This window comes from Trifolium pratense, linkage group LG5 (genome assembly GCF_020283565.1).
Source record: "Trifolium pratense cultivar HEN17-A07 linkage group LG5, ARS_RC_1.1, whole genome shotgun sequence".
Lineage (NCBI taxonomy): Eukaryota > Viridiplantae > Streptophyta > Magnoliopsida > Fabales > Fabaceae > Trifolium > Trifolium pratense.
The window spans coordinates 46835391-46907479 of NC_060063.1; the positions used below are offsets into that span (position 1 = coordinate 46835391).

Genomic DNA, 72089 nt, shown 5'->3' on the forward strand with positions numbered 1-72089 from the left:
GAGTCACAATACCTTCTTCAACTAGGTCTCTAATAAAGTGGTGTCTAATATCAATATGCTTCGTCCTGCTATGTTGGATAGGATTCTTTGAAATATTGATGGCACTAAGATTGTCACAGTACAATGCCATAGCATCTTGTACCACATTGTACTCCAGCAACATTTGTTTCATCCATAATAGCTGGGAGCAGCTGCTACCGGCAGCTATGTACTCTGCTTCAGCTGTAGATAAAGATACACAATTCTGTTTCTTGCTGAACCAAGATATAAGGTTGTTGCCCAAAAAGAAACAAGCTCCTGAGGTGCTTTTTCTATCATCTGCACAACCTGCCCAATCAGCATCACAATATCCTTCTAGCATAGAGTTCTCACCATGAGTATACAAGATCCCATAATCACATGTACCATTCACATACTTCAAAATTCTTTTCACTTGAGCAAGATGACTCATCTTTGGCTCAGCTTGGTACCTAGCACATACTCCTACAGCAAAAGTAATATCAGGCCTGCTGGCTGTAAGGTATAATAAGCTTCCTATCATGCTTCTATAAAGATTTTGATCTACATCAACTCCCTTTTTATCTTTGGTAAGCTTTAAATGGGTTGCTGCAGGTGTTCTTTTATGAGCAGCACTTTCCATACCAAACTTTTTCACTATATTTCTTGCATACTTGCTTTGGGAGATAAAAATAGTATCTTCCATCTGCTTTACTTGGAGCCCAAGAAAGTAGGTTAGTTCACCTACAAGACTCATCTCAAACTCAGACTGCATTTGCTGCACGAAATGCTGTACCATCTCACTAGACATTCCTCCAAAGACAATGTCATCAACATAGATTTGTGCTATTAGAAATTTGCCTTGATCTTCTTTCACAAATAGAGTCTTGTCATTTCCTCCTTTCCTGTAGCCTTGACTAGTAAGGAACTCAGTCAATCTTTCATACCATGCTCGAGGTGCTTGTTTTAATCCATAAAGAGCTTTCTTTAATTTGTAAACATGATTTGGAAAGCTTGGATCAACAAACCCCTTTGGTTGTTCCACATATACTTCTTCATTTAAGTACCCATTGAGGAAGGCACTTTTCACATCCATTTGGAATAACTTGAATTTTAGAATGCATACCACTCCTAGAAGTAATCTAATGGATTCAAGACGAGCAACCGGAGCAAAAGTCTCATCAAAATCTATCCCTTCAATCTGTGAATATCCTTGTGCAACCAGCCTTGCCTTGTTTCTGGTCACAGTTCCACTTTCATCAGACTTGTTCTTGTAGACCCATTTGGTACCAATTACATTTGCATTTTCAGGTCTAGGAACCAAGTCCCAAACTTCATTCCTCTTGAACTGATTTAGCTCTTCTTGCATAGCATTTATCCAGAACTCATCAGTCAGAGCTTCCTTCACATTTTTTGGCTCAAATTTAGACACAAAACAAGCATTAGAAACTATGTCAAGTGTCCTTCTAGTAGTAATTCCTTGATTGGGATTACCAATAATCAGGTCTGTAGGATGATTCTTTTGAGTACGAGTAGAAGGTCCTTTCTTTGGAGTAGCAGAGATTTGGTCAGATGCAGTAACCTCTGTATCATTCTTTGATTCATTAGTAGTTTCACAATCTACATCACCTGGTATAGATGCTGTAGCATCTTCTGCATCATCTTCAGCAGTTTCACTTGAGGTGTCATCTATTACCACATTTATAGACTCCATCATGGTTTTGGTTCTATTATTATATACTCTGTAGGCTCTACTATTTGTTGAGTATCCCAAGAATATGCCCTCATCACTTTTAGGATCCATTTTGGTTCTTGGTTCTCTATCAGACAAGATGTGGCATTTACTACCAAACACATGGAAGTGCTTAACAGTAGGTTTCCTTTCCTTCCATAATTCGTATAGAGTAGTTGTTGTTCCAGATCTCAGGGTGACACGATTATGAATATAGCAGGCAGTATTCATAGCTTCTGCCCAAAAACCATGTGAAAGCTTCTTTGCATGTAACATTACCCTTGCAGACTCTTGTATAGTTCTATTTTTCCTTTCTACTACACCATTTTGTTGTGGTGTAATGGGAGATGAGAATTCATGTATGATGCCTTCAGAGGCACAGAAGTCAGAGAAACTGGAGTTCTCAAACTCCTTACCATGATCACTTCTGATCCTTAACACCACATTGTTTTTCTCCCTTTGAAGTTGAATACATAGATCTTTGAACACATCAAAGGTTTCTGATTTCTTTCTAATAAAATTTATCCAGGTGTATCTAGAAAAGTCATCAACAACAACATATGCGTACCTTTTTCCTCCCAAGCTTTCAGTTTGCATAGGACCCATCAAGTCCATGTGTAGAAGTTCAAGAACTCTGGTAGTGGTAAGATGTTGCAGCTTTGGATGTGGCATCTTGGTTTGCTTTCCAATCTGACAATCTCCACATATGCTACCTTCTTCAATTTTGAGATTTGGCAGTCCTCTGATGGCTTCTTTAGATATTGCTTTCTTCATGCTTCTTAGATTAAGATGACCAAGCTTTTGGTGCCATAGTTTTACTTCATCTTCTTTAGTGATTAAGCATGTTGACATATTTGCTTCTTCTTGGGGAACCCATAGATAGCAGTTGTCTTTTGATCTGACACCTTTCATCAAAATCTCACCTTTGTTATTTGTAACCAGACATTCAGATTTGGTGAAGTTTACTTTCATTCCTTGGTCGCATAGTTGACTAATACTTATCAAATTTGCAGTCAATCCTCTTACTAACAGTACATTGTTTAGTTTAGGCAAGCTATTACTTCTGAGCTCCCCTATCCCAACAATTTCTCCTTTTGCACCATCACCAAAGGTAACAAAGCTAGCAGAATAAGACTTTATTCCAACAAGAAATTTACTTATTCCGGTCATGTGTCTTGAACAGCCACTATCGAAATACCAGTCTTCCCTTGATGAAGCTCTAAGTGATGTGTGAGCAATCAGAGCAGTAATCTCTTCTTCAGGTTGAGTTGTATCACTTTTCTTCTCATTTTCTCCTTTAGGTTTCCATTCTTGTTGAGTAGGAGCAGTTGTGGAAACAGGTTTGTGCTGAGGACGTCTGTTAGGGTACCCATATAGTTTGTAGCAGTAGGGCCTTATGTGCCCTTTTCTACCACAGTAATGACATCTCCAAGCATGGTGCTTTCTTCTATTTCTTGACATGGGATGCTGCTGATGATGCTGCGGCTTCTGATAAGGCATCTTTTGCTTTTGAGTTTCTTTAGGCTCCATGTACATGAGGTCAGAACTGTAATTTTTGAATTTGTTGACATTCTCATAGCTAAGCCCAATATTTCTAGGCTTTCGAACATTTTTCTCTAAGATTTCCTCCAGTTGTCCATCAGCTTTATGAAGTTTGTCAAGATGCTCATCATCTTTATACAACATGTCAGAGAATTTTCTCAGCCGCCAGATGTCAGTATTTAATTTTTCAATAACTTCTTTAGCTTCTTCAAGATCAGAGGATAGATAGTTTACCTTCTTTTGAAGTTCCTCCAACTTTGAGATATTCTCAAATTTTTCTGCTTTTAACTCATTGATGGTTACCTTTTGTTTCTCAATGACCCTGCAGATTTCTTCACTTTTAAGACAAAGTTCCTTGTAGGATGCAGCAAGCTCTTCATAGGTTACCTCTCCATCATCAGATTCTGTATCAGATGTAACAATACCTGTTAAGACTGAGATATGTTTAGCAGTTACAGATGCTGTATCATCTTCTGAGTCATCGTCCTCAGACCAACTGACAGTCAGCCCTTTCTTTGCTCTCTTCTGATATGTTGGACACTCAGGTCTGATGTGACCATATCCTTCACATTCATGACATCGAATGTTTCTGTTTAAGTTCGATTTTTCATCACCTTTTGGTTTTCCTTGATTTTCATTGCTGCGCATAGTGCCTGGAGCATTGTTTTTGAAATTAGATCTGGGTCTTTTATCCATTCGTTTCAGAACTTTGTTGAATTGTTTTCCCAATAACACCATGGCCTCAGAGATACTCTCATTAGATTCTTCTTCATCCTCCAGTTCTTCTTCATTATTTTTGGATGAGAAAGCAATGCTCTTATTTTTCTTTTCACTTCTTCCATTTGCAACACTTTCATAAGTTTGGAGTGATCCAACCAGTTCATCCAGCTTCATCTGAGATATGTTTTTGGCTTCTTCTATAGCTGTGACTTTCATATCAAATTTCTTTGGAAGTGATCTAAGCATTTTTCTTACTATCTTTTCTTCGGGAATTTTCTCCCCCAAAGCATCAAATTGATTATCATAATCTAGAATAGTCATATGAAAATCTTGAATTGTTTCCTCCTCCTTCATACGTAAATTTTCAAACTGAGTAGCAAGAATCTGTAATTTAGACATTTTTACCTGAGGGGTACCTTCATGAACAGTTTCAAGAATCTTCCAAGCTTCCTTTGCTGAGACACATTGCTTGATTAGTTTGAAGATGTGCTTATCTACCCCATTGTATAATGCATATAATGCTTTTGAGTTTCCCAAAGCAAGCTCATCCTCTTCTTTAGACCAGTCCTCCTCAGCTTTTAGTTCAAGTGTTGGCTTTCCATCCTTGTCAATGACCACAGGGGGGTCCCATCCTTTTAGAACAGCCTTCCAAGTTTTGCTATCCATAGATTTTAGGAAAGCAATCATGCGTGATTTCCAATAATCATAGTTGGAGACACCAACTAGAAGCGGTGGTCTGCTTACAAGCCCTCCTTCCTTTTCAATGTTGCCAGACATTTTCCCTGGAGCTCACCCTATAACCAGAAAGGGTGCCTGCTCTGATGCCAATTGAAATCTGGCACGCAGTGAACACAATGCTGCACAAGATGCTATAGCACACGTTGCAGCACGACAGTCGCAGAACACAGTAAATAAATAAATAAATTGCAGAACAATAAATAAGACAGGAAATTGTTAACCCAGTTCAGTGCAACGTCACCTACTCTGGGGGATACCAATCCAGGAATGAATCCACTATAATAGCTCTAGTTCAAAGCCCTCGACCAACACCCGGTACTTGACTTATCACCTAGACACTACCAATGCAATCCTATCTAAGAACCTCTTAGATAATGAGACCCCGTCCCAAATTCCCTCTAACAACACATACCATGTTGCTGTCAATAATAATAATCAGGATGGAGACACTCTCCTAAAAACTAGACCACACTCTTGCTTAAAAGCTTATGAGTGAATCACACACACTAACTCCGTGCTTAAAAGCTTAGGAGCAGCTTACAATAAACAACACAAACCCAGTCCTAAACTTGCATCAGAACGATACAAGAAAGGCTCACAAAAGACACACACACTAAACCTTAAAACGCACGCTTTATGAAATACAAGGTTTAGAAAATCGCTAGCTCAATAGCCTTGAGGCTTCACATATTTATAGTCTTCAATTGTCTTGATGGGCAAGTTAGGTCTTCAGACTTGTACAGCTGTGAGAATTGCGGCCAAACCTAGATTAAAATTGAAAATATGTTTTGTGTTGTACCAAACAAAAAAAAACGAACAAAAATATAATATAATTATATTTTTGTTTTTAATAACTTTCCTTAGGCCGACTTGGACAATTCTTGTGCAGTAAGTCTCGTCTTGCATATACACACGTGCTGGAATTAATATTTGAAGCAAATCTTGAACGAGATTGACAGAAAAAATTCTGCACTTAAAACAGAGCATCAGGATGCTGTACGAGGATGCTGCAGCATCTTTGTCCAGCATCTGGCAAAGTTGGCTTTTACAAAATGTAGCCAAACACAAAACCCAACAATATGGCATTCTGCATGAATTCTCTTCTCCTAGAACTCCTCAACAAAATGGGGTTGTAGAAAGGAAGAATAGAACTCTGCAAGAAATGGCCAGAACCATGATGCATGAAACAAATGTAGCAAAGTTTTTATGGGCAGAAGCTGTAAACACAGCATGTTATGTTCAAAATAGAATCTATATCAGATCTAAGTTGAACAAGACTGCTTATGAATTGTTCAAAGGAAGAAAACCTGATATTTCTTATTTTCATCAGTTTGGATGTACATGTTATATCTTAAACAACAAAGTCCATCTAAAGAAATTTGATGCTAGAGGTTATAAGGGTATCTTTATAGGATACTCTGAACGCTCAAAAGCATACAGACTGTATATTTCTGAAACACATACTGTGGAAGAAACTATGCATGTCAAATTTGATGACAAAGAGCCTGACCAAGTGTCAGAGCTTGTGGAAGGTTTGTCTAGATTTCAGGTATCAGAGGATCAATATTCAGATATTCCAAACTACTCAGAACATCCATTCTCTGAAGTACCTCTGAGCACAATAGTTCCTACAGACTCTGAACAACCAAGAACTGAAGCATCTGCTGAACCTGATGTTGATGAGTCTGAAGATGATGAGCCCCCAAGAAATACTTTCAAATACAAATCATCACATCCAGAGGAACTGATATTAGGCAACAAGGATAGTCCAAGGAAGACAAGATCTCAACTGAGAAATGAGGAATCATTAGTTGGTCTTATCTCAATGATGGAACCTTCAAAGATTGATGAAGCTCTGAAGAATGATGCTTGGATTGTAGCAATGCAAGAAGAGCTGAATCAATTCCAAAGGAATGATGTATGGACTCTAGTGCCTAAACCATCACACAAGAACATTATTGGAACAAAATGGGTATTCAGAAACAAGCTGAATGAACAAGGTGAAGTGGTAAGGAACAAGGCTAGATTGGTTGCACAAGGTTATAGTCAACAAGAGGGGATTGACTATACTGAAATCTTTGCACCAGTTGCTAGACTTGAAGCAATCAGGTTACTTCTATCTTATGCTGTTAATCATGGAATAACCTTGTATCAGATGGATGTTAAAAGTGCCTTCTTAAATGGTTTTATTTCTGAAGAAGTGTATGTTAAGCAACCTCCTGGTTTTGAAGATGTCTCAAACCCAGAACATGTTTTTAAATTGAAGAAATCACTGTATGGTCTGAAACAAGCTCCAAGAGCTTGGTATGATAGACTCAGTAATTTCCTTCTTGAAAAAGGTTTTGAAAAAGGAAAGGTTGACTGCACACTCTTTAGAAAAACAACCAAAGAAGACATTTTAATCATTCAAATTTATGTTGATGATATTATTTTTGGTTCAACTAATGCTGCTTTGTGCAAGAATTTTTCTAAGATAATGCAGGATGAATTTGAAATGAGCATGATGGGAGAGTTGAAGTTCTTTCTTGGAATTCAAATCAATCAGAAGAAGGAAGGAACTTATGTTCATCAATCAAAATACACTAAAGAACTTCTGAAGAAATTCAATCTAGATGACTGCAAGATAATGAATACTCCTATGCATCCAACTACCAACATGGGCAAGTCAGATGATGAAGGAAAGGTAGATCAAAAGGTCTACAGAGGTATGATTGGTTCCTTACTCTATCTGACAGCCTCTAGACCAGATATTTTATTCAGTGTTTGCTTATGTGCAAGATTCCAGTCAGATCCTAGAGAATCTCATCTTACAGCTGTAAAGAGAATCTTTAGGTATCTGAAAGGAACAACTAATCTTGGACTTCTCTATAAGAAATCCAATGATTATGTGCTAAATGGATTCTGTGATGCTGACTATGCTGGAGATAAAATTGAAAGAAAATCCACAAGTGGCAATTGTCAATTTGTTGGTGAAAACCTTATCTCCTGGGCTAGTAAGAGACAAACTACTATAGCTTTGTCTACAGCAGAAGCAGAATACATTTCAGCAGCTAAGTGTTGCACACAACTACTCTGGTTAAAATATCAGTTAGAAGATTACCAGGTAAGCAGTAACAATATTCCTTTATATTGTGATAATACTGCAGCCATTCATTTATCTAAAAATCCTATTCTACACTCTAGAGCCAAACATATTGAAATTAAACACCATTTTATCAGAGATTATGTTCAGAGAGGCATTATAGATATTAAGTTTGTTGATACTGAAAATCAATGGGCTGACATATTTACTAAAGCCTTATCTGTTGAAAGATTTGATTTTATAAAGAAACATCTGAACATGTTTTCAATCTCTGAATGAAAATTTTTTCTGGCAATTAAAGTGTAAGAGGTTATGTATATCAGAACTTATGATTCAGAACATCTGAAACACAAGCTCTGAAGTACTTAACTCTGATAGAGAATTTTAAATAACTCAGAGGCTCTGAACTATTTAAGTGGGAAACGTTTAGTATTCACTGCTGAACAGTTGTCCATTAAAATAGCAGTTACCGAGTAAATTTCTGCACGTGGTCTACGTGTGTCAGGTAGTGGGTGGTTAATGATGATTTTTGGTATTCAACTTTCTGTCAATTAGCGTGACTTCCCAAATTTGCTATTTTCGTGTTAACTGTGTGCATTTAAATAAAACTTACACAATACACTTGCACACTATTCACTTTCACAACCTACACTTTCATATTCTTTCTAAACCTCCAACAAACTTTCTTTCTCTCTCGTTAGTTTTCCAAACCTTACCCTAATCTCCAACAATGGCTGGTGCTTCGTCTTCTTCGTCAAAAAGGATTCCACCGTTTATTTTCAAAAATCTTCAGATCGTTGGGAACGAGATGGAGTTTCCAGAATCTGAACTTACTTTTCTTTCAGAGAAGATGGTTGATTTCGATGGTCTACAAGCTAATGGGTTTGATGTTAAAAAGTACTTTATCACTCAGGGATGGGATAAGTACTTCGACATGCTTAATGGTCCCATTTATCCAGATTTGTTGAAGAAATTTTGGATGAAAGCAAAGGTATTTGATAAGCATGATGCTAAGAAGGAAGAGCTTGCAGCAATAGAAAGGAATCCTAGTCTGAAGGGTAAAACTAGGAAGGAAATGGGTTTGCTGGATTATACAGGTGTACAAATTAGGTCAAATATCTGTGGGATGAACATGGCACTCTCGCCTATCCATTTCAATGCTCTTCTTGGTCTACCTAACTCTGGGATAGAGTTAGATGTGTTTGAAAAGGATACAAGATACAGGGATGATCTTCTGCATCTCATTTGCACAGATTTCTCCTTAAAAGGGAAAGTAAAGGGTTTGACTGATGAATGTAGAGTTCTTTTCAAGATCATCCTAGCAGCTATCAGTCCAAGGGTTGGTGGGACTGATACAATCTCCTGGACTCATCGTCATCTGCTGTATTTCCTTCTGACTGGAAAGAAGGTTAATCTTGGAGATTACTTTTTTGAACGTATTTGTGAAGCCATTTTTGCAAGTAAATCTCAGAGGAAAACTACTATAGTTTATCCTAGGCTGTTGTCAGACCTTCTGCATCAAGGTCATGTTGTTCAGAACTTGAGGAAATTCCACCCTGAATTGGTTGAGAAGAGGTTCTATCCAGAAATTCTGAACGCTAACTTTCTGTCCAAGATGCGTTTGATTGCATCTAAGCCTGTTGCTCCCCCACAAGAGTTCACTGTTAGGCTTGAGGATCGTCTGTATGTCGCAGGCTACCCAGTTATATCTGAAGCTGATGCTGAGCATGTAATTCAGGATTACTTGGAAGTGCTCAGACAAGAAGGTTTTGTTGTTGATAGGAGTATGGTTCCTCCTGCTCCTGTCAATCTGTATAACCCTAAGAGGAAACCAAAGAGAAAGGCTGAAGCTCAAGCTGATCTTCCTAAGCCAGATCTTCTGGTTCAGAAGAAGATTAAGGTAGAAAAAGCTTTGGTTGAGCAAAGGACTAAGAGGAAGCATGAAGAATCTGCTACCAAGGCTGCTGAAGGAGCTTCAAAAGAGCCTATTGTTATTGAGGAAGATAGTTCAGACAGTTCATCTGAAGGATCTACGTCAGAAGATGAGACTGAATCTGATGAGGAGACTCTTGTTGCTCGTTTGAGGAAAAGACCTGCTCCTATTTCCAAAGATAAAGGTAAGTCGACTCAGTTCATCTTTAATGAAAATGAGATTGGATTAGGTTACACCAAACCTCTCAGAACTGTTTTACCAACCTCTGATATTCCAACCTCTGATAACCCCCTATCTGAACTAGAAAAACATCTTAGTCCAGACCCTCTTAACAATCAAACTTTCACCCAGAAGTCTTCATCACCTCCTAAACCTAAATCACCTCAACCTCAACCTCAATTTGAAATTTCACCATCTGAACCTCAACCAGATATTCCTGTTACTGAACCAATCTCTCCCACAAAACAACCTTCTCCACAAAAATCTCCTAACCCAACGTCTGAACAAATTGCTCCTGAACCATTCCCTGAACCTAAATCTCCTGAACCAACAGCTGAACATAAAACTCCTGAACCATCTCCGGAACATATTTACCCTGAATCAACTTCTGACATTTCATCATCTGAACCAACCCCTGAACACCATCCTAACCCGAGTGCTGAACATGCTTCTCCTGAGCGTATTCACACTTGTGCTCCCAAGCCTTCAGAGGCAGAAGTTGTGATTATTGACAACCCTGCTACTGAAACACCTACTCTCTCTACTATTCCCAATCCTTCACCCTCATCATCCACTCCTTTTAGTAATCTATCCACTCAATTTCATGAAGATTTGCTTAGATTATCTACAATAAAGGACAGGTTCTTAGTGTGTCCTTCTGATGTGGACCTAGAAGTTTCCAGCATTAAGGCAAGAATTTGCAATGCTTTGGATGTTGCTGCTGCAAAGATTAAGGCTGTTGTTAGTAGAAGGGATCTGGATGGTATAAGCTTCATGAGGAACAGTTTGGCTAGGGCTGAGTTGAAAAGGTTAACGCCGTTCAATCATGAAGAGCATGAGCGTGCTAAGCTTGCTGCTATAGCTGGTGCTGTGAGGCGTCTGTCTGCATTCAAGGATTGCTGGGTTGATTCTACTCTTTTGCAAAGTCTTGAGGATCAATGGATTGAGTATGAACGACTTGCTGAAGCTGCTGCCAGGCTTGCTGAAGAAACTTCTGAGTTAAACCAAGAGGATGCTACAGATGATGTGCTTGCTTCTCAGGATCAAGAGGATGTGCTGATGATAGACTATCCAGAGGAAGGTGAACCCTCTGATAAAGGAAAGGCACCTTTGGTTGAAGAGCAAGCGCCTGTGATTGAAGATCAAGCTCCTGTTATGGCGGATCAGTTGCAAATATTTCAAGAAGCCCTGAGGGAACAGCAAGAAGGTTTAGAACGTCAAAGAGCTGCTCAAGAAACATTGGAAACCAAGGTGGATGGTTTAGTTTCCAATGTGGGATCCTTGAATGATAAATTCGACCAACTCTTAGCCTTTCTTAAGAAACCCTAGGATTCTATGCACATGTTTTATGCTTTCTTTTTATTCTCTGTTTATCCTCTGAACAATTTTCTTTTTAAGCTATTTGTTATGTGGTTTGGTTTATGTTTTGTTTGTTTTGCTTGTGCTAATTTTTTGATAAATAAGAACATAAGAACACAAGATGCTTTTAAACGAAAATTTTTTATTAATGCTCTAACCATGTTGAGTACATTGGTAAAAAGAAAAAGAAAAAGACAACCTAATCCTAATCAGATGGATAAAACTCAGAAGAAATCTCTGATTTCTCCTCAGCATCCTCTGATGAAATTTCTATGGGATCTGGGTTTTGTTCTTGTTCTTCTTCTTCTTGTTCCTCCTCTGGAACATAGCTAGCCAAGAACTCAACATAGTCAGCATCATCTTCATTCTCTTCAGCTTCAGAATCTGATGAGATGATTATTATCTCAGCATCTTGTGGTATCTTGTTGTCTTCTTTATCCTTCTCTTCGTCTTCGCGTTTCTCCTCGTTTTTCTTTCTCTTAAACTCTGCGATGCGTAAACTAAATCTTTTCATTATTCCTACCTTCTCTTGCTTCACTTGCTTATTCTTGTTTTTACGAAGAAGGAATGTTAACTCTTTTCCCTTTTTATAAAACCTTGAGCGCGTTGGTTTTCGTTTTTGACATTAATTCACCTTTGTAACAACCTCTCTTCTTTCTTTGACTGTCTTGGTTTTATCAAAATTTTTTTCCTTTTTGATAATGACAAAAGGGGGAGTAGTTACGCATTAATTGATAAGTTCCAAAACTGAAACCACGCCTTTTATCTCGCTTTTATCTGTTATGTTAAAAGTTGTTACGTTTAAGTTGTTTTACGTATTTCAAGGTGGAGACTAAGTTAGTTGAAACTAAAATAAATTTCATAAGTAAGGATAAGTTAAGAGTGCAATTTTAACTTAGCCTTATGAGACTTAGGGGGAGAGCTTGCAAACCTCTCACTCTGAAGAAAGATATGAAACTTATTTTATTTCAAAATTATCTTAATCTTATACTAAATTAATATATCATGGATAAAACATAAAGTTCAGACTTTATGGAGTATCAATCTTAGGGGGAGCTTGCAAACCTCATAAACCTAAGAGAAACATGATAAGTTAATTTAACAACAATTGTCAATTAATACTGATGTTTGTCATCATCAAAAAGGGGGAGATTGTTGGAACAAAATTGATTTAAAAATGTTTGCCCCTAAATCTATAAAGGTTTTGATGATAACAAAGTATTAATTAACAATTGGAAGGACTAAAAATTTATTTTAAGTGTGCAGATATAAGCATCATATAAGCTCTGAGTGAAGTTCAGAGGATGAGAATTCAGAAGTTCACAAGCGCTCAGAAGATGTTAGACTTCAGAAGTTACAACATTCAGAGGATGAAGACTTCAGAACTTCTTGTCTGTCTACAAGCTTCATCAACCTCTGAAGATCTCTTTGAAAGCTGTAAAGATTCCCTTTGCTAGTCAACTCTTCTACCAATGGAGAAAAGGACCTTTCAAGCCTGATCAGTTCAGCTACCTCTGTTTTGTCTGTCCTAACCTGAGAACGTGGGTCTTCAGTTTTGTTAGCTGAATAAGGAAAGTCTTCTCTGCAGTAGTCAAAGTAACTGAAACTCTTTCTTAGTTTTGGATACAACCAAACTGCATCAAGACAGACTGCTTGAAGACAAAAGGTTATCAACTCCAACGGCTCCTTCTGCAACGACTCTTTTCTAGTGGTATATATACTAGAAGATTCAGCTACAACAAATATAACAATAATCAAGAATTGAACGTGTGCTGAAAAAACTCTGAACTCTGATATACAAGCTCTGAACCTCTGTCAAGTGTTTTTGCACTTCAGCCAAATACTCTGTACTATTTGTATTTTGCTCTCTTTAGGTTCATCTAAGAGCACTTGTATATTTTTATATACTTTATTGTTACGTGTGTAACTTAAGCTTGTGTGCTTAAGTGTGAGACTTAAGCTTGTGTGCTTAAGTGTGAAGTCTTAAGCTTGTGTGCTTGAGCATTGTTGAGAAGTCTCTTGCTTGTGTGCTTGAGCAGGTGTAATCTTGTGTGATTATAGTGAAATCCCTTGGAAGTGCAAGGGGACTGGACTACTCTCGTTTTGTGAGAGGAACCAGTATAAATTGTTTGTGTGATCTCTCTCTCCCTTTATCTTGTTATTTATTGTGTTACTTTTCCGCTGCTAACGTAGTTGAGTTAAGAACTTGAAAAAGTTTTAACTTAGCTAAAACACAATTCAACCCCCCCCCTTCTTGTGTTTTCACACCTTCAAGATACTCATAGAAATTCATATTGAATGAATATAGATTGATAAAAGAATGAATAAAATGTACAAAGGATGGCTTATTTATAGGATTATTTGGAGTAACTAACTCCCTAACTAACATTCTAACCTCCTAACTAACTTGATAATCTATCAACTAACTCTAGTTGATTAACTATCAAACTATATTCTTAACAAGAGTCATAAAGCATATATGGCTACATTAAGCTTTTAATTAAGAACTGTTGAGGGAACTTCGTTTTTTGCTGTGAATTCTTAAAGACAGTCAACTGATGAAACTTCAACTCCATGCATATATGCTTTTCCAGCAATTTTAGACCATGCATGCTGTTTAGATTTTGAAAAATTAAGTGCATTTTAGGGTTAACATTTGTGAAATACAAAAAATTGTTGATAAATGTTGATCCTAAAATGCACAAATGTTGATCTTAAAATGCACTTAATTTTTCAAATCGAAAGTCACAAATGTTAAAACTAATTAAAATTACAATCAAACTTTCCATTTTATTAACTGCGGCAGTCACAACCGTCTGATGTCAATAAATGGTTGAGATTATTTTAGTACATCCGTCTGATTTTAAATCGACAGCTGTGCTGGATCGTTTACTGCATGTAACTTTGTCATTTTAGTACTGCAACAAAATCTAAGTCCCTTGAAGTGTATCTATGAATGAGTAAAAAAGGTGAATGTGAGTTATATATAAAGTTGAAAGTTTGAAGGGATTAGGAGATTATAATTTTAAGTTCTTCCACTAATTAAATAACAATATAACACATAATATTTACATTTTAAGTGTATGTATGCATTGATTTTTTAATTTTTTTTTTAATTCTAGGAGTAAAGACTTAATTAATTTTAACATTTTAGCATGTTTGAATATTATTTTCGATTAATTTAGAAAAATAATAATAATTTAGTAAGTTGGTTGTATCTTAATTATATGCTAAGAATTAGTTTTAATGATAATTAAGTAGAGGGTTGGATGAGGCATGTAATGTATCTGTACAAATAATGTCCTTAGTGGAAAACCCACAAGTACAGAATCTACGGCCAAGAAGGAGTTGAGACATGACATCACTTTAGCTTTATTTTGTGTCTTGCCTTTTGTAATAAAATGGAAAGTTTGATTGTAATTTTAATTAGTTTCTAATCCTTAATATTAAAAAAAGATTGCTGTTTAGGTTTATTAACTGAACCTAGAAAACAATTTTTTAGGACTAGGAGTATTTATTTATTTATTTATTTATTTTTTGATATTTCTAGATTGTTATCTTCATATGTTTAAATATGTAAATTTGGCCATTTATTTTCTCAATTTATGAAATTGGACCCAACACTTCATTTTTTATGAGGTAGCAAATAAAAATTGTTGATGTGGGGATCAAGTCCATATATTTATAGTCTACCATTATTTTACAATTTCTTAAAAAATTAAACACTTATTAATTAATTCAATTACTGTCAAAAAATTAATTAACTCAAGTGAGAATCCAAAAATCCCAATTCACATTGTGATGATGAACATCAATATCCAAGATGCCGCTTATGAAACAAACGCCGATGGTGAGCTTCCCTCGTTGGTTTTCGGAAGAGGCAGATTTGGCGAAAAAAAAAGTTGATGGCGACAATGGTCACTACATATGATAGGAAATATAAGGTTTGTGTTTTGTCGTGTTTCTTCTTCGATTTGATGTTACACATAATATCTTTTAGAACAAGCTGGTTTACATAAATTTCTAGTTTAATTTTATACACGTTAATATAAGTATAAATAACGGTTATTAATATTTAAATAATAGTTATTTCAGTATATTATTTATATATTTAATTTCAATGTGACATGTAATGCATCTATGTACGAACTAAGTTAGATGTCATGTCATAACATTTGTCGTATCAGCTTCATTTGAAATGGTCCTTTAATAATTTGGTATTGAGTTCGATTCCCGACAAGTATGTATAAAAGATACTTTGATTTTTTATTCAAAAAGCGAGAATCAGATTTAAATCTATTTCTCAATTTATTTTAACAAATTAAATGTGTGAATTTCAATGGAAAGTAGTACTATAGGAAAGAATGCTAAAGAAGTAAGAAATGTAATAGGTAATTTAATGATGAAGGAAAAAGATACATAGAAATAGAAAAAGTAAAACATAAAGAGGAGTAATTAAGGAGAGAAAATATGAAATATTAATAATTTAATAAAATAATTATGCGTGTTAGGGTAACTATGCCAATTTTGTTACTTGCCCATTAATTTGTTTTTTCCCTTGCAGGCTTGGAAACTTTCTTTCTCGGCAACCAACTTAATATATAGGAGAAAAAGTGATATCTTTATAAAACTTACAAAAGTCATTGAATGGCAAAAACAAAAGCAAAAGTAAAAGAAGCAATATTTTTTGGAGAGGGGCCAGCTATTGTTTCACTTTGATAAGTTAGTGGAATTGTATGAAGACAATGTAGTGGGCTCTTGCCTTAAAGCATATTTAACTTTAAACTAAATCGGGGTCACCAATCATACACAAGTAATCACATTAGGTTTAATTATGTATGTACTTTGGCACAAATACATGCATACTAGTACAATAATTTGTCACCAATTTTGGTCATTATTACATTTGGAGAGCGTCATTAACTTATACGGCAAGCAAATAATTTTTTTAGGGTTTCATTCTTCTTAAAAATTTAAATCATCTGTGTGTTGGTCCTCCTCGGTTGTTGATTATTATCTCACTCTCTGAATTGTTTTGACCAATATTTGAAGTATAACATGTGTTTTATATTTTTATTTAGATACTACTTTATCTAAGGTTATCTTAAATAATAAATATTATGATATTTGCGTCAAAATAATATTGCAATATATTTTTCAACCATTAAAATTATTGCCATCCCCTTTCGGCCTTCTATTAAAATCTTTGTCACATGTCCTCATGATATTAGTTTAGTTGGTAAGGGACATTACCAACTAAATGTGGAATTTCTAGTCGTTAGACGTACTACCCAATAACAACAACAAAAATTCTGCCATCGCAAGCATAAGAGAAAGCTAAAGAAAAGTTCCCGACAAAAAAAAAAACACTAAAGAAAATACATAAATAATTATATTATTAATTCATTTTTTGTACAAATGATATATAGTATATTATGTGTAAGGAAAAAAAAAAGAAAGAAAGCTTTATTATGAACAAATATCTGCAATGTATGGAATATACTATTAATCCCAAATTAGAAGATTCAATCTTCTTTTGAATATACTTAATATTTGTCAAAATACAAAAATTCCTTTTAGTACCAAGAGGGTACTTTGGGAAGATTCGATCGATCGTACGTACATGCACTAATTAAGTACTTAATTTTTATAATCTCACCACATTAATCAATAATGAAAAGATATAGACACAACCCATCTTTTTCATTTTCATTTTTTCACGATTTCTAGACACAACCCCGTAATTTCAAACCACAAATGGCTTCTTGAAAATCAGTTATAGGAGGATATGCTTAACTTTGTAGTATTATTAATATCTTGTAAAATTCATCTGAGCTCAATTGACAAAGGTTGACATTTGTACACGGGTTTGACCTCAAAATTTTGCAGTTATATATGTGAGTTTATAGTGATGGTTGCCACTTGCTATGAAAAAAATTCCATAAAATTCGTTGAAGAAAAATATTCTGTAAAATTACTAGGATGCCAAGTACTTGTTGATCAGATTATTTTTATTTCTTGGGTTTGGTTTGTAGGTCGAATAGAACTTAATCCTTCATTTGTATTCTCAGACTGGTGTAACGATCCATTAGCTTGCATTCTTAGTATCTAATGGTTTTCGTAATTTTTGTAAGGGTTGAGTGCCCCTTGCACTCTTTTTAATTCAATCCTTTTGCTTATCAAAAAAAAAAAAAAACTAGGATGCCAAGTACTAAATACGGTCATTTATAAAATAAAAAAAAAAGAAGACTATATATGAAAATGTATATTAGCTGCTTTAATACTACTATATAATTTTGTCACAAAATACAAAATGGAAATTAAGTGATAAGTATGATAGAAATCAATTGAAGATCACAGACAGGGTTCAAAAATTATAATTACACATGTATACCATTTTATTTTTATTTTTTCATATTAATATAAGCAATACAAGCCAACATACAAAATTAAGTCCTCAACATAAATTCATAATAATATGCATCCTCTCCTAAGCTTACACAAAGACATAAATTCTCAAGATTATCCAAAACTGCTAGTAGCTAGCTTTACGATCATAAGAATAATTATTAACATTAATTAAATGTTAAAGAAAGAAAATTATGAAACAAGACTCAATCTTGCTTCATCAACTGAGTGTAGAACCTCTTTATGAAAGCATCGGCAGCCTTGTCCACCTCGGCATCCGTGTCGGTGTCATTCAATGGAAAGGGCGAGTCAGTAACCCTCAATTGCCTCACCTTAGGCGTACGTCCGAACCCGGGAAGCGCTGGGGAAGCCTCCACCATCACCTCATTATTATTTATCATATTCTCCAACACAGCCTTAACCGCATTAACAGTTACAATGTCTTCGTCTTGTGTGAGAGGAGCGTGAGCACACGTAAAAAAGTTGTTGTTGCGGTGACGCTTGTTGTTAAGGGCAAACTTGTAATTTGGTGTGTTACTGCAGCTAAACTCATACTCCCTTGTGCTAGAGAGGCGTGAGTCTACGTGGGAACGGTGGCTTCCGTGGTGGAACATAAGGTTAGTGATGGCTTTTCCGGCAAGCTTGCCGCGGCGTTTGACCATCATGTTGAGATCCATCATCAATTTTCCCTTTGTTATGCCTTTTCTTAACATGAACAAGGCCACACGTATCATGCTCCATACTCTCTTAGTTATTATTGGTACATTGTTTTCCATTTTTTTTCTAGTGGTTTTAATTTGGTTTGTAAAAGCAAAATTGGTTTGAATTTTAATAAAAGAAAAGAAAGAGCTAGCTAGAGAGATTTTTTTGGAGAGATAGAGAGATAAAGATTGAGACACAAAGGGATGAATTGAAGAGGAAGGGTAATGGGTGTATATATATGTGAATGTAATGAGAAAGGAGGGAGAAAGAAAAACGTGTTTTTTTTTTTTTTGTTTGAATCAACCTACCCTAGAACTTTAATAACCCGTGGGTACATAGATAATTATTTTCTAGTGCTACTTTAGTGTTAGCTTTTTATTTTTTTTATTTATTTTATTGAACCGAGTATATGATTGGTGGAGGGTGTTGCCTTAAGAGTTAAGAGGTAAGACTTTGAAGGTTGAAATATCACGTGAGGTTTTGTAGTCTAAATGGAACTCTCACGTGACTTTGAAAAATCTTGGACATAAATGTAATGGACTCCTTGTTAAATAATTTCATAGCCCTCTAACAATAAGTAATTAGAAACATGAGCTGCCAATGCCAAGTTATGTTGGATGGGCTGCATATGATGCATATGATCAGTGGAATGAATAGATTGCAGTTCATAATTTGTGATGATGGTCATTTGTAGGAAAAACCTCGTATAGAATGGTTAAAATGTAATGTAGATGTATTGTGTTTTGTCGACTCAGGAATGACAGCAATGGGTATCTGTTTCCGTAAGAGGGTGAAACATGGACATTATTGCAAGCGATGAATGAAGCTAAGCGTAGATGTTTTAAGCGAGTCCAATTCGAAAGTGATTCTCAAGTATTAGTTGAAGCAATTCGTACAAAGCGACGTGGTAATTCAGAGTTTCTTTCAATCATTAATAATATCATTCTTGTTAAGTTATCCGGTGTAAACTTTGAAGTTAAGTTTGTTATGAGACAATAAATTTTGTTGCTCATATGTTAGCTAGGCCGCCCAATTCTTGGACTAGTTTCCATAAATTTGAAAGTATTTTTTTCATATATTGAACTTTTGGTGATTAATGAAATGCATTAAGTTTGTTTGGTTAAAAATAAAAAGAAACACGGTACTTGAATTTTTGTAAAAATACATGAATTGAAAGTGAAAATAGAAAATTTATAAGAACTAAAGCTCTAAAGAAATTTATAGAGTGACTAAAAATAAAAGTTCATATATTTATAGAGGACTAAAAATATATCTTAACTGTATCGTACTCTAAATTTTAAAAATTTCACGTGCATTTGTATTTGTATAGTACCATCACTAAGGGTGATAAAACAGGTCAGACTCTTTGGTCCGACGCATTTAATCTGTTATTTTTGGCAAGTCGTGTTGAGGTTTTCGGCTCGATACCTTAAGTTGGTCTGCTTGCGTTACTAGCTTAAAAATGTGGCTCGGGGACGGGGGAGGCCGGTTTTCGCAAGTATTTTAAAATTTCTTTTTTTATTTTTGGTTTTGAGATTGAAATTAAAGAAAATTGTTAAACTTAATGGTGAGTCCAATCAAACTTTTTTTTTTAAACCCAAATAAATTAACAGTTGAACTAAATTTCACCTATGTTGCCTTGTCTCCATTTTCAACTCATTTTATTTTAAGATTTATTTGGTTCGTGAATTTATGTTGAGACTTGTTTAATATTGTTGATTATTTTTTTTTTATTGGTTTTTGTTTTGTTTTATTTTGAGATTCATTTATGTTGAAGAATGACCTTGAGATTGTTACAAAATCTGGGGAATTGAAACAAAATTAACTAGTAATAGTTTACATTAAGCAATTTGGTTTCATATATGTTGACTTATCAATCATTATTATTTAATACATGGTTTGAGTTTGTTGGTCTTTTGAGTTACTTTTTTATAAGGAGAATGTTAACTTGTGCCCTTAAGGCACATGTTAAGGAAGCAAAAATAGAAATTATTAAATGCTAATTTGTGCATTTTGACTTTTGAAGCATTAAATTTCTTGTATCATTAAATGTTGAATTTCTATTTTGGTATATCTTAACATGTGCCCTAAGGGCACATGTTAACAAGACCCTTTTTATAATACGTTGTTGAAAAACATTTCTCGTATAAAAACATTGGTAAAACATATCTCTATTAGTAAAAAATAAAAACAATATAAATAATAATTGTTTGGAAGACTGGCCTGCCAACTCATCGGTAAACAAACAACTTGTTTTTGAGTTAAGATTCTTAAGTTGTCTGCCCTCATCTCACTTTTGGATCTGCTTAAACATAGTGAAAAACGGGGTGGGCCTTCCGGTTTTCCCCACTACTACAAAAAATGAGTTTTAATAGCGTCCTTTTAATAGCGTTTATTTAAAAAAAACGCTATTAAAACACAAACCGTTAGCATTTATAATAGCAATTTTAGGAAACACGCTAGTAAAGCCTTCTGCCAACGAACACTATAATAGCGCTTTGTAAAAATACCGCTATAATTTGTCAAAAAATACTGCTATTAAAGCTCAAAACGCACAACATTATAATAGCGCTTTTAAAAAAACGGTATCAAAACTTATACCGCGCGCTGGAAATTAATAAAAAAAAAGTGGTGGAAACTTGAATGTAATTTTGTGGTGTTAAATAAATAATATTGGTCAAACGTATTTGTTAAAGCTTGTTAAGTAGTGTTACAACATAGTGAGGTTGCTCAAAATTGCAAAGTTTGGCGCTATTATTCAAAATTGCAAAGCTACTTTTTCGTTTTTCTATATAAATTTTAGTGTTGAGTTTGTAAGGAGACAAGTAAATGAGGTTGCTCACGCCCTTGTTACGGCGGTCCCATTTTTAGCTAGTGTCCAAATTATGGATGATATTTCCGATTATATTGAAAAAAAAAAGTAGTGTTACAGCATGTCAAATAGTCATTGGTCTATATCTTCTATTGTACCGGTACATGTCAATCCTTTAATTAATTGTACCATAGATGCCCCGTGATATACACTTGTTCTTGTGTAGTGGCTTTTGGGTGGCTTAATCTACATTCTTTGAGAATTAATCACTTACTTCATCTAGAGTTCACTCTTCCATAGTTTGACTCAAACTTTTTGCTTAGCTTGCTTCAAAAATGTCATCTACTCAAGTTATAATAATTCAAAATGGCAAGGTTTGTTTAATTGAAAAAACTTTAGTTTATTTGATCTTAGTACACAACTTAATTGGTTTATTTGACTTATGCATGTCACCAGAAGCATTTTAGTTCAACGTTGACTTATCAATCATTATTATATTTTAGGGTTTAGTGTTTTTGAATTATTTTCTGTTATACATTATTGAAAAACATTTTCTTGTTTTAAAAAAAATTGTAAATCATAATGAATCTATTAGTAGAAAATAAAAAATAAAAGAAGTCCGCCAACACGTAAGTAAACGGGACAAACTTGTTTTTTAGCTTAGATTTTTAAGTTGGACCGTCCCGTCTCACTTTTAGACGGATTTAAACGAAGCAGAACTAAACCTGGTAGGCCGTCCACTTTGCCGCCCCTAATCAGCACTGTATTATTTATCTTGGCTTTATAATTTATTTTATTTTTTTATGATAGAAATCAACTTAAGATTCTAGTGAGCATAAATCGATTAATAGAGATATTATGTAATATTTAGAGATCGAAGTTAAAATCTTGATATACATTTACTTATTCATCACCCTAAAAAATGACACTCTAGCCACTAAACTATTGAAAGGGAAAAAGAATTTCAACAGAAGAGAAAGACGGAGATCAAGTTAATTATGACATCATATTCTTACTTTTTCATGTGTATAATAAATATAAGCAATATTACAAGATTAAGTCCTCAACAAAATTACCGTGCACCCTCTCCTATAAGCTTAGCTTCTACAAAGACATAAAGTCAAAATATCCAAAACTGTTTACAAGCTTTACGTTCATAGTTAACAATTATGAAAACAAGACTCAATTCTGCTTCCCCAATTGCAAGTAGAACCTCTTTATGAACGCTTCGGCTGCCTCGTCCACCTCGACATCAGTGTCAATATCCTTAGGAGTCTCTCCATACCCCACGAGCACCGGGGAAGCATCCACCATCACCTCATTATTATTTACAATATTTTCCAACACAGCCTTAACCGCATTAACGGTCACAATCTCTTCGTCTTGTGTGAGAGGAGCGTGAGCACACGCAAATAAATGGTTGTTGCGGTGACGCTTATTGTTAAGAGTAAATTTGTAATTTGGTGTGTTGCTGCAGGTGAATTCATACTCCCTTGTGGTAGAGATGCGTTTCTCGTTGTGGGGCCGGCTTCTTGAGGTGAAGCCGCCATGGTGGTGTGGGAACATGAGGTTGGCGATGGCTTTACCGGCAAGCTTACTGCGACGTTTGACCGTCATGTTGAGATCCATCATTAATTTTCCCTTTAATATGCCTTTTCTTAACATGAACAAGGCCACACGTATCATGCTCCATACTCTCTTAGTTATAATTGATACGTTGTTTTCCATTTTTTTTCTAGTGGTTTTGATTTATTTTGATTGGAATTTTATTAGGAGAGAAAGAGCTAGCTAGAGAGATTTTTGGGAGAGATATAGAGATGAAGATTGAGACACAAAGGCATGAATTGAAGGAGAAGGGTAATGGGTGTATATATATATATGTGAATGTAATGTGGAAAGAGGGGAGAAAGAAAAACGTGATGATTTCATTTGTGCTTCTTTTTAATTAGCTTTTTTGTGTTTGAATAAACCTACCCCTAGAACTTGAATAACTCATGCGTATATAGATATTTATTTATTTATTTATTATATATAGTGCTATTTTTATTTAATTTATTTAGTGCTACTTTTTTTTTGCAACATATTTAGTGCTACTTTAGTTTTAGCTTTTTATTTATTTTATAAACCGAGTATGATTTGTGGGGAGGTGTTGGCTTAAGAGTTAAGAGGTAAGACTTTGTAGTTGAATATGTCACGTGAGATTGTGTAGTCTAAAAGAAACTGTCACGTGACTTTGAAAAATCGTGAACGTAAATTTGTAATAATGGACAATACTTATATTTTCAAGACTTGTGTTTTACCTCTAAATAAGACCAATGACTCCTCCTTTTTTTTTTTTTTTTATATTTCTTCAACTTTACCACTTTAGACGAAAAAATTGTTAGTAAATAAAGAGTTGAAGAAGAAAAATAAGCACAATTACAATATAAAAGTAGAATGTAAAAACTCTAAAAAAGTAGAATGTGAAAACTTTAAAATCGGAGAATAATTACGATCGTTGTCTAAATTGGCAATTAAAAAATTATTACTATGTAAAAAAAATTTACAACACAAAGAAAGTTAATAATCTTAGTTTATTACTATCTCAACTCAAGCTTTTCTTAAATGGTCAATTAATCTCTTGTAGAGAAAGTGATCCTTTACCAGTGAGGCCAGATGCTTTGAATATAAAACTTTATCTATTTATCGAGAAAAAATATATATAAATATATATATATAGCTATTATTTGTCTAAAGAAAAATAATTTTTGACGGGTAATGGTCCTCTTTAATCCATGAATTCACACCCTCTTATTAAGCGGTAATATTGAATATTTATAAAAAATAAAAATGCTAAATATCATAATCCACACCAGTTTAATTTTATTTTATTCCATAACGTAGATCTACATCACATTTCATAGAGTTATAAAAGTAAAACTACAGACCAAAAAACAAAGCAACCTTGAGAAGTGAAAGGGTTAATAATATATACCCTAAAAAAACCTCAAGGCAACTATAGTTTGTAACAAGGCCTATGGAAAAAAAAAAAAAAAAAACTAGCTTTGTAGTAACATTATAATTAACTAGTAAAGATCTCTTGCTCTTACATGGGATTTGGATGATGGGGGTGAGTGTTGGGGGAGGGGGGGTGCAAGTAAAGTTTTAATTTGGAGAAGACTTTTCTTAAAATAGAGATAATTTTAATTTGCTATTTTGATATTGTTGATCTCTCTTGTAAGTGCTGGAATACAACTTGAACTACGAGCTAGCCCTCCTCCTCCTCTCTTGTCCCTTGGACTAATTGACTTAGCCCTATCTAAGTTACTCTTTTTTAGCATCTCTTTCATAGCTTGAGCTTGAAACAAAACAGGAAAAGCCCTACCATATTTGTTAAACCTAGCACAAGCATTCATATGTGTACTTAAAGCTTCATCCAATTTTTCCCCACCATTTTTAACCAACTCTTCCTTCACCGCCTCAGAACACAATCCGCACACAAACTTCCCTTCGAATTTGTTGCGAATTCGTTCTATGTACTCGGGTGTACACTCCTCGGACATACCACAACACTCACACTTTGCATCTTCAACTTCGGATATCGATGGTAGGTTTAAATTATCAATTTCTTTTGTCAATTCGAAGGAAATGTCCGAAATCGTTCTTTGAAGGTGGTCGGAATTTGAGAGCTTTGTTGATTTGTTGTTGCTCCTTGAGATTAATGAAGTTGATAGCAAAGATTCTCCATGAGGTGCCATAATCATAAATATGAAGGGATGTTGATCTTGATTGTAACAAAATGAGGGTTTATGAGAAAGTATATATTATTAGGTTGAAAATTATCTCATTGTATGGTTAAGAAGTAAATGATAACCCTATTTATAATGCATTGGCATATAACATTGGAAGAAAGTGTATGGATCTTAGAAACTCAAATGTCATCTTCCAAATCGTGAACTAACTAGATTTATCAAGAAATATTTAATGAGAAAACAATGACTAGAGAAGCTTTTTTAACCTAAAAGATTGGGTTCATGTTTTTCTTTTTTATGTTACATTAATTGTTTTACTTAATGTGAACTTCCATGGTTGGTATTGTTGTATCTCGAAGAAAAAAGTGAAAAGCACGTGCAACCTTGGTTCCTCTACGTGCATGGTTTCTTTCCATGGCTGATAATGGTGTAACTATAATAACGATGTGCTTTTCTTTTTCATCCATAAATATATTTTCTTTGTATTTTTTTATATATAGAAAATAAATCCCCTTGTTCTAGTAGATTCAGGATAATGTACATGAGATAAAAAAACAAACAAACATGCATATAGTAGTAATTAACTCTAAAATATGTAGAACTAAAATCAACACTATCAATGGTATGTTGCATAAAATGTAATTCTAGATAGGTCAAGGTGAATTATAGGCTTAAATATACTTTTCGTCATTTATCTCATAGGAACTATTCGTTATGCTCCTTTATTTATTTTAAATGTTGAATGTTAGCTATTTCTTATGTGATCGTATAACCAAAGTTTTTATATCATCATGTATCTTCATTGGGAAACTTTGCACATGATATCATCTGTCCACAAGACCACTACAAACCATCTCTTCAAATAACTTTCCCTCTTGTTAACTCACTTGGGTTGGTGCATTGATATTGGCTTTGGACCTGGAAATGTGTTCCTCTTGAGGTCTGAGGTTCGATTCTCTCTGACGCCAATTTGCGTAGGCTAATTTAGCTTCTTAAAAAAAAACTTTCACTCTTGTTTTGTCACACTATTATTTTTATGTTCCTACCCAAATGAACAGCATAAGTCATTATTGAATATTTAAAAGTATATTTAAGTCTAACTTATAATAGTTGAGTCTGGTTCGCTGAGTAATGTAAGACACATAGTAACTTTGTAAACAAAAAAAAAATGCTCGTAGAAAATATATGAGTTTCTAGATATTAAATAAAAAATTTGATGGCTTTTGAGAATAATGCAAATTTTGTATGCTATATATTAGTTAGACAATATAATTTTTCGGAAGGGTTAATATGTCAATATCAACCATCAAACATGAGAGTTAGAAAAAAAAGGATCGAATTATAAAGAAAATAGAATTGACTTTCATGGTTAAGATGTTACAATTGTGAAAAATTAGGAGAATATCAATGAAGTGGGTGGGCCGAAAAATAGTCCATCTATTTTTAAATTGAATTTTTTGGTGACTCTATTTTCATGTGTTACAATTTTGGTACTAACAATTTATATTTTTAGTCTAAAAATTGTGATTTTTTTTCTCATAAAGATAATTTATTGTCTCCAACATTAAATCTAAAGATGAAATATCAAATTTGAGACTAAAATTCATATTTTTTTTTGCTAGTTCGATTGTTAATTTTAGTTAATACTATAAATTCAATTAATTATGACCTAATATTTACACTAATACTTGAACTAATATGTGTACCGAATTACTTATGATCATCAATGATAAACTCTAAATTAATATTTGCATTAATATTTGTACAAATATGCATACCAAGTGACTTTTTTTTTTTGAACCATGCATACTAAGTGAATTAAAATCATTAATAATACATTTAAATTAATACTCTACCTATAAAAAAAATGAGATGGGAGTGGGCCGTGTCCCACCTCAGCCCACCCTAGGTCCGCTTCTGAATTTAACTTAACGTATTTTTCATTACATATGAATGCTATAGAAAATAATACAATTATTATGAGAAACCAGGCCCGGTTTTGGGCCCAGGCAACCAGGCCTCCAGCCTAGGGCCCCAAACTTTTAAGGGCCTCTTTTTTTTTTAAGGCCCAACATTAAAGATATTGATAATATATTATTTAGGAGACAAATAAACACAATAGATTCATTTGTTTGGTGGCGCGCGCTCTAGTCCAAAAACTATAGTGTCTTGTGTTGTGAGTTCGATTCCTCCCTAGGAAAGTTTTATTTTGTTTTCTTTTATTTAAGACTTTTATAATGAATTTACACAATTATTGTTTATATTCTATAAATTAAATACTCTTTGCATAAAAGAAATAAAAAAACTTTATAACCGTCACAAAAAAAATAAAAATTAAAACTTATAAATAACTCGACTACTTTATTTTATTTTTTTTAAGAAAAATGTATTTTATTGTTTCTTTGAAAATAAATAATTAATTTCTACTCTATAAAAAAAAAAATTCTAAACAGATTATGTTCTTTTTTTGAAAAAAATAAAAAAATGTATTTTTATCAAGTATCTATTTTTATTATTTGTCCCGGACCTCCAAAATCTCGGCTCCGCCCTGTGAGAAACTCCCCTTTTGTTAGAATCATGATGAGCATTGAGCACTCATTACCTCATATTAATTGTCCATGATACAAGTTACTTTTTTTTGGAAGAGTACAAGTTACTTTTTCCACTACTAAAAAAGCTTTTTGCTAAAAAAAAAAAGCTTTTTTTTGTACCCAAAAAACGGCTCCTTTAAAATTTAGCCATAAATAACTAGATGTGGTCCAAAACCAAGTGACCACAACTTATAGGTATACTAACATTCTAGCTAACGTGGTGAAATGTATATACTTTCCTTTCTTCTTTTGTGGTGAAGAATGAAAAAGAAGGAGATGGACTTTGCTACGTATAGGAGCTTTCATCCACCAACGTGAATTTTCAGCTCACGGGAAGCTTAATGAATCATGAAAAGATGGAAGAAAAGTCTTTGTATTGTTCGTTGCATGTAAAATTAGATAAAGTTGAAGTGTCTTTGGTGTGGCTCACTTGCAAAAAAGATAAAATTGACGTAAGCACCTGAAATTAATAGAGTATAGAAATTGCATATGGTCATGGAAGATAGGTCCGTGAAGGTGAGGACCTCATACTCAATGGATTTTCCCTAAAATTTTAGGGGACCGACATGTCAATTAGACTAAAAAAATACAGACTTAATTGCAGTTGTGGTCCCCTATTTTCATCATTTTGCAAAATTGATCTCCCTATTTTAAAAGTCGACAGTTTTGGTCTCCTTATCATAATTTTTAACTATAAATTGATGATGTGATATGTTTTGAATGCTATGACATATAATCTGATGATGAGAAAATAAAAACATTGATGAAATCGTAAGAAAAATCTTTCATAAAGTTAATTAAAACACATTGTATCACCAGATTTTAGACAAAATATGTGATAAGAGGACCAAAACTGTCGAATTTTAAAATAGAAGGATCAATTATGCAAAATGATAAAAATAAGGGGACTAAAACTGCAATTAAACCAAAAATATAAAACAACGCGATAAAATTTATATTTGTTCAAAAGAAAGTGTTTTTAACACTCTTCATCATTTAATAACATATTAACATACCATCTTTAATATTTAATCATTTTAAAATGAACTTAAAATTTGAATGTATCTAACGAAACTTTAGGTACAAAACAAAAAATTATTTGTGGGTTGCCACTGCATCTCTCGGCTCTAAGAAAGATTTGTCCTTGCTCATTGTTGTTCGATAATATGTAAGTATTTCTATAAGTATTTTCCTTGAGCTTAATGAGCTCCAAAAATTTGTTTAAACTCTTTCATTTTTTTATTGAAAAGCACTTAAATTCTCATTATATAAAAAATCACATAGACTAACGGGAGTTTGATCATAGTGAAATAGGCTAGTTTTCCACAACATAGTACGCCCCGCCAAAACAAACGGCTCCGAAACAAACTAAAAGGTGCATGCCGCACTCATGAAAATGAACTAAGGATTGAATATTAACCGGATGAGCTTCATGCGCATATTTAGCGTCTAACTATGTCTAAAATATGATTACATGAAAGAAACTTATACGAAGAAAACATATTTCATATTCATCTAGCAATGCTATTTAAGAAATGAAATGAACGAATATGTGAACAATATTAAGCATGTATCCAAAAGCACATCTGAGGCAGACAATCATCCACCCACAAGCACATTATATAAGCTAAACAATTTATTGATAATGTGCTTTAGTCACGAGTTGTCCTAAATTTTAGAAGGAAACAATACTCCCATAGTCATCAACAAGCCAAGGACATGTTCCCACATCATCATAAAATTTGAATTATTTGAGCCTAACCAAATTTCAAAAATTTACTCGTTAGGTGAGCACTTATTACAACCCCATTATTTATATATTTCTATTATATCACTATCCAATATTGATTCTTACAATCATCACAATAGAGCAGGCAGACAAAACGAGCAACTTATAGTTACATGGGATTTGGCAGATAGTTACTTATTTAAAATCCTTTGCAGGATATACGTCAATTTTAAAGAACCAGTGTTCACATAAGGTGCATTGTTTAATAAAAATGAAACCTTAACATACCCTAACATTTTTTCTTTCATAAAACCCTTTTCATAATCCAAATCAAACTTAACGGTTATCAATAAAATAAAACCAAGAGTCCATTTTTATAAACTAAATCAAACTTAACTGTAAATAAAAATTAAATCTAAGGAAACCTTTTTCGTAAAATCCTTTTCATAAGTCAAATCAAATTAACGGTCATTACAATGAAACCTAAGAAATGACTCTTTTCATAAATCTGGACACACTTTTCATAAACCAAATAGAACTACTTTATAAAACTAAATAATTGCTAACAGACAATAAAACAAAATATAAAGGAGGAAACAAAATCTCTAAGAGAGATACTCAGTAACAATGCTCCCTCTATTGAAAGATCAAGGTCCCCTGTCGTCGTTTTAGTGACTCATAAGGCTTCCCTCAACTCAGTTATTGAGAATCGTCGCCACGTCTCCCAGGATCAGAATGATTATCCCCTGTCGTCGAGTATTGTTAACTTCCTCACCATTCTTGTAACCATCACCTATAATTCCGGTAGGTGTGTCTGCACCCCCTGAATGGACGAGAAAGAAATGATTTTTCGGAGACTTCGTTCCAGACAAAGGAGTCAACTTTCCCGTATGAGCATTCAGTACATGTATCAGTCATTGGAAGAGTAAAAGGGTCACCACTATAGAGGATCTCCCCCATAATCATTTAATAATTTGAAAAATTAAATGTTATTTAATTATTTTTTTAGGGTCTTGCTAACTAGTGCCCCCGGGGCACTAGTTAAGGAGCTAAAAGAAGAAATAAAGGAAAAGTTATGTATTGAAACAATCAAAATTTAGACTTTTCATGTGTTGACTACACAATACTCAAGAAAAACCTTCTAAATTTAAATTCTTAACCAATGCCCCTGGGGCACTATTTAGCATTTGCCATTTTTTTAATACTTATTTTAATTTTTGTGAGTTTGACCAAATCCAATTATTTGGTCACATGACCATTTAAGAATATCTTATGAATTAAAACAAAAATTTCAAGTAGAAAGTATTATATTTTAAAATTTCAGTGCATTAAATGCACGCATTAAATGCACTACTTTCAAAATTATATTACCTTTTTTGTTCTCTTAACCATTTTCTTGGGACACTATTTAATATTTCTCTAAAATTTATATTGAAAAAGTATATTTTATATTTTAAAAAAATTTACTATACAATTTCAAGAAAATTTAACTATTATTTTTTTTTGTTTTCTAACTAGTGCCCCGGGGCACCAATTAGCATAGTACTTTATTACTATAGGGCAACATTTAGGTACCAAATCGAAACGGAAATATTTAAAGGACTAAATTGTGTGTTTTTTGTAATTTGAGAAACCAAAATAAAACAAATAAAAATTTAAAAGACTAAATTGAAACCTAAAATTAATTTAAATTACAAAAAATGTAATTTAGCCGAAATTTTATAAAGGATATTATATTAAGGAGGAAAAGTGAAGTAGAATTTTACAAATAGTAACGAAGGGAGAGTACATAAAAAAGTAATATGAGTAGAATTTACGATGATAATCAAGAAAATTCAGTTGTGCATGAATTTTAATATTCAAATTTCAATTTTGCAATTTAAACTTCATAATGTATATGCTGGTTTTATGCATGTAGTTAGTTGGTTGGTTGTAATTTTTGTGATTGATATGTATGTCTTTGAGAGTCATGTTTTATTTTTATTTTTTTTATATTAAATATTAAGAGTCATATTTAACATATGAGAATCAGAGACACAAATTGTATATAGTTTATCCAATATTCAATTATTTTTTAAAATTTAAACGTCAAGTTATACTATTTGTTTTTCATAATTTCCTAAAAGATTAAATTTGACTTTAGTCCCTATAAATATGACTAGTTCTGATTTTGATCCCCGTAAAACAAATTAATTTATACCCCTACAAAATCTCAAATTTCTAACAATCCCTAAGCTGGATTTTAAGATGATTTGGCAAATTTATATTATAAAATTTAATTTTTTTTAATGGTCCACTCATTTTTTTTCTTGTTTTTGCAAAGGACCCTAAGGGTTAGGCAATCCAAGCAAGCAAATATTTTAAGCCTAAAAAAACTTATTAAAGAAAAAATTCTCTCAAGTTATAAACTCATTAATCCGCAATAAGAAAAAGCCCCAAGAGAAAAACATAAAGGTTTTTGCGAAGAAAAATATAAAAATGAAACATAAGGGTATAGGTCAATTTTAAAGAACCAGTGTTCACAGTAAGATGCAGTTAGATTGCCACATATAAAACACTCTTCAACACTCTAACACTCACTTTCTAATGGGTTGAAACGCATGTAAATCTTACTAATAAAGTGAGTCATTGATTTCAACTAATAAAGTGTTAGAGTGAGTATTAAAGAGAGTATTGTTAGCACTAATATCTATATCTATAACAATAAAAAGAATGCTGAGATTTCTATCTAAACTTACATTTTGGCCAGGTGCTGCTTAGATCATCAATGTTGAGAGTCTAACCTCTTCCACTAAACCCAACCTCAAACTCATGCCACAGGTGGTAAACGAGTTGTGTCGTGCTGCAGTATCGTACTTTCAAAAAAGACATGGAAGACACAATTTCAGAGATCTTGCCTAAATAAATAACATTCATTATTTCATAAGTTCAGTTAACCTGCAGGTTTTATAATGGTAAATTGTGCATAGCCCAAAACTATAGAAAGAATCATCTTAGGCTCACACGATTCCCGTTTGATTGGCCGGTTTTATTCCCCAAATATTTTTCATCAAGGCATAAAATAATTATTTCTAAGAGGAAAATATTAGCCGGAGAATAAAGATAAAAATATAAGCAGGACAATGAAGAAGGAAACAAGTAACATAGTCTAACACAAATAGTCATATCATATGCAAATCCAAGTCTTCAGAGCAAATCCAGTGAAAGAACAAAAATAAAATGAAAATACACAAAGCATAAATGTCTTGGAGTAAGTCTTCATCTTAACACACCGATAGTTATACTGCAAACATAATGTCAAACAAAAGACCAGTTCACAAACATAAAGCAAATACAATGAGCATTCTGTTCATCATTCAGCACCTTCCAAGCAATAGCTCTTTCGTACGAGACAGGTCGCCCCATGCTTGAGTGACAAATACCACCTTGCAGACATGCAAAACCCTATCATAAGAGAATGAGGAGAAATTAATAATAGAGCATTATAAAAAGCTTGAAAATGCTACCAGTTCTGTTGACAGCAAACAGCAATTCAGAGTGGTAGAATTAGATGAATAAAATATAGAAAAAGTTCAATCAGGGCAAAATTAACTCATCACATGGAGCTCATGCTCAATTTGACACTGGTTGTAAGTAATGTCTAATTAAAACAAGGCTTATTCTCTGAAAATAACTAAATAAATAACAAGGCTTGTAAAAGAACAAAACCAATTAGTGCATTTTAATAAAAAAAAAAAGTTGTAGACCTGTTGGATAATCTGGGGAAACTCAGAAAAGAGTGTTTTTCGACCATGATCATCAAATATTTTCTCCAAAGTTATATCTTGTAATGCAACTAGGGTAGTTTCCAGCATGTCAAGCCCTGCCTGGTTTGAGAAAGTGAACACCGGCAATGCCTGCATAAACAAAAAAGTACAACAATTATGCTTTCAGTCTTTCAGAGAAAGGTAGAAGATTATAATAGTTGTTATAGTTGAAACTGTTCTGAATATAAACAAAAATAGATGGGTATAAAATAATTAAGAGTATTTCATTGATTTTTAACTCAACATGGTTTGAACAAGAATAATAAGAATTGCAATTTGCAAAACTGACAGGTAAAGCTTCTTTCAAGGTGCCAAGTAATGGATCTATAGTTGAGGGTTTGAAACAAAATACAATAAAATCTAAGTAACTTGGTATAAAGAAAATAAATTCAATTTCAATGCAGATTTGTTCATAAAAAATATCCAGTAGAAATAAATTTTCAATTCAAGCCAAGGTGAATTCACGCCAGACCAAATTCTACTTGGGCCTACACAAGAAATGCAAATAGATGTCCTATGAAATAGAAATCAATGTGAAGATTCACCTTTAGTGTGCAGCATAATACAGCATCTGAGTGATGCCACAAGGACTTGAGTATGGGTTCTTTTCCTTCGTTATTAGATTTAAGTAGATCCACACCCAAGTAGCACCTACAAATAGTCAAAGAACAGCCATGTAAACACTTGAGCAACAAATCTAATCATGTGATATTAATGAAGAAGTCATAAAACATTACTTTCTTAGAGCTGTTCTGTAATAAAATTTCAAGTTAGAAGGAACAAGTGCATGCAAACCACAGTTTATGAAAAGCAACCATTAATCTAATGCATGCAGAGAAGATATTGAATTTTAAATAGGAGAATGTCATTTAATCTTTGTCAAAAAGTATCTGATAAGAACTACAAAGTACAAAGTTACACCAGAACTTGGTGCTATATTATGCATCTACTTAAAGAACTCGGCGTCTCTGGCAAAGACTTTTTTGGCAATTTTCAATTATGTAAAAGGATGGATCATCAGTGGTGAAGAACAGAACAATAAGGACAAAAGATAGCCCACTCTATGTATACAGCTCATCAAAGTCAAACCTATAATTGACAAGAGCTACAGTCGTTGTATTCAATGAAATAAGTATATTAGTTTATTCTAAACTTCTAATCGTAATTAAAATCTTGAAAAGTAAGGGTATCCGTAAGAAGTACATTATGTAGGATAATCCCACCTCTATCACATCAAAATATATTTCACCAGCCTCGGCAAGATATGTACCTATAACTGTTGCAGATCCAATGAGCAAGGGTTTGTGCTTCAGGAGTACCTAATGGTGACCTCATCCCAGCATGTGAACTCAAATGAGAAGGAGAAAGTGCTAATGCTACCCTTTGAACTGATGATATAATACTGCGAACATATTGACGTGCCATGCAGGCTACATTCTCTTGCATATGACTTTCAAATGCAAATTCAAATGCTATTGTCATCACAGATCTCACACAGCCAGAGTTTCCAGCATTATCACTTGAAGCTCGGTTTCCAGTAGGGCCACCAACGTCAAGAGCCGATGCAAGGTCAAGAGTGCGATTAGGACTGGAAGCTTCCTACAAAATATTTCATTGCTATAATTAACATGTTCAGATGGAAAGGAGAAAATAAACAATTAACTGGTTTGGCAATTTATGAAGCTAACCTTTCCAGATTCAAGAGGAATGATGCGAAATCCAGAAGGTAGAAGAGGAGCATCATCAGCAAATGAAGCATCAATTGGAGCAAATATAAGTTCTGCACAGGTTCCAATAGCATTCTCATCCATTCCGCTGCAGAGCTACCAAAACAACATGAAATGGATTATAAGAAAATCACAAATGTGTCCTAGAAACCATCACATTAAAACAGAAAGCTTCCACATTCTATTAGAAGCAGGAGTTCAAAAGATACTGAGTAGAACTAGCTAGCTATCCATTCAAGAGATTTTGGGATATAACATTCCCCCCGCCTATTATATATCAATTCATAGAAGAAACCGAGCCACATTCATGATTTCAATTAGTGAGTGCTTATATGGATGACGGTGAAGTTTTGATTTTGGCACAGGGAAAGCAAAGAAATAACATCACATCAACAGGACCTGGAGAACATACCTAAATTCTCTTGCACATTCCCAGTATTATAGTAATGTATATTGCATAATGACTTAAATTCTAAGTTCAAAACATATAGACAACACAATTATAGGGCAAAGAAATATGAATCTTAAAACCTCTACCAATGCAATGTAACTATCTAAGTGTGATGAGTAGCACATCAAAATGGCAAGGAAACCAAGTAAGCAGCATCTATAAAAGGGTTAAGCACAGAGAAAACAATATAAGGGGGAAAAAATAACCGACTTGCAACAGAAACAATTCTCTGGCCAACATTGTGTCTTCAGGCGAATGGGCAACTCCGTCCAATTTGATGACCTCCAAAAACTAGCATAAATAAGCCAAAGTCAGTACATGCAGAACTATAAACGTAATAGTAGTTAAATTGCATAATCAGCGCCAATATCTCACCTCCTCATGCTCAATAGTGTGCGCTAGTGGGAGTATAACTTGACCCCCATAGTTTCCTATGCGAGAACCTGTTAGGCTACAAGGGCCAACTTTAATAGCAGCAGCTGTGTACGCGTCCATGTTATTGTCGGCCCATTCTGATCTATGTTCCCGCAGGAACCTCAGGAGAATGGCTGGAGGCACATTCTGGATAAAAAGAAATGGAACATATAAATATACAACCTAGAATAAACGAATGAACTATTGGATATGTGTAATGCAACTGAAACAATTTTGTTTTACTTCAAAATTCCTCCGGTCTATGGGTTTCATAGGGGAACAGTAGGACAGGCAAAGGACAGACATAATAAGGATACAACAAATAGGCATGTTCCCTACTTATTGATTAGAAAATGACCTATCAAACAAGTCCTTATATATAGTCCTCTGAGCCATGTTTTGTCTAGGCATTTGGAAATCCGTATTAATAATCATTTAAATTATATGATTATTTTTCAATAGACACATGCTCAACTACTAGTGCAAAGAAAAGGCCATACAGTAAATGTTATGTACTAAGTTTACAATATAGTAATAATACAAGCTTTGACCTGTGTAATTGTCTAAAAAATGTTCAGTAACATTTTAATTTATCATTATACAGAAATTCATTGAAATTGATAAGCATCCTGACCTGTAATAGCATTGAGGCCTTGGCACATAACACTGCATTACTGACAGACGGGAACCCATTGCCAAAGGAAAGATTCAGACCCATTAACTTGTCAGGTGACGAATTCACTAGAATAGTAACATCATCTACACCATCATTGCCCATCATAGTCCATCCTTCATCAGTAAACCCATTGAGTGCCTCATTGAAACCCCTGCCATGAAGATGTGAGATTCCAAATTGATTTGCTAAGTGTAAGAACAAATATCATGCCCTCTAGGTAGAAGATACTAACCGGCTCAATCTCTGGCTAAGTGCGCGGAGAGCTGCTGGTCGTCTGCCCCACCCAGTGACATTGGGCTGAGAAACTTCATGCGAGATCTGCCTTAGATGACGTAAGGCCTATATGAATAAGAGAAAGAATTAATGATGCCATAGATCTTTCAAACACACTAGTCAATATTATTGTTACTATGAAGTCAAGTAGTCAACATCTTTTATAATCTAGAATTAAATAGGAACAGAAGAAACACATATATACTGATGGAAATGCAATAACCATACCGCCATAGTAGTCTTCTGAGCCAGCACTGTTGGTGATTCATATAGTGGACGCAGGACTTCTGGCACACTCCATGGCTAACAATAGTATCAAGATGCTTAAGTTAATTTTAAGTTAAGAATAATTATAATGTAACCAAGTTGAATAAATAATGTACCTCCAAGTCCATATGATCAACAATGTGGATGATGGAACCACCTCCTTCACAAGGTCTTATCAGGTACCCACTAGGCAGCATGTCAGCTCTAACAAAATGCGGCACAGGAGGCATGCTTGGACCATTTTGAGTATTTTTAAGAGACCTCTCACAGATCTAAGACACACATAACAGTTGTTAATAACTGCAATATCTAATCAAATACAAATGTTAGGCTAGGAATTTTTGAGTCACTTACCACTAGGCTGCCATCTTCTACAACAGAAGTGTAGCGTAACAACCAGAAATCTCGAGCAGGTGCCAATGTGGTTGGTGCATATAGCTGGTCATCAAAGACGAACAAATAAGCATACAAGTTATTGAATGTAAATCATCAACATATAGAATCTTCGTTTGTGCATTATAAATTTTACTTTACCTGCATATAAAGCAGCTCAATGGTTCCACCATTTGCAGTGGGCAGCACATTGACAACATCAACAGCTCGGCAATCGCGAAACCACAAAGGACGATCTTTGAGGATTTCCGCAACCTGGACAGAGTATGTTTGGCCATGTGATTCATAAACTCGAGTAGGATAATCAATATTACAGATATAGTAAATCTGGAGCACTTACCCTAGTGGGCTCTAGTCCCACTAGACCGCAAGCTCTTGCTGCCACTCCAGTGCAACCATGAGAAATAGCAATGATTCCAATGGAATCCGGACCAGGCTGTGCACATCAGCAAAATTAATTAACCAACGTGATTTTAAAATTATTTATTTAAACATAAATGCTAATGAGGATTATCAGAACTAAAGAAAATTATCGGTACATTGACTAAATTATCCCAATATGACAATTTTACAGTTCTTTTAACATTTTTTTATAAAATAATAACAAATGGGTCAACCTATAAAAGAATTATTGGGATACCTTCATTCCAGGCATTTGGACCCACTCAACAGCAGTTCCAGTAGCCTTTGAAAGAAATTCTGCTAAAGTTTCTTCTGCAATGGACAAAAGCCTGAAAAATGAAAAAGAAAAAGAGAAGCCATGATTCCATAAGTCATATATAAACAAACAATTTATCACAAAGCAGTGTAAGAAAAGGACCAAGTACCCATCAATCCCACTCACCCTGCAGGACTTGCATCCCTTGGGGGATGTTGACTAGTCATATTGTGCTGACCACTAGTCACAACTGACTCACAACTCGTGTCTTTGGTTGCCTGAGTATGCAAAGAAAGTAAGGTTAGAAGAACAATTAAGCACACAACCAAGATTTAAATTTCACCAATATCCCTTACATTTACAATAGTCGTCATTAATTATAAAAGAGCAAATTTTCCTATGATTCTAAAAAACGCACAAGGAACTGGAATTACACATCCAAATGGAAAAGCCGTGGGATGTTGTCTACTTCCAAAGTGCTTTTTGGGTAGGAAAAATTATTTGTAGCACTACCACTTTTGATCAAAGACGCATGTGGTGTCCAACAAGACACCGACACATGTGATTACATTCAATTATGACATTTTCTCAAATTTTTACCGATGTTGATGTGTTAGTGTCGTGTGAGTGCTTTATAGGCAAAGTTCCTCCCTACTATTTTTTTTTTTTTTTAAAAATACTATCAAGAATCTCAACAACAAAAAAAACTTACATTTTGGGTGTTTTGACGAAAATAGCCATTCTCATACACCAAATGAGACACCTGCTTCTGCAACCTATCATTTTCCTCCATCAGCAACTTGTTCATGGCTGTCAACTTCCTATTCACACCTTGCAGCCGGAAAGATTCTTTTCTCTGCTTCTCTCGACATCTAAATTAAAAAAAAATAAAAAAATACACCAAATAAATTAATAATTACCATAAACATAATTTAAAAAAAAAAAAAACCAACACTTGGCAAACAAAAAAAATGTAGTTAAAACTAAACATTTATTTCACATGACAAAATTTTAAGCCTATAACAAATAGCTTAAAAGCTCATATGACCAAAACAGATCTATTTGGTAACAATTTTTTCTCACATACTTGTAGCGTTTTTTGATAAGTTATTTCAACTAGTTTATAACTAATCATTTTTTCTCTCAACTTTACCCCTGTTATCTTAAATTGAAAACAAAAAATTAAATACTTCAATTAAAAATATGTTCTTTTATATATCATTTCATATTTATCAACTAGTTCAAAGTTCATTTTACTAAACCCTACAAATTCAATCAACTAAGTTATCCGCTAATTTTTACCAAACGGAGCATAAAAATAGCATTTATTATTACTAGTATTAAATTTGATATTATAAAAAGTTGCATTGAGTAATGTTACTACCTTCTATTTTGGAACCAAACTTTGATTTGCCTTGGCTCAATATTAGAGAGAATAGGACACTCCCTAATAAGCTGTTGTCTTCGAATCGAACTAGGTTTAGGACAGTCATGATAAAGCCTTTCAAGAGCTTCAACCTGCTCAGGTGTATAACGGACATACTTACCATTATCCATTAAGTGCTTATTATTACTACCATCCTTGCAGACCATTGACATAATAGCTTTTTTTTTAATAACCAAATCCAAACACACCACAAATCAAAATCACTTTTGTTCTACTTAATTTACACTACTACAAGAACAAATACACCGTTCGATCTATGAGTTGGATCGATCTTGAATCTTCATCCACCGGAAATGGAATTTGTTGTGGTTGATCTGTTAATCATGGTTTTGGTGAGGTGAATTTGTTGTGGAAAGTGAGAAAGATGAAACCCTAGTTTGTGAGATTGATGTGAAGTGTGTTGATTGGTTTGTTAAGTTTGTGTTGTCTCTGTAGCTGTAGGTGTAGGAGTATTGTAGTAATTTTTTAAGAGAAGAAAATGAAAGTGCGGAACAACATTAGAGAAGAAAGAGATTGGTTGGACGAAAATAGCCTTATCTAGCAGCGCAGTTTCCCACATTTTTTATTTACTTGCCTGGATTATATTCTCATCTTTGTCGTTTTGTCTGCGTATATACTTTCCTTTTTCTTTTCTTTTTTTTATGGTAATAATGTGAGTATGCAATTGTGAACACAATTTATATCAGAATCAATAGTAGATCCAAATCAAAATCTCTAGCATGTTATCTAAATCTTTTGCTATTAGATCAAATTTAGTGATTTTATGTTTGAATATATTTATATGAAAGTAAATTTTTGTTGAGTCACGAAGGGACAATCGAGGGATCATTTACCTTCGGCTCAGAGCAACAATAGAATTTGGTTGGTACCATTATTCATGATCAAAATTCTTTCAAAATTTAAATGTATTTTAATATAAAGTAATTATTAATGTAGAACACGACATTGAATTTTATCTATTTAGTGTCAATACTTAACTAAACTCTAAAGTACGGAAGTGTTTACTTACATTTTTAGAATGAATATTAGTGAGATTATTCATGTTTTGATGTATTTAAGTATATGGGAGTTGAGTTTGTTTAATAAAAAAAAAGTACTAGTACATGTGGTGTTCGTTTAGTTCGTATTTGAAAGATCAATTTCAATCAACTGCAGATTCAATTAATGATTTAGGCTTCATCGTTCCAGATCCGGAAGCATAGACATTTCGGTGATTTTAAATTTATCATATTATTTGTAGGCATTATGCTGTTGTATGTTATTAACTTGGATGTTGTGAGTTTGTTCGCAGATTCATCCTTTTTGTTTTTAGCAGTGTTGAATTTGTACATGCATCTGATGTACTCTATCAATTATTGGAATGAATGAATATCGTTGTTATTTTTCCTAAAAAAAACCGATATAAATTAAGTTATATGTATTAAGATAGTTAAAAACAGTAATAAATTTGAGACTAAAATTGACTAAAAAAAATTGAAATATCAACTTCAAATCAGAATGCTCTAATAGTACATTCAAAATTAATTTGTACTAGTACTACTCAAAGTGAATCCAAAGTGAATCCAAATATGTACTACTCAATGCAGGCCAATGCTAGGGTGGGAGACCATGACATGTCTCTCACCGGTGCACCATATGATATGTGGATTGGATTGAATGTGTACATGATATTATGGTGTACTGTCAGTATTATATTATTTATATTTTTTTTGAAAAAAAAAAGTTTTAAATTTTTCTGGAAAAAAGTTTTCTATCTTTTTTTCGGGCACAAAATTTTCGATTTTTTCTTTTGGAAAAAAAGTTCCTAATTTTTGGGGGAAAAAATTTCGATTTCACATAAAAGCAATTCCAGAGTTTTTCTGGGAAAAAAATTTTCCGTTCTTTTTTCGGGAAAAAAGTTTCGGATATTTTTCAAAAAAAAAAAGTTTTTGTTTTTTTATGGAAAAAGTTCAGATTTTTCCCAAAAAAAATTTCCGATTTTTTGGGAAAAATAGTTTCGAAATGTTCACCTAAAAATTATTGTCGATACAAAAAAGAGTAAAAAAATAGAAAATATTTGAAACTTTTTTTTCCGAATAAAATATTGGATCTTTTTCAGAAAAAAAATCAGAAACTTTATTTTCGGAAAATATCCGAAACTTTTTTTTTTTGAAAAAAGAACGAAAACTTTTTTGTTCAGCAAAGACTCCGGAATTGTTTTTTTCTAAAATCGAAACTTTTTTCCTTAAAAATTTGGAACTTTTTTTTCGAAAAAAAAAAACCGAAATTTTTTTTCCAAAAAAAAAATAGAAAAATTGAAAACTTTTTTTTTTCAAAAAAATTAATAAATAATATAATACTGACAGTACACCATAATATCATGTACACATTCAATCCAATCCACATATCATATGGTGCACCGGTGAGAGACATGTCATGGTCTCCCACCCTAGCATTGGCCCTCAATGCAGTGTATATGTCCCTATCAACTTTGTCATTGTAATTGAAAAGTATCTCCTCAAAGTTGTATCCATTTTTCTAATGCTAGTAAAGTTAATTTCTTTTTTTACCATTATATCGGCATTCAATTTCCACCATAATTACTAATCTCTATAAGAAACTTATGAGACACATATTTAGCGGTAATTAATCTCTCCAGAGAACCTTTGGATTACACAAGATAGAAAAATTTACGAGAAAATAACCAACATAGTGTGACACAAGTGGTAGATATATACTTGGGTCACTTAACTATTTGGTCCTAGTTCGATCCCCTGCCGGTGCATATGGAGCAACATTTGTTGGGAGAGGTAAATCCCTTAAATGGATCTCAATTATCTTAAGAGGATTAGTGTTGCGCGCGGATGATACATTTGGTTTACAAAAAAAAAAAAAATTACGAGAAATTAAAAAGAATAATGTTATTGCTGTTTAAATTTAAATAAGGTAAAAGTTGTTTCTTAAAATATAATAATAAATTTTTATTTATTACTACTAAAATTAATAAATTGAAATTTCAATACATGTTCATGCTATATTTATTTTTTGAAAGTGTCTTACAGAGTCAAAAACTGATTTAACAATAATATGAGTAAAATTTAACAATGTTAGAAATATTTTTAAAATATTCATAAAATCAAAACCTATTTGAGAGTGTCTTGCGGAGTGAGGGACTAGTTCAACATTTTATTAAAAAAAACATAGTACTTAGTGTCTTGCAAGCATTAAAAAATTCTCAAGACAACGATGTCATTTAGTTGAAGTGTTAAGAGACTTGTGTCTTGTGTGAGCATACATAAGCAATAATACAAGAGAAGAAATAGTACTACTAAAGAAATGGATAATTAATGGGAAAAAGAAGAGTAAAATATGGAAATGGGAGGGCGTTAAAGGAAGATAATGCGCGGAACAGAGTCTTAAAATGCACAAAAGGGTGTTGCGTTTGCGTGCCTCGATCTAGGACATAATCATCATCCTTTTGCATGCGTCTCTTTCTAATTTTAAACCTTTGTTACATGAACTGTTGTGTGCAAAAGAAGACAACTTTATTTTTAGGGGAAAAAGAAGACAACTAGTACATTTTAAATTAGTTTGTCAAAAGAAATCATATTTTAAATTGAAAATTAATAAAATTATTATTATTTTTAAATGATGAGAGATAGATAAGAATGACATAATTGTGTATTAGTATTAGGATGACAAACCTATTCATATCCAATTTTAAAAATTAAACTCAACATCCAAAAAGTATTTATACAAACAAATTTATGTTTATAAATGAGGATAGTTTTCACCTTACAAGTTAGTTTTGAAGAAATATATTAGACTTAACTCTCAATTTTAAGATTGATAACAAAGTCTCCTCCACGATCCGATGGACCGCATGCTATCAGGTTTCTGATAGGATCATCCACCATTTACATATGTGGCCCAAGTTCAATAGTGTTGGGCATGAGGCGGTGTGTTAAGAAGTCTCACATTAATTGTGAGATACCTGAATATATGTTTATAAAATAGAGGCAATGTACCTTAATATATTGTGAGATACCTGAATATATGTTTGTAGGGTTGAATTAAGTTCAACTCTCAATTCTTAGATGGTATATCCAGAGCCTCTCCAAGACCCATTGGACAACATGCTATCGGGTTTCTACAATCGAGTCGCCCACTATTTTATATCTACACACCAAGCCCAAATTATATATGAGTTTTTTTTTTTTTTACGGTACCTATATATGAGTTTATAAAGTATAGCATAGGCAATTTTCACCTTACAAGCTATTTTTGTATGATTGAGTTAAACCCAACATTCGACTCTCTTGTCTCTTTATTTTCGCTCTTACTTTATTGGAATAATTGTTTAATTACATATATAGGTAACAAATTTTATAATGTTAATATTAAAAATATCATTGAACATTTTTCGGAATATGAAAAAAACAATGGTAATTTATATAAATATTTATGTATTGAATTTTTTTTATCACTATAGTTGGGTATTTTATAAAAATTTGTAACATACTCTCTTTGTCCCAAAATATAAGCAAAAGTTAGTCAAAGAAATTTGATATATTTGATTAAAGATTCAGACTAAATATATTTATTTTGATTGACCAATTTTTACTTATATTTTGGGATGGAAGTTTCTATATTGAATATATACACTATTTTCTAACCTCACTGACATAATTTTGTGAATCCGTCGTTATTGGATGCAAAGACATGGATGAAGACCAACCTTCAATCTTAGTAATTCCCTAGAAAATTAAGTGTAAATCGTTGTACCATCCTGTTATGGTTACGGTTAGAGATGGAGAAGCTATTATTCATCACCATCCATATAACTGCCATTGGTGTGAGTTTTTTTTTTTTTTTTTTTGTGTTACATTTTCTCATTAACTAACGAAAGAATAGTTGTGTGTTATTTCTTTTTTGTCCAGTAGCTTAGTGGCTAGAAATATATCACAATAAAGATGAATAAATGGAGTGTCCGGGATTTGAATATCAACTCTTGTATAATATATATGTGATGTCCCTACCGACTAAGCTAAATTAACGGGATTACTCCATTTTATCCATGGAAAAAAATATGCTAAGTGTTATACCGTAAAAAATTAAATGCTTTGTGGTGCAACAATGATGCCTTATTCCATCCTTTTTGTTTGGTTTTCTCGATTCATCGTTGAATTTTCAATTGAGCATTTAACCAACCATTTTCAGACGTATTCATTCTCGTTGTTATGCCTCATCATGTGATATGAACATGACATAGCTAGTCTAAAATTTTAAAATGTAGGGTCGTTGACGACGTTGAGTATAACTACAAAGCTTCAGTCCATGTCTCCATGAAGTAAATTGAGATTCTCAAATCTTAAATTGGGACAAACAATTTAAACCATGAATAACGACGCAACAAAAAGAAAGTAAGGTGGGTCCAACTATTGACTAATTTTAGATTATTTTTTTTATGCAAATAATCAATCGTTAGTTAATCCGGTGATTAGAGCTGAATTTGGTAAGAATGATAATAGTTCGATCTCCCATAACTACGGTCGGGAGGAGGCTGAAACCAGTTATGCAAGAACTGATCCCCGAATCAAATTAAGCGGTACAATGACCCATATACTAGTGGTGAAAATAAAAAAACAAATATACATAAATGATTTAATGAACTTACAAAATAATTTTTGCTTATATTTGAAAAATAGTAATTTTGCCTTCCACAAAGGGAGGACGATGTTAGAAGTATAAACTTATTTATGTGCAGAAAAGATAGATTGAGGTGATTATTAATTTGACATACTATTGTGTGGACTATTTGGAAATCTCGAATAACGTATTCTTTTCGGAAGGGGCAGTGTTTCGTCGATAAGGTGAAACTTTTATCTTGGAAGTGATTTTTAGGTAAAAACTCTAGCTCCCCTGTCCCTTTTACGAGTGAGGTATCCACCCTACTTTATGTCGGAACCGGTACAGTTTGTAAGGGTGTCATCTTGGGTCTCGATATATTAGGGGGATTGGAGGTCTTCTTGTTGCTTTATCCTACCTGTGGTTGATCATTGTCTCTCTCTTCCTGGGGGATTTTCTTCTTCTCGTGGTGGTGCCTTTGAGGGGTTCTATAGTTTGCTGGTTGTGTGCTTCCTTGGAGTTTTATTCGCCCGTTTGTTTTCTTGTCTTACCTAGAGATAGTTAAGTTCTTGTATTATGTACTTTTGGTACCTCTTTATTTTCCTGAACATTTCTTTGTACCTCTTCCGTTTTTATATTTATATAATATAATATATTTACCATTCCAAAAAAATTGACTTATTTAAGGTTTAGTCTTGGAAAAAAACCGAATCGAATCAAACCAAACCATTGCCTATAGTTTGGAAAAACCGAACCAATTAATCGAATTGTTGTAAGCTTGGCAAACCAGATCTCTATAGTTAAACAAAAAATCGCTTAACAAAACAATGTTTGTAAACATAGTTTGGAACTCATTTTTCATAAATTGGTTCAGTTTAAAATGGGTTGGTTCTGTTATTTGGTTTTTTCTTGGGCACACAGCTAGAAGCAAATGTCTAAATTGGATAGTTCAATCCAAATGACTGTATGATTGGGTGAGAAAATTATTTAGCTTATAAGTGTTTGTTTGGATGAGTCGTGAGTTTGGCAAAATATTTACATTAACACCACAATTTCATTTTCATTCAAGTTCTAAAGTGTAGCTTCAAAAAAAATTGTGGTGGTTTGTTGTGATTATGTTGTTCACAATAACGCTCGAAATGTGTTGAGTTAAGTCGAACTCCCTCAATAACATTCCAATCTCTAGAGCAAATTTATATCCTTTATGGAGAGTACAAAGGTTCAATGGAGGAAAACAACTTGAAAAGGAAAATGATATGTTGCAATGTGAATATATCATGTAGTGTAATAGTGTACAAATCCTGATGTGTTTTGAAGTACTAGGGAAACCGTACATTCAACAGGTACAAACCTTGTTAACTATGAATATGATTCAAGGATCTCAAGCAATGTATCTTTGTTCACACTCTAACATTCAAACCACCAAATCTCAACCATTTTGTTAATGTTCCCTTAGATCTTCGAATTTTAAAATAGAACCAAATCCGCAAAATATTAAAAATAGAGATCGCTTCTATTAAAAATCAACAAGTTGAGCTACTATACACTAAACTACTTATTAACCATTTTTAAAACTATACAATATCTATTTATCTTATTGGATCATGAAAGGAGTCTAGAGAGTCATCCCGATTAGGTTTAAGAACCATCTAAAACTTTAAGACATTAGGTTTATGAGTTCGCTCACTTAGAAGTTTGAAGGATCATTCACATTAGATAAGAACAACCATACAAATGAATTGAACATCACATTTTAACCAAAAACCTTAAGACATCAAGTTTATACTTCTCTATTTATTTCAAAGTTAATGTGGAATGAATTTCTAAATGTGTTTGTAATTAGGCCATTATATTGTTTCACACATAATTCAGCAAGAATCCAACTTTTCGCACCCCCTGAAATGTCTCAGTCACCCCAAAAAATGACTAAACTAACCCTCTCGCTTTCTAGGATGCAAGCACTTTTTTCGCACTCTATGTAGTGAGTGACAATATTTTTAACTCAAACTCAGCGTCTGCACCCCCTAGAATGAAAAAAAATCATAAAAAAAGAGTTTGCATTCTAGAAAACGAACTCAGTTTGCAGTTTGCTATCTATAAAGCGAACTCAGCTGCAATTTGCTATCTAGAAAGCGAACTCAACTGCAGTTTGCTATCTAGAAAGTGAACCCCCCCCCCCCAATTTTTGCTATTTACACACTCGCTTTCTAAATAGCGAGAGGATAATGTCGGAATATCATGGGGTGCGCATGTATTCCGGGGGTGCGAAAAGTAAAACTCATTCAGCAAAAACATTTGGCCCACTCTTGCAATTGCAAACCATTTAATCCAAACACAAAGGTGAGCTTATTTATTCCTCCAATTTCATGTGTTTAGGGAGGCTAACAAAATATGCAAGAAGTTTTCTCTCCCGACCCCCCTCATTTCTTTTCTACCCCCCAAAAATCCAATTTTGCCCCTTGCGGTATGAAAAATTTTTGCCAACAAACTTCGGTTTATATAAACCGAAATTTTTAAACATGGAAAAAAAATTCGGTTTATATAAACCGAAATAACATATACCCCCCAAAAAGAAGGAAAATTTATGTGAAAATTCGTGTAGAGCTACCTGTGGTAAATTTATCATATCTCTCTGAATATAGATCGTATGCTAATGATTTTTAATCCAGTGTAAAGAAGACAAAATTTACTACAAGATTGACACCGGAATTATTAAATTTCATTAAGTATAGTATGAGAAAATCTACCTACAAGTTTGAGAAAATTTTCTGCAAAATGTTGTAGAGATACCTGTGGTAAATTTATCATAGCTCTCTGAATATAAGTCGTATGCTAATAATTTTTTATCCAGTGTAAAGAAGACAAAATTTACTACAAGATTGACACCGAAATTGTTAAATTTCATTAAGTATAGTATGAGCAAATCTACCTACAAGTTTGAGAAAAGTTTATGCTCTGTTTCTGTACCAGTATCCATTATTTCGTCAAACTGAACCAATTGGATAGTTAACCCTCAAAACAAAAATTATATTTGTATTCTTGACACCCTATGCTTTCTAACGAGTGGTCATTTACTCAAATCGGACATCGTTTAGTATTTCAAATAAATTGTGGAAGTTGAGGGTCTCATGCAGAATTTATGCAGGAAAGCTGGAAAAAAATTTGGAACACAATATTTCGGTTTATATAAACCGAAATTTTTTAGCATGACAAAAAAATTTGGTTCGTATAAACCGAAGTACCCCCAAGGGCAAAAACGGAAATTCAGGGGGTAGAAAAGAAATGAGGGGGGTCGGGAGAGAAACCTTCAATATGCAAATATACTTGCTAGTTTGTAACTCTAGTTGATGATATCAAAGGCGTTTCTACACCTCACATAAATTTCCTGTAGTTTTTTTTTCTTTAGGCTTTGGGCCGGTTGCTTAACAAAAAGAAGCAGCAATCGAGCTGGAAAATTGCTTTTTTCCCCCCATTGTTTCCTCCAAGGCCCCCCAAAGTGACCATTTTGACCCTATAAATGCGTTTGGACTCTAGAATCCGAAATTTGTTTGTTATGGTCCATACAATCTGAAATCAGTTTAAACAAGCAATTGGTTGGTTATGCCTGCCTTGCACGTGATGTTTTGCCCAGGAAAACCTGGGTTTGGACTGTACAATCCGAACGTCCTTATTTTTAACGGTTTTGGAGTATGGAAGCCGAAACTTGTTTGATATGGACCATACAATCCGAAAACCAGTTTAAACAAGTCATTGGCTGGCTATGCCTGACTTGTACATCGTTGATGATTTGCCCAGGAAAACTTGATTTTGGACTGTACAATCCGAAATGCTTTGATTTTTAAAATTTTGCATCATTTCGGATTCTACCAACCGGAAACGCTCATATTTGGTGTGTAGGATCCGAATAGAGTCTATATAGCCTATATTTCAGAAGTTGCACTTTCATAACCACTTGGACACTCAATTGGGAGCTTTGGAGCTAGGGCGATTTTTTTGGCGTATCAGAGACTTGAAAGCAACGTTTATTCACTCAAAGAGGGGCGCAATACTCAATCTGAGTCATACAAGAGGTAATAAGCACTTTAAACCGTTAATTTTTTCAATTTTCATGGTTTTATGATCGCAGTCGCGTTTGGCTCATATAATCCGAACCCATTTCGGATCCCACATGCCAAACTGGACAGCTTTTTAAAATTTTGAAATTTATTGTGATAGGTAGGGTTTGTGATGGTCGAACCTCCGTTTGTGATGGTCGTCCACCGTTGGATCCATCTGCACGCATTATGTGTGTTGGTATGGTTCCAAACCATTTTGTGTATGTTAAATTGAAGGTTGGGTGTCCACTGCCTCTAACTTGTAAGGAATGGAAAAATCATAGGGCGCCAGAGGCTGAGACTTGGGAGGATACATTTATGGACCGGATGGTTGAGTTTGACGAACTCATGAAGAATAAAAAGGTGACATGAAGATGGAAACAAATGACGATGATCTTGTAGTTGTGAGAGACAAATGTAGATGGAGCCAAATGAAGACGAACTCATTTTGCTTGAATTGTTTTTAAGTTTGAAGTTGTAATTTACGTTTTAGAGTTTGAAGTTGTGATTTATTTGATTATGTTTGAAGTTATCGTATGTAATGACAATGGTTATTTTTAACTTTTAATTTAGTGCAAAAGAGCAAATTCCGAACATGCATAATGTTGGCCTGTAAAACTGTAAAAAAATTCTGCAGAAAACTTGATTTTGGACTGTACACTCCAAATCTGTAATTTTAGTGACCATTTCGGTTCGCAGGATCCAAACCTATGATTTTCGTGACCATTACGGTTCGCAGGATCCAAACCTTTGATTTTCGTGACCATTTCGGTTCGCAGAATCCGAACATAATTGGTTTTGGATTGTAGACTCCAAACCAACGTATAAGCACAATTTTCGCCCCCCCCCCCCCCCCCCCCCCCCCCCCCCAAAAAAAAAAAAAAACGTGTTCCCATCTATAATTGGCTTGTTTCGGATCCCACGAACCACACATATTATATTTCGGATCCTAGGATCCATAGCTTCCTAAACCCCCCAAATTCAAGGTTATTTTGGGATTTTTGAGGGGTTTAAGAGGAACATGGGGGGCGAAAAAAGCAATTTTCATCGGGCTGTTGCATAGGTAAGTTTTTCCATGAGAAATATTTATATGGGTACTAACTCATATAAATTTATCTTAGGCACACTTACTATAAAGAATTAAAATTATATCAATTGAGGTGACTGTTTTTTTTTTTCTTTCTTTTTCTTCCTTTTAATTCAAGATATTAAGGAGCTGTTATTAAACACCAACATCACTCTTTGTTACACTCTAAGAGAAAGAAACCAGTGCGCTGTTTTCTTAGCAAAGTTTGGGCTTCATCTGATGCTGATCTCAGAATTCATGTTACGCTCCCGAAAGGTATTAGTGATCTTCTTAGGAGCGTCTTGACCGGAACTTTATTTCTTAGGACTTAGTTTTCTTTCTTTTGTTTTACTTTTGTTTTCTTTTAACCTTGTAACAAAAAATAAATAAAAAGCTCTGCTTATATCATGTGTAAGAATGCCTCTTTTTCCATTGGGTTTATGTTAGGAGTCCCACATCGAGTATATCAAAGTGTTTGATGTGGTATTTAAGTCATGAGGCTCTCCCACCTATTAGACCAGTCTTTTGGGTTGAACTCTCCCCATGTGCTTAAATCTAACAGTTTATGTGCTGGTAGTAGCCTATGGGCTAGCTTAGCTATAAGCACGATATAAAATCTGAATTCGAGAAGAGTATTTATTCTTTGGATAGATTAATATAAAATATAATTTTTTTATCTCCATGAATATAACTCAATTGATAGAACATTATAATTGTAGTGGCCGAAAATCAAACTAATTTTTCATTAATTTATTTTAAAAGATAAAATTCTGGTCAGTAGACTATTTGTTATTCGACAAATAAAAAAGAGTACATAAATTTATCAAAGGGTATCTTATACGTTTATTGATCGTGATTTTGGTGTTTTTTCAGATACACTAATCAGTTTTGACGTGTCAGACAAATTTTAGGACTACATGATAAGGTGTTCAGAAATGGATGTGCTTTGTTTGGTCATTGCTCATTGCATTGCCAATTGCAGCTATTGCTTTGGCCTGCATTGTGATAGTGCTAGTTATAAAGCATAGAAGTGGCAATCACATGTATTCGAATTAACATGTTTTTAATTCATTTTTGGCAAAGAATTTCCAGAAATTTGGCAAAAACATGTGTGGTTTAAATATTTTGAGAATGGCTATACTGTTTTCGCTAAACCATAAACCAGAATGGGCTTGAGCATTTATTGTAACTAATAAACTTGCTGTTTATAAAAAGAGAGAAAAGTACATAGAGTTAGTCCGTCATCCATATAAAACCGGCTTGTATTTATAAAGAAATTTTCAGGTCATCTTGCAATCGATGTAAGACTTCTTAACACACCTCCTCGCGTACAACACTATTGGACTTGGGTGCATATATAAATAATGGGTGGCCCGATCAGAAATCTGTTAGCAAACAGCCCAGTGAATCGTGGATGAGGCTCTGATACCATCTCGGAATCGATGTGAAACTTCTTAATATTGTGGTCTTCAATTTTGTCTGTATTGAGTTTTCAATGACTTGCAATTTCATTTATCTATCTTAAGAAAAAGAGAAAAGAAAACATGGTGTATTTGATATGTTAAAAAAAAAACAAATATTTGAACAAGACAATTCTAATGATCCCGTGTTTAATTTTATAATTTATCCCAAGATTAAACTAATTATGGGATAAGAGACCGAATAAAAACTAAAATTCTCGTTCCCCACTAAACTACACTATAATTTTTTGTTCAAAGTACAAATTATCTAAAATTATTAATTATTTAATAAATCTAAAAAATATTTTTGTTTATATTTGAAATTGAATGGAGTAACTTTTGTCCTTCAAATATAATACAAGAGAAAAAAAAATTAATACCTTAAAAATTTGTTATATACTGTATTAAAATTTTTGTCAAGTATTATTCTATCTACATTTTACAAATAAGACAACCCTAATTTATTTATTCTGTCTAAACATTAAACACTCTTTAAGCACATACTTTCAATATAAACCACACTCCATATATGAGCAAATGAATTATGGAAAACAGAGAAACATTAGTAGCACATGTGTTCTTTTTTGAGGCGCAGACATGTTGAAGGGATGACTACTAATTAGGGGTGGAAATATATTAGGCTAATCGACAAGGTCCTACGATCCAACCTACGGCTCAGACTGGACCAACTTGTTTTTAAAAGAATCTAGTGAAGGCTAAAACAATTTTAAAAAATCTATTTAGCTAAAAATGTTATGTTATGGACAATGATAAACGATTTTAGGTGAGTTATCAATATCCTAGAGGTTGATCTGGTTTGAGATTTCAAAGTATATGTTGGATTGGAACATACAGAAATTTTACTCTGACTTCAATTGAATCCTTGCTAGTGGACAGTGAGATTTGCCCTAAATTAATCAATCATTATAATGAAACTGAATTTCCAAAAAAAAATATTATTTATTATTATTGTTAGATTTTAATTTGATGTGGATGTCTTGTGGTTTTTTGCCATTAAGATACAACATAGTCCAAAATTATACGACATCTTGGGGGAAGGAGTAACACATTAGGTTAAGAGGACATGTGAATTTAATCCTACTATTTTTATAGAAAACCTTAAGCAATTATAAATAATCTTACTTATAAGTTATATATTATCAAATTTTTCATATAATTTGTGACTTCAAAATTACATTTGGAAAAATTTTATCTCCATCGATCCCCGCAAACATCCCACACAAGGATGCAAATTAACATTCTTACCTTACATCAAGCAGGACTGAAACGTTAGTCTAGCTTACAACTTAGACAATGTCTCATTGAGACGTACAACCATATCATTACATGCTACTGCTAGGATAGACATGAATTTAAACGAAATGAACTAAGAGCAAGCGTATAATTAAACTCAAGTCAATATAATTTGCGTAACACATTGTATGTCTGCTTCCAAAGGCGCCTAAGTGAAGAACACATCAAACTAAGCCTGATTTGTGATGATTTTCAAGAGAAACAAGAAGCACTTAAACCAAATTGCAACTTTCAGCTTCATGCAACAACATATATCTTTCTCACTTGTCAACCAAATTGTGCTATGTTGCATGAGGTGTGTTTTCGGCTTCGTGCAAGAACGTATATCTTTTCACATTTTTTTTTGATTGACAATGCATTGAATTTCTGACCATGCTCTAAAAAAATTAAATAAAAACCCTAATATACTAAACAATACCAAAAATTATGCAAACACTATTTTTCACATGTATGGATTGTGTAATATATAGACAATTTAAATCAAGTGGTTTGAAAAACGTTGAAGGCATGAGAAGCTATCAACAATACGGGAACTTCTTAATTTTGGCCCCTCCGTACTTCTCGTTGATCCTTCTAGTTTTCTATTTTATTTTTTCGCTATTTAAGTAGCGGATGCTATACAAATGAGAAATTTGAGGAAAAAAAAATACATAATATGAAATTTTCAAAATTTTACACTATTCGCTACTTAAACACCGCAAGGGATATTTTATAATTTTAGAAGGCGTGTAAGAAAAACTCAGGCGCCAAAAAAAGCTCTCCAACAATACCAATATTGGTCTATGTCAAACATCAATTGGCCCATTGGGTATACACTAGCTTGAATGTAGATAATCTTATTTCTAAAACACGAGGGCCAAGATTTTGTGGTCCAAAACTATGAATGTAGAAATGAATACATATTCACACATGTTTCAATAACGCGTTTATAATTTATTGTGTGCAGTGCATGTGGTACCATGTTAGCAATAGGACATGAACGATGAGTACGCACGTGTGGGGAAGCAATGAACGAAATAACCCCTCAAATTTAGGGTTTTGCCTTACTAAGGTGAGCTTGTACTTAAAATAGAACATTATTTTTTTATTTTTTTTTTTCATATAAAAAGTAGCTAAGACCTTAGAGTACTTTTTTTTACTAATGAAACCTTAGAGTTTTGACCTTAATATACAGTCTTTTGGAAACATCAAGACATAGTTCTAACACTACTTTGCAAAATGGCCTTAAATTAGACAAGTATTCAGACGTGAACAACAAGCTATGTTGAACAATACTCACAAGAAATAACACATCTTCTACTACTTGTCAAAATAAGATACTATTATTTAGGTCATTTGAAAGCTAATAAATACATTTACAATTTTATTTTTTATAAATAGGTGAACACTCCATATCGAATTTATATTGAATATCGGTACATTTTAAGCAAAATTCAATGTCATGTATTTTTTTTTTACAATGCATATTATCTAATCTTATATGCATGATCCTTATTTGTTTCATTTGATTCGAGCTATGGAACTAAATTTAGTTGTTCGTAAATTTGAATTAAGTTAAATTTTGAGTTGAAAATAAGTTTCATGACAAACGCAAGTTTTGAGTTGAACTAATTTTCATCTCAATTGAGCTAAGATAAACTTAATTTGAATTAACTCGACTTATTTTCAACTCTATTTATTATTTTAATTTGAAGTAATTTCAAATTTTTTTCCCTTCAATTAATATTTAATACCCTTTTAATAGAAAATAATTCTGTATAGTAAACAAAAATGTTTTACTTAAAAATAATCCATTAATCAAATCCTAACTACTATAGGCTCAATTAATAACAGCATGAACTTTTGATATATTGAAATTCGGATTCGAATTCGTTATTCTCTTTATATATTTGACTAGAAAATGAAAAAACTAAATGCTAAATTTTGTTTCTCTTTTGAACTAACTTTGTTTATTTTTGAACTATAACCCTTACACAAACACAAACACAAACACAAGCTTAATTGAGAAGACTCAACCTCACACAAATAACGCATACTCACATGATAGCTGACACACAAACACACACTCTTCTTCCTTTCTCGCGTGCTCTCTCTGCAACTTACTATTTTTCTAATCACACACTACTTAATAAAGAGAAACCACTCCCACAGTCCCACATACATTTTCTTTTTATTATTTCTTATTTAAGCAACCACTATGTGTTTTCCTAATCTTTATACTATTCCATCCGTTCTAATTTATAAAAAAATAATTTTCTTTGCCTCAATTTATAAGAAAAATAAATAAATTTTTGTCATTTTTCAAATTTATTTTAACTATTTTTATGAAATTAAATACAAATTATATTTAATTTATTTTCTCATGAAATTTATTTCAAGGAAAATGTATAAAGTCATAATTAAGTTGCCCGGTGGTTAAAGCTTTTAATGCAAATAAGTGGGAGTCTCATAATTTGAACTCTTGTTTTTTCAATGTCTCTACCAACTGAATTTGTTTGCGGGGACCGTGTTTTTTTTTTTTTTTAATAAGTATAAATTTTTTTGCTTTTAATTTGGGATGGAGAAGGAGTATTTCTTTACAATATATTTTTTTGTCAAGTAGTTTAGTGATTAAAAATTTCACCATTAAGGTGGGATGCACAGGGTTCGAATCCCTAATCCCCTGTATATATAATGTAATGTCTCTGTCAATTAAACTAAGCTAACCAGCTGATTTTTTTTTTTGAACAAATTATTTTAAATTATTAAATTACTAAATGATATAAAAGTGTGATGGTAATAATTGTTGTAAGGAAACCTTATCCACTAGTTACTGAGGGCTCATTAACCTTGGGATCAGAATAGCATGAACCGGCCCAATCCATCATACTCAATTCTTGTTTTATCTTATTCTATTCTATGTATGTACAATAAAATACTATAAAATTAAAGTAAAATGCTTGCTCTATCACCAGCAGCCACATGATTTTACATAAATATGTTCTTGAATTTGCTGAAAGTCGGTACAAATATATATACAACTCTCAAGAACCTAATTAAAAATCAATTATATATTTTCCTTTGCTAAAGTTATAAGCTTCATTAGTCACATATATAAACGGTAATATATATAATCACAATATACGAAAGCTTGTTAATCTAACTAGTTTTTCCTATATTTTCAGCCATGCCTTATATATATTTCTCTATATTAACCAGTCTTCAACAAAAAAAAAACCACAATGTTATCTAAAATTCAAGCTTTAGTCTAATGGTGAGTTTACGTAACATGCTAGAAATTTTGGGTTCGTTCTTCAACTCCATATAATATAAACTGTTTATGTAAAATTCAATTTTTTTCAATTAATAAAGAAAATAATATAACTAACTATTTTTAACACTCGAACTAAACAATTAATTAATTTGAGGGACACCAATTCACTGCCCACTTGTGGGGAGTTAATTTAAAGTTAGATTATTTTTTGCCCTATATATATCGACCAACCCAACGCAAGAAATAATAAAAAGAGTAATCGAATCTAAGACTTTAAGAATAACAAACTTCAAGGACCCAAACCTTTACCATTATAAGCTAACCTAAGTAGGTTATACTATAACCAACTTAGCATTGGAACAATTGATAATGTGATTCTGAATTAATTCTGCAGTAAACTTGAGATTAATCCGAGGAACCAATCATTGAATCACAAAGTCCACTTGTAGAGATTTCGTTTAAAGCCAAAAGTTTTTTCCACTCTGTATGGACTAACCCACCAAAATTAGTTACAAGGAGAATCGAACCTGAAACATTAATAGGAACAAACTCTAAAATCTCAAGTAAATACCAGTAAACTAACTTAAATGAATTTAAGTGAGAATTATATATCTTCATATCATCTCTTTTGATATAAAACTCTTAACCTATACATTAAAAGACCCGCTGAGAATCAAATACCTTAATTTTGGTTAGTTGAGAAAAAGAGAGAATATACTATAGGATATATAACCATTACCTTAACCCTAGATATAAAATTATAACAAAGGCTTCTTGATTAGAGTTAAAAATGAAAAATAGCAATGATGGAAACACTAGTATTTTTCTCACTGTAGCAGGTGAGATTAAAGTAAAACTCTTACTAACTAGCCACGTGGATGAGATCATAGCCATTTATGGATTAAGTTGAGCTGTATACATCGTGCTAAAACGTGAGAAGAGGAATATAATAAGAGACCATGATAAGGCAACAGTGGTAGAAAAGTACAATTAATTGAACTAAATTAATGTAATAAATCAGAATGAATGAAATAAATTAAATTTTTTGCACATTTCCCAAAGTAATAATATTATTAGCAGCAGAGGAATCCGGCTGTAAACTTGGACACTATTGGAAGACTCACAGGGACAAAACCTGCAAGGGATCGATTTGTTTGTGAGGGGTTGAATTTGTGAAACATTAAATTTTTCTACTCTCTTAATCATTGTTAATTAAGGATTAATTATGGAATAATTTAGTGATGTAACAAAATTTTAATGTGTAAATTAACTGAAATGTTAAGGAAAGTAAGCAGAGTGTGTCTGTGGCTATAGCTGTTTTCTTTCTAAGTGACAGCCCACCATTGTGCTTCTGTTTAACACTTTGATTCCTGTTCACTTCACATGATAATTATTCATTGCATCAACTAATTCTTCTTTCTTTTTTCTTTGTTCATCTTTTACTTTTCATACAAAAAAACTTTTAGTAAATTATTAACAATTTTCTTAACTTACAAATTCTTCAAAAGATAAAGAATCTTCAGGTGTAGTCAGTGTGTTGTGCTATTTCATTAACTTGGAATTTCATTTTAATTTATAGAGTAACTTTTTTCCTTTAATTAACTATAAGTTGAAAAATTTCATGTATATAGAAATCATGTACTTGTTATTTAGAACTCAATTAGTGATAAAAAGAATATAATATTCATCACTGTGTCAAGTAAAAGTTAGAATTTAGAAGTCTCTCATATTTCTTGAAAAAATGAATGGTGAACAATATATATAAATAACAAGATTCTTACATGTCTTAAGATTTTTGATAGAAAAATGATGTCAAATTCTCTTTACGTGATTATTCTTGATCCAATGTAATAATCGTCAAATTCTCCACATAATCCAATAGTTGTATCAAAATCAATAGTTAGTAAAAAGATTGTCTACTTGCATTATGTTTGGCTGTGAGGAGAAGATTCACTTCGGTTGGATCAACATATTGAAGTAAAAGTAACTATATTGACTTTTATAACACTATCTTCAACAAAAACTATAAGACATTAAATTTACCAGTTATCTTACTTATATATTACATAACCTCTATTTTTTCATCACCGTGTATTTCAAATACATTAAAATGACATATATTTTGAGGAAAATGAGACATATATGACGATCCTCTTACTCCTCCTATGACCACCAAACTATCATCATAAAGGCACTTTTACATTTAGGATAATAATTTGCTCTTCAAATTATATACATAGTATAGCATTTCATTTACATGTTAAATTCCCTAATAGTCATTTATTTTCTAACTCATGTATCCAAATCTTAAGCAATAGACAAAATATTACTCCCTCCAATCCTTATTATAAGAAAAAATTTACTTTTTTAGATTCATAGAATCAATGATAAGTCAGACACTACTTGGCATATTTTTATAGTCCAATGTCTAAATTGGAGAGAAAGTGATAGTTTGTGAACAAAATTAATTGTTTATTTTTTTAGTTAATTTCAAATTTTTAATGAAATTAGTTTTTTTTTATATATATATTTTTTATTAATGTTCCTCTTTTTATTTAATCTTCCATTTTATTATATCTTTAATATATTTTGTGTTCCAGCACTATGGACTCTAAATATGGACAATCTCCTTATCAAAGTTTATAATTCTATTCGATTATCTTGATTTCTTAAAAGAATCAAAGTTTTGAGATAAAACTAAAAATTTAAAAAGATCGAAGATTTGTGACGGAGGGAGTAATAAACTAATTTCTTCTGCTTGTCTCTATCATTTTTTGTCTATTTCTTTTTTTTTTTGTCAAGAAGGAGTATAGTGAGTATTGTTTAATAATCAAATTTTCATCTCTAAAATAAATAAGTGAAAAATACTAAATTTGAAGACCGACTCCAATATTTTACATTATTTCTATCAATTAAATGATGTTCATGATGTCTATTTCCCAAATAACCACTTGATTGATGAGTCATTTTGTAATCTATTGAGGTACTTGGTTCAAAACTTGCACTAACCAAAAACAAAAATTTATGTTCATGATGATATATTTTGTCCTACTTTAACATTAACATTTAACAGTTAACACAATGTAAATTTCTGCTTTTTTTTTTCTTTGCACAATGTAAATTTGTGCTTTATTTATCAAAATAAACTTAGGAAAATGCTAAACAATGCGCCCGGGGCACTGTTTAAGGAACCAAATATAGTAATATCACATTGAAGTTTGTGCAGTCAACGCCTCGAAAGTGTAAATAGTATTACTTTTAATTTTAAAATTTCCTTTTTTGGTTTCCTTAACCAGTGCCCCGGAGGCACCGGTTAGCATGACCCATAATTTTAAGCGGTACTTTGATACTCATTATTGTTAACGTTACTCATAGTGTCTTTCACAATAAAAGAGTACCCACATGCAACCTTAGTCGTCCTTATTAGGAAAATTTGAAATGAAGAAGCAATAGTAACAATAATTTCAACTCTTCTTAAAGAGGATATGAAATTAAATATTATATTATAAGAAAGTAAAAAAAAAAGACGGGAAAGATACAATAATAAAAAGAAAAGGAATAAAAAGCTCTCATTTCTCATAGAGTAAGTAAACAAAAGAAAATTGCTTCAGAAAAAAAAAAAGTAAACTAAAGAAAATCTAAATTGCTAAAAAAAGGAAGAAAAAAATAAAATGAAAGTTGTTTTAATTAACTTTACAGAACTTGCAAGTCACTTCCTCTATTAAATTATCATTAAACATGTGTATCTATATGCATGAAAAAAGATGCTCCAATTACTACAAATTTACAATATTGCCATTGGTGTCACTCCTCAAAACCCCACCATCACTCACACCTCTCTCTCAGACACAATCCACACAATTCTCTCTTTTCACAAAACGCTGCGTTTTACTCTCACAACAATTTCGCGTTCTTTTAATTACATCATCACACACACACACACTCTCTTTATTTTTACGAAAATGGAAGCACCGGATTACTTTGTCGGTGGCTACTACGGTGCCGGAGTTCACGGCGGAATCGACCAATTCTCACCGGAAAAACGTCATATTCACGGTGGTGGTGCTGACCAGAAGCCCTGTGAGTCTTTTGCCATTGATGACTTACTTGATTTCTCCAATGCTGATGCTATTATGTCTGACGGTTTCTTCGACAATGTCGCCGGTAATTCCACCGACTCTTCCAATGTTACCGCCGTTGATAGCTGTAACTCGTCTGGCTCCGGCGGCGAAAATCGCTTTTCAGGCACAATTGTTCCGTATGGTTTCTCCGGTGATGTTCAACTCAACGGTGAACTCTGTGTTCCGGTAATTACAAATTTCAATGTCACTAATTGAAGATAATTGAAGAACAATTTCGAATTGAATCGTTAATGTTTATTAATTATTTACAATTATTACAGTAGTTAATTAATTATGAAATGAAACTGTATTTTTGGTTGTGAAACTGAATTTTCCGTTTGAATTTTGGTTGATAACAGTATGATGAAATGGCGGAATTGGAATGGCTTTCGAATTTCGTGGAAGATTCATACTCCGCCGAAGAGGAATTGAAAACACTGCAACTTCTCTCCGGGGCCGGCGCCGTCAAACCACAGACACCAGAATCCTCCTCTTCCACCGACACTCACACGGCGTTTTCATCTGACGAGAGTGGTCGGAACTTTAACGCGTCGTTTCTCGGACCGGAAACACCTCTTCCTGGAAAAGCAAGGAGCAAACGCTCACGCGCTGCACCAGGCGACTGGTCCACGCGCCTACTTCATATCCCTGACGCGCCACCACAACAGATGAAAATTGTTCAAGTGAAAAAACGTGAGGATCCAAATGTAGAATGTTCTGGAAGGAAATGTCTCCACTGTGGCACTGATAAAACACCGCAGTGGAGAACCGGTCCAATGGGACCGAAAACACTTTGCAATGCTTGCGGTGTTAGGTTTAAGTCCGGTAGGTTGGTGCCGGAGTATCGACCGGCGGCAAGTCCAACTTTTGTATCGGCTAAGCATTCGAATTCGCATAGGAAAGTTTTGGAACTAAGGAGGCAGAAAGAGATGCAAAGATCACAGCATCAACAACTTCTGAGTCACAGTTCAATTTTCGGCGTATCATCTAACGGTGGAGATGACTTCATCAATTATCATCATCATCATTGTGGGCCAGAATTTAGGCATGTTATTTAGTGAGTGCTAGTGTAGCATAGTTTAATTTAATTTAGACTGCAGTTTCTTTCTTTCTTCTAAGTTTAAATTTAAATTTAAGTTTAAGCTATTTTCAGCTTCGGTACTTCTTTTTTGTCTTATATAAATTTGAATTTGAATTGTAGCTTTTTTTAATTTTCTCTTTTTCCTTTAAATGGGGGAAAATGTAGAATTTTAAGGTGAGGGGATAAAATAGGGGATGACATAAGAGCTTTATTTGGTTGTAGAATCTCTACTCTTGATTATTTTCCTTGCTGAATTTGGCAAATTTAGAATTATAACCTTCTTTTTTTGGGAAATAAGAATAAATAAAAGTTGAGGATCAATTTCTCTTTATTTTTAGGTACAAGTATGATTCTTTCTCTTTTCTGAATAAGCTAATACAAACGAAATCTAAAAACTTAACATTGTCATATACATATTTTTTTGAATGATTTTTGTATCGGGTTTTGAGTATCTCTTATACTCAAGTAATAAATTGTTTTGCTTATAAAAAACTATGGACAACAATAATTGATTTCAATCATTTAGAGATATTTTCATAAACAAGTTACTTAGAGATTTAAATGATACGAAGCATAAGTGTGGGACCAGAAGCTCTAATTTTTTTTTCATTTGATTTTATTTACTTTTCAACCGTCCTCTAAATTATCAACATTCCCTTCTTTTGAGAGTTATAAGCTTAAGAAAAACTAATTTAATATTTATGCATATAAGAGATTATTATAGGGAGTGAAAATTTAAGAAGTATCAATTTAGTGTAAAATTTCATTAATTCTATATATTATATAACTAAGAAGCATCAATTCATATGAAAACAATTATTCATAAAAGAAAGAAAAGTGAAGAAAATGACACATCATAGTCTTTATCTTTCTTTTAGACCAAATGGATCACATTTTTTGTAAAAACCTATGGGCCATGATCAATACTATGGAAACCAGATTGCTTCAATTTCATTTTGCATAACTGTTCATGTAGTATATATAACAATAAATTAGCAGCAAAAGATGGTTGCTTGACACACAATTTGGTCAATTGGTAATCATGAAACAATGTGTTGATTTTTTGCCTTATAAAAAAAAGTGACCACTCTCAAGTCTCTATCATCATTTCAATAAACTCTTTTCCGTTTCTTACACAATTTCTATAAACTCTTTGATTTATGTGATTCATAGTTTTCTTTCTATGCATAAAGGAATTTTTAAATGATTTTTTAGTTGTACTTTTTTTTTACTTTCACTATAGTATATGGTTTAACTTGAGCTTTAACAAAGTACACATACAAATGTGAACACTGCACATTTTTACGACCAAAGATATTTATAGTAGTAAGTAGTAATAATCTTTTGAGGCCCAATGAAATTCTTGATTTTGTGCATAGTTGTCTTGTACTACTACCCAAATTGGTGGAAAATAGTGATAGAATTAAGTTGCATGGATTTCAGTGAAATTATGAAATTAATAAATTTTATGGTCAGCCATTAGCCAGATACACATCGTCCTCTGTACGTACCATCTACATGGAAGTGCGTTAAAGGAAAGTGATGAAAGAATGAAATTATGAAAACCAACGTGGTAGGGGCAAAAAATAAAAATAATTAAAGATGAATTAAAAGAAGAAAATGGGTACTTACTTACTTAGCTTGCAAAATGGTGCAACAAGGTCATGTGAGTTGAGTTGTGAAGAGAGTGTTAAATAAACAAAGAATTAGGTACATATCGAGGGCTGATATAACTGTCTACCTGTTCCTAGACATTTCCTCTTCTATGGGCTCCACTCTTTTCATTGTGTATATACAGTAACACTATTCACGGTTCAATTATTTGAACTTTTTTTTCCTATAGGTTGCAATTAAGCTTGGTTATCAAAGTCAATTTTTAACTAATTCAAGCTTTATATATCATGCTACTATTCAAGTTTATCTGAGTTCACAATGCCAAGGTTTTTGGGCTTGCAATGTTTATTATCTAGTTTTTCACAATGAAATTTAAGTTGATTTAACATAGAATTAGAACCAATTTTGGTCAATTGAAGCTTAATAATTCGGTTAGTAGCGATATTTGTTATATGTAAGGGGCTCGAAGTTCGATCTTCAAATATTTTACTTATTTATTTATGTTTAAAAATAAAATTTTAACCACTAGATAATGTGACAAAAAAAAAAAAAAAAAACAAATAGTGTATGTATTTCATAATGGGTCTAGACTCAAATTAACCCTGCTCGGTCCAAGATAAGGGACTGACATTACCACGAGTATGAGCAGATAACGCGAACTCGTAACGTCCCACGTCGTAATTAATAGACTTTATTGTTAATAAATGCAATAAATGTAATTGATTGCCGCTCCATTAATTGATGACGATACCGTGACTTCTACGACTTTCACTTTTTTATCAATGGTTGTGACTTTGCACCGGAGGCCTATATATATGCACCTTCTCAAAAAAGGATTCATGTATACTATTCTACTACTCTCTAACCTCTCACGTTACGCTAGCATTAAAGTGTTTACGTACCCCTTTTCAAGTCACAAATAACCGTACATACGCAATGTTATGTTGCCGACCATATCCTTCTAATCAAATAAGATCAGTACGACAAGTGGAAAATGGCGTCAAGTCCACACAAAGCATGGTAATGTGTATTAGAGTTCTGTTTGAGTCTCAAATCATCCAAATTTTTGGGTAGTAAAGTATATATATTCAGGATCTGTTGATGTCAGTTGTCAAAATTTATTTTGACACTAAATCATATCCATCAATTTCAATTAATCCATCGGTCAGTATTTTCTCACTTAAATAGTTAACGTGCACTCATCGTATGTTTCCATTTTCCGTGGCTAAATATTCGGGTGTTTCTTCTTTCTCTCATATCACTTTTTTCTTTGTTTTTTTTTTGTGAGATTTGTATAATTTTATTCATACTAGCTAGTATATGTGCTTCAAGCTAGTAATGATTTCTCTCGTTTTATTTAGGTACCATGGTCTTCTTTCAAACTCCTCTCAAGTCTTCTCTTTCTCATTGGTGGAAAGAGTTTGAAAGAAAGGACATGGTCCCCTAAATAAAACGAGAGTAATCCTTTTAGCATGAAACACATACTAGTATGAATAAAATTAGGACACTAATTATATTAACTATTCTTTGTTTTATGTTGATATCATGTAATCTCGTTTTTTAGGGTAATATCATCTAATCTATGTTCTTAATTTGTTATAAGAAGAAAATAATATTGATGTAGTTAAAATGAATGTAAAATATAACACAATATAATATACCTTAAAAGTTGTAGCATCCTTATAAATAGGACAAAAATAATCTCAAAAATTATTTTTTATAATAACAATTAGACGTATTAGTACATTTTCAATGAAATAAAAATCAATTTAATAATAACCAAGTGATATTGGATTTAAGTGGTTAATAAACGAATAATTATTGGTCATAGTTGCAAGGTAACGATGATCATGATGTTCCGCTTGTCAGCACCAATCGGTGGGAAAAGCCTCGTATAGGATGGTTAAAGTGCAATGTAGATGCAACATTTTTTGTCGGTGCAGGTAGGACCGCGATGGGTGCTTGTTTTCGTAATAATTCTGGTGAGTTTATGGTTGAAATTACTCAGTGACAGCAACTGACGTTGTCAACAGAGGAGGGTGAAGCATGAACATTATTTGAAGCTATGAATGAAGCTAAGAGTAGAGGTTTTGAAGGCGTCCAATTTGAAGTGACTCTCAAGTATTGATTGATGCTATTCGTACCAAACGGCGAGACAATTCAGAGTTTCTTTCAATCGTTAATGAAATTATTCTTGTTATGATATCATGTGTGAACTTTGAAGTTAAGTTTATTAGGAGATAAGTGAATTCGGTTGCTCACACTTTAGCTAGGGCGGCCAATTCTTGGACTAGTTTCCATAGATTTGAGATTATTCCTTCATGTATTGAACTTTTGATAATTAATGAAATGCAGTAACTTTGTTTGGTTAAAAAATAAAATAAAAATTATTGGTCATAGTTTAGCATGGCCGGTCCGATAGCCAGACCAGACCAATTAACCCTCTGATTGCGAGTTCACCCGGTTCGACCAGCCGGTCTAGTCTGATTTTTAATACACTACATTTACATTAGTTACTTTTTTTTTGTGCCAAGATACTTATTGACTAGGCAGAGATGTCTCAAATAAAGACAGATTCCTTATTGGGCCTATATGTCTTAGGCTTCGGCCCAATCTGAAACACAAACACTCAAAAAGCACAATATCAATTTACAACCTACATTCAATAATTAATTAATAATGCTTTGGTTAATATTTATTTTATTTTATCAATAATATTATTATTTATATTAATTTTTTCCTAAATATTATTATTTTTAATATTTAGTACTGATATATGGTATTTTTTTTGAATGAATTACTCATATATGGTATGATATTATGTTGTTTTCTATTACTAAAGGCTTGTGTAGAAATTAATATGTTATTTTTTGGCTTTCACCATCAGTTGAATCTAGTTCGGGGGTCAGTTCTGACATCAAGTGGTTAGTAATATTATTTAAACACAATTTTTTTAATAGTGTTCTTTGATAATATTATTTTGTATTACTAACATTTAAGAAAGAGAGAGAGTGGACAAAAAATCCTAGGAGGTTTTCCTCAATGCATTATTGCATGGCTAGTGTATATATCATATATGTGCATGCCTATTGTACTTTTGTAGCTTTGAGCCTCACACAAAGCGACGACACATTCAAGCAAAGGGGGTACATATAAAGTACAATGCATGTACACAATTTCAAGAGGCCATTGTCGGCATTACCTAAAATTGATTTATAACAAGAAAACTCAAAATAGTGATTTTATTGATTAAATATCTAATACATTAAGAGGTTGAGCGTAGATCATAAAAAAAAAAAAATTAGAGGTTGAACTTAAGTAATTAATAAATTTTATATTTGAAGAATTTGAATTTTGTTGGAACAATTGGTGTTTAAATTTTATTTAATCACTTCATAGTTGGCCTTCGAATTATGAGAATTTTTTCTTTTTTGACAATAATTATGAGAGTTTAGTTGCTCTAGGAATTGGAAGTTAACATAAAAAAATTCATGTTCCAAAATATAAATAAAAATAGGTCAACAATTAATATAAATGGTCTAAGTTTTATATCAGAAACATCAATTTCTATTGATCAATTTTTACTTATATTTCGCGACCAAGACAATATGTACTTGATGGATGAGACTACGTACCGAATTTTAATTAACACACATGAATAAGAATGTGAGAAAATAGGAGAAGGAACTAACTAGCTACTACTACTAGTAGTGAAATAAAATAGTGTGCATGTGGGTGATGAAACAAAGCACATGCGTTACGTGACGTGCATTACTGTTACCTGCAGTATTATGTTGCATGATAATTTATCCAAAAAAAAAAAAACCTCACGATATGGCTTTGCTGCTGCATGCCCCATTGTCAAGGGATCTTTTCATGTTATGTGTGTAAAGACGTTTGTTCATAATGGGTTCTTGTCCCCTCCCACCACCCACCCCACTCCTTACATGTATTTTCCTTTACTCACTATACCCCCCCTTAGTTCCTTATTGGGACCTTTTTTTTTATTTTAATTATTGTTGCTTCTTACTTTGTTTTGCTTCTTTTGGGTAAAAAAGGTACAAGAGGGTATTTTGGTAATTTGACATTCTTTTTATTGGTATTTTTGTCATTTAGTATTTCTTTTTCCTTCTGTTTTTGGGGAAAGTCCATTGCTAATATATGGATGAGTTCAAAGTTTTATGTTCCTTTATTTATACCACCGCTTTGTCATTTACTACCAAATTTTGTAACTTTAAAAATGTTTTCTTGTTCACTTTGTATATTATTCATACAATCATACATAAATAAAATTTATATTTTTCTGATCAAAATATAATGAGTTCAATACAAGAATTGTGTATATTAGACTATTATTATTATTATTATTATTATTTATAATATTTGACGAGATTATTTCTAAAAATGGTTAAAAAAAATATTTACAATTGATAATATAATGAGTTCTTGTTGGATGAAGATGTAAAATTATTTTACATCGTCAGTGTATTTCTATAAACAAAGGGAACATATATCTATAAAATCTTTTGCAAATGGGCAAAATTTCCAGAGAATCGAATCTTATTTTTGTCCAGAAGAAGATTCAAGAGGAAAATTTGTTTTTTATTACGTATGTACATAAGTCCCATATACAAAATATTTTGCAAACTCTCTTTTTTGGAAAATGGTTGTTAAATATTGAAAAATGCGTGTGGATTATATACGAAGGTCACTGTTGAGTCACACTGTCGATAATTAGGTGATGACAAAATATATATAGCTAGCAAGCAACATTATGGCTTCTCCCAAAATTGTGTGTAACTTCTTTCATTGTGATTTGGCTCCAACCTTATTGCATGGCGTGGTGGACAACAGTTAGATAAAATTCCCATAGGTTATATTGTCATATTTAGGGCATGAATATTTGTTAGAAGTGTATGGAAAAATATATTGTATAGTAGAATTTTAATGGTTAAATTTTTTGGTTAAAGATATGGTTTATTATTTTTATTTTTTCCATTTCCATATTCACAATATAAAAAATAGACAATTAATTTGACCAACAATGAATTGACTCAACTGATAAGAGACCTGAGTCTCTTAAACATGTGGTTAGAAGTTCAATTCCTGATTTGTGCGTCTACGCCCCATAGATTTTTTTATGAATGTAAAAGGCAATTTAGTGCCAGCCAGTTAGACTCTTAACAATAGTATTTAGTGTAACCCTAATGCTAGAGTTGGAAGTTGCGTTAAGCATTAATTAAAGTATACACATGCATAATATATTTTTAAGGTTTTGGGTGAAGATGTGACTTTTCCCTCACCTGTGGTCTTGGAGCATTGATACTCTCAACACACCTCTAGACTCCTCAACATAGTTGTTGTCGTTCATGGGTCGAATCCGTGATAAAAATGGGTGAGAGTTTGGGTAGGATATGTTGATTTTTTTAGTCCAAAATATTGGCTAAGAATTGTAATAATGTACACATGCAGTTTTGTTTTCTTCAAAGAAACAAAAGAAAATTCATAAAAAAAAAAATTATATTTTGATGGTGTTTTTTAAATAATAATGTGAATTAAGAATTAATTGTTAGAAATATTGATCATCTCTCCAACTCTTATGTCACTCATCTAAAATTTTAGCTAAGATATGACAAGTGGTCCAACGGATTTTAATTTTTTTTTATATCATTTTAAGATTTTGAGTTGAACTTAACTCAATTTTACAAAATCAACTTCCATTCAATGTAAGACTAACAATACTTCGATTGATTTTTTATGGGAATTTTAGGATAATTTACCAATGAGTATTTATTTTTTCACGGTGCAATTTTTCCTACCTACTGTTAAGCAATGAAAAAATTGCTATGATCAAGTTGAAAGATAAAGAAAATATACTTTGAATTGGAAGGAACCATGTTTATAAATATTTAACCTTTCGTTTCACGTGCCATCTGCCAAGATATACAATTTCCTTGATATTGTTAGGTACTGATTCGAGTCGTTGAATTTGTTAACTGGCATAACTAATTATAATATGCACTTCTCATACTCATAAATTAATTAAGGTGGAAAACAATATATTCATATGGTAGTGGGATGGAGTATATGTTTTATTATAATTAAAAAAGAGTAGGATCATATTCATAGACCTTAATTTTCAATTACAGCTATTACCTACTATATATATATGTCGATAGATTTCCACATGAATGAATAAACATGCATCTTTACTACTTTGATTATCACTATATAAGTATTTTATAAGGCTATGAAAAATTTAATACAAACTGGCTATATCCTAGGCTATGGTGGGTTTGACTATATATGTTTTTCCAAAGTCATGTATGTATTTTTAACATAATATTTTGGTGTTTCGTGCATATTTTACTTTGTTAATCTTGTGTAATTATAATGATATATGTTATTTTTTTTAAATAATTTAATTATTAGACTCACACACACTTCAAATAAAAATAATTAAGAAAACTCATTCGAATTTAGACCTTACAAATTAACGAATTTGATAGCTCTCGCCCCCAAGTCTTTACACTACTAAAAAATGCGCTTTTTCAACAATAAAGGCCAACTTGAATGAAATATCACCTCTCCATCTTGCGTAAATTTATCTTATTCGACAGAGACATTACTTTATATATACAAGAAGTCGACTTTCGAATTTCGATAGTCTAGTTATCACCTTTTTTTATATTAAAAATAACGATATTCATTCATTCCAATAATTGATACAGTACATCAGTTGAAAATACAAATTCAACATCGTCAAAAATAAAAAGGATGAATATGCAAACAAACTTACATCATCCAAGTTAATAGCATAAAACAACAAAATGGCTATAAATAATATAATAGAATTAAAGTCACCGGAGTGTCCATGCTTCCGGATCTGCAATGTTGATGTCCAAACCATTGATTGAAGATGGTCTTTCAATATGAACTAAACGAACACCACAACAAGACGAAAAATCAACAATGCCGTACCAAGACGACGACCAACACAAACGCCGCACTCGGACGACGAAATCACAAATATAAAAGAAAAAAAACTAAAAGATCCAATCTATGTGGTCATCAGTTATTTTAGATCAAAAGCAAGGAAAAAAAATGTAGGGATGATTTTAGGCAAAACAATACCTAAAACCACCCCCTAACCAGCAGAGGAAGAAGAGAACTCAAAGGAAAAAGAATTAGGGCCGACAAAGAAAGAAAGAGAGGTCCAGTTATCACCTTAAAAATGTGGAATACTAAGAATACTAATTGCTAGACTATTTAAAAAATAATAATATCATTCCTGTTTTTTTTTTTTAAGCAAAATGAACTCATTGCATTTCATTCAATATAATAGAAAAGATACAACTGAGTGGATAATAATGATGAACACTGGAGCTAGACTGAAATAAAGACGCTATAGCAAGATTATGAGCGACTCTATTAACTTGCCTCATAATATTAGCTATGTTGTAATTAGCATTAGAATTGAGAAGGGAATTACAAGTTGAGAGCAAAGTGCCAGTCTCATTCGCATACAAATTAAATAATCATTAAACAAAGCATTCACAACCTGTTGACAGTTACTTTCGAAGATAACTCTCTCAAAGTCATTAGACAAAGCGAGCGCGAGAACATGCTTCATTGCGGTTGCTTCACATTCAGCGGCAATATATAACTAAAAATGAAAGATCATAGTATGTGCTTGAACAAAGGAGTCGAAACTATCACGAAAGCATATACCGAATTTCCCTTATGTGATAAAAATAGCTCCATCAACATTAAACATCAACCAATTTATAGAAGGTTTCTTCCAAAGTAAGCACATGAGATGATTCATATTAAGCATATTGCGGCACCAATTAAAATTCCTGATCAGGTCTGAAGGAAGCCTACAAGAGATCACTGCCGGGTTCGCTTGTTTATATCATCTCAGTTTGGGGCGGGCTTCTTAGATAAGAAAAATACATTTTTTTTTACTAAAGAAAATTACGTCTTTGAGCCTATTACTTTCCCATTAATTATTTGGTGATTACTCTTCATTCTTATGTTGGTCACAGGCAAAATATACCGGTATGATTTTATAGTTTCGAAAAATTTCTCCAGGTGAAATGGAAGATTCTGAACAATTCAAAAGAGAAAAGTTCAATTACCTCATTATTCTAGATGGTAATGTTCATCTCCCTAGTGTGTAAATTAAACCAATAATCCGATGAACACAACGTTCTAATCGAAATTTGAACGAAACCAAATAAATTCAATCTCTTTTTTTTTCGATACATAAATAAATTCAATCTCTATTTAATCAAAAATCAATTTCAAGTGTCATTAAAAAATCGATCATTAGCATCTTGGCACTGCATTAATACAGATGGAGCAGTGCAACATGGTGTAGCTGGGAGCGGAGGAGTTTTACCAGATCATCAAGAAATATGAAGGGTTGTGCAAAAAATATCGGTACCACGAATGTCTTCATTGCTGAGTTTTGGGGGGTATATGAAGGGTTATGTCTAGCTCGACAAAGAGGATTGATGAATGTTGAATTACAAATCGACTCTCTAGCGGTTGTGAAAAATCTTGAATGAAAGAGCATATGAAGTAATGGAGGAAGGAGTTTGATTAGAAGAATTCAATGCTTGTTACAAGGGTGGAATGTTCGCGTTCGATATGTATATCGTGAGTCAAATAAAGTGGCTGATGCGTTGGCTTCGATAGGATGTCAGTCAGTTGGATGCATTATGTTTGATATCCCCCCGGTAGGGATAGACCAGTTATGTATAGCTGATAGATTGAGTCACTACTCCCCGAATTATTGCTCTGTAATTCTCTTTGGGCTTAGTCCCCTCTTCTTTAGAAAAAAAATGAATATATTGATCATTAGATACTAGAATGAAACTATTTTTTTATATATATACTAGCGGGCCAGGCAGGCGCGTTCCGCGCCGGTCTGTGTCTAACTTATGTTCAAAAAAAAAAAAGCCTTATGTTATGTTTGTTAATAAAATATTTTTGCAGCTAAAAAAAAGTGTCTTATATTATGAGTTTGTTAATAAAAGATTTTTGTTGCTACTAAAAAAAATCAAG

General features: G+C 32.9%; 5 protein-coding genes across 5 annotated transcripts; 1 reads left to right on the top strand and 4 right to left on the bottom strand.

Annotated features, from left to right (window-relative positions):
* Window positions 1-17743: 17743 nt before the first annotated feature.
* Window positions 17744-18700, bottom strand: LOC123884746. The gene has a single exon (XM_045933931.1). It carries the CDS (start codon window positions 18504-18506, stop codon window positions 17937-17939), a length of 570 nt encoding a protein of 189 aa, XP_045789887.1. The 5' UTR covers window positions 18507-18700; the 3' UTR covers window positions 17744-17936.
* A 3531-nt stretch (window positions 18701-22231) lies between these two features.
* On the bottom strand, window positions 22232-23107 carry LOC123885092. Its single transcript, XM_045934321.1, has one exon. It carries the CDS (start codon window positions 22970-22972, stop codon window positions 22427-22429), a length of 546 nt encoding a protein of 181 aa, XP_045790277.1. The 5' UTR covers window positions 22973-23107; the 3' UTR covers window positions 22232-22426.
* A 982-nt stretch (window positions 23108-24089) lies between these two features.
* Window positions 24090-25090, bottom strand: LOC123884719. Its single transcript, XM_045933882.1, has one exon. The coding sequence runs from the start codon at window positions 24985-24987 to the stop codon at window positions 24427-24429; it is 561 nt and encodes a 186-aa protein (XP_045789838.1). The 5' UTR covers window positions 24988-25090; the 3' UTR covers window positions 24090-24426.
* Window positions 25091-32439: 7349 nt separating this feature from the next.
* On the bottom strand, window positions 32440-40056 carry LOC123887328 (homeobox-leucine zipper protein ATHB-15-like). Its single transcript, XM_045936630.1, has 18 exons — window positions 39345-40056; window positions 38673-38832; window positions 38147-38238; window positions 37943-38033; window positions 37643-37738; window positions 37444-37557; window positions 37264-37347; window positions 37026-37181; window positions 36871-36945; window positions 36602-36708; window positions 36328-36520; window positions 35655-35840; window positions 35490-35570; window positions 34790-34924; window positions 34372-34700; window positions 33647-33752; window positions 33042-33191; window positions 32440-32739 (listed from the first exon to the last, which is right to left on the bottom strand). The coding sequence occupies exons 1-18, from the start codon at window positions 39557-39559 to the stop codon at window positions 32593-32595; spliced, it is 2517 nt and encodes an 838-aa protein (XP_045792586.1). The 5' UTR covers window positions 39560-40056; the 3' UTR covers window positions 32440-32592.
* A 19995-nt stretch (window positions 40057-60051) lies between these two features.
* LOC123884546 (GATA transcription factor 9-like) lies at window positions 60052-61697 on the top strand. Its single transcript, XM_045933661.1, has 2 exons — window positions 60052-60508; window positions 60682-61697. Exons 1-2 carry the CDS (start codon window positions 60164-60166, stop codon window positions 61378-61380), a joined length of 1044 nt encoding a protein of 347 aa, XP_045789617.1. The 5' UTR covers window positions 60052-60163; the 3' UTR covers window positions 61381-61697.
* The last annotated feature ends 10392 nt before the right edge of the window (window positions 61698-72089 follow it).

Excerpts from the sequence above, each read along its gene's own strand:
- LOC123884746 (XM_045933931.1), bottom strand. The coding sequence starts at position 18,506 with ATGGAAAACAATGTACCAATAATAACTAAGAGAGTATGGAGCATGATA.
- LOC123885092 (XM_045934321.1), bottom strand. The coding sequence starts at position 22,972 with ATGGAAAACAACGTATCAATTATAACTAAGAGAGTATGGAGCATGATA.
- LOC123887328 (XM_045936630.1), bottom strand. The coding sequence starts at position 39,559 with ATGTCAATGGTCTGCAAGGATGGTAGTAATAATAAGCACTTAATGGAT. Across the intron at positions 38,239-38,672 it reads TTCGTCAAAACACCCAAAAT|GCAACCAAAGACACGAGTTG; the intron begins GTAAGTTTTTTT and ends TTGCATACTCAG. Across the intron at positions 37,182-37,263 it reads TAGAAGATGGCAGCCTAGTG|ATCTGTGAGAGGTCTCTTAA; the intron begins GTAAGTGACTCA and ends TGTGTGTCTTAG.
- LOC123884719 (XM_045933882.1), bottom strand. The coding sequence starts at position 24,987 with ATGATTATGGCACCTCATGGAGAATCTTTGCTATCAACTTCATTAATC.
- LOC123884546 (XM_045933661.1), top strand. The coding sequence starts at position 60,164 with ATGGAAGCACCGGATTACTTTGTCGGTGGCTACTACGGTGCCGGAGTT. Across the intron at positions 60,509-60,681 it reads ACGGTGAACTCTGTGTTCCG|TATGATGAAATGGCGGAATT; the intron begins GTAATTACAAAT and ends GGTTGATAACAG.